The sequence below is a fragment of the Humulus lupulus genome, chromosome 1 (genome assembly GCF_963169125.1).
Source record: "Humulus lupulus chromosome 1, drHumLupu1.1, whole genome shotgun sequence".
Taxonomy (NCBI): domain Eukaryota; kingdom Viridiplantae; phylum Streptophyta; class Magnoliopsida; order Rosales; family Cannabaceae; genus Humulus; species Humulus lupulus.
This window is the reverse complement of record NC_084793.1, coordinates 150,041,291-150,113,379: the sequence shown is the minus strand read 5'-3', so window position 1 is coordinate 150,113,379 and position 72,089 is coordinate 150,041,291. Positions and strand designations below refer to the sequence as shown.

Genomic DNA, 72,089 nt, shown 5'->3' with positions numbered 1-72,089 from the left:
AGGGCATGGGACCTCAGAGATAGACTTATCAGTCATCTATATAGAGTGTGACTCATTAGTCACCTATACAGAGTGTGACTCATTAGTCACCTATCCAGAGTGTGACTCATTAGTGTAGAGTCCCAGAATTTACTTAGCTAGTTAGATAGTAGTAGTAGTAGTAGTAGTAGTAGTAATAGTAATAGCTAGTAATAGTAGTAGTATTATCTTTATAACTGTGGATTTTTGGTTCAAACCGGGATTTATTTGGACACTCATAGTAACACTTGTAGATTTTCTAAGTTTAACCTATAGTTTAAGAATATTAATTTTAACCTAAGGTTTGATTAATATGACTGATATTGATGGTGATATTTGTTATATTATAAGGTTTAGATAGATCCAATAAGATAGTAACACTTATCATATGTATGATTATTAAGAAATTATTATTTTAATGATAAAATAAGAGAATTATAAGACTTAGTCTTCACCAAAATCTTATAGGAGCATGACATTTATCACAATTTTATTTATTTGTGGATTAGGTTGATATTTAGATAATTAAATAGATTTTTCGTAACTTTAGGAAACTGTAACTTCCGACCTGTTTTTGACCCAGTTATATTAGGAATTTCGAAAAATAGTATTTCTTAAAAGTTGTAGATAACTTAATGAGCTTTCTAACGGTATAAAGAGATTCCAAATCGGAGTTCTACAGCTCCAGATATGTTGATTTTAATGAAAGGGAGTTTAGAGTTACGAGATTTAGGGAGTTAGAAGTTAGGATTCTATTTGTTTTTATTATTTTGAAAATCAAGCTTTGAATCCTTAAATCTCTCTGAAAAATTTGAACAATTCCTAAGCCTTTGGCTGAAGGATATTCAAATATTTTCAATTAAATTTATTATTTTTATTCAAAGCCAAAAAGAAGATTTTTATTCCTAGAACTCTATAAATAGGACCTAACAGCAAGCATTTTTCATTCATTCATCAAGCTAAGTTCAGAGGCTGCAAGTTGCTAGGTTATTGTGAGAGTGTAAACACTTGGGTTGGGAATTATAAGCTTGATCATTATAAGCTTAATAAACACTTGGGAAGTAAGGTTATAGTGTATTTCGGTTTCAAGGTATAGTTCGGTCATAGAAGCATTCAAGGTATTCCTAATTCTAGTTCCTTTCTATATTGATTCTTATAGTTCTTCTCTACTCAAATCCTAACTCAGTCTTTTCTATTCTTAGGCATCTAAGTTCTTCGAACTTAAGGTTTTCATTGGTAAGTATCGTTTCGATGGTGTAGTTTATTCTTTCCATCTCTTTTCTTTAGTATACTCACCTCTATATTATGGTTTTTAGGAGTGTTCCAAAATCCCGACTTTGTTCTCATCATCCCGGTATATTGGTAAGGAAAATAGGATAGGATTTATGTGTTATATGTTTTATATGTTATCTTATGGTTTTTATGTTATGAAATATGTTATGATATGTATGTTTGTAGGCTTTGGCATATGACCCATATGACTAACAAGCCCCAAATAGATTATGGGCATATGACCTGCTTAGCTAGTAGGACCCCAAATAGATTATGGGCATATGACCTGCTTAGCTAGTAGGACCCCACTAATCTAATGGGCATATGACTTGTTTAGTCTATGGGACCCCAAGTAATAATGGCCATTATAGTATGTGTTATATGTGTTATGATATGTTTTTATGTTGCACTATGAATTCTTATGTATATGGCTATATGTTAGATTTTCCTTGCTGGGCATTAGGCTCATTCCTTTTTGTTTATATGTGCAGGAAAATAGGTCTTAGTGGCGGGGAAGGTTCTTGGAAGCTTAGAGCATGTGTATTGAGGCGGAATGGATTCAAGAGCCGAGCGTTTCGATTCGAGGATGTAGTTTTGTTTCTTATGGTTTTTACATGTATCTTTCCGCATTTTGTTATGTAAATCTCTTTTTAATTATGTCATGTTTTGATTTTAAAACAATGGGATCCCATATCCTACTTGAGATTTTATGTAAGTTTAACTCTTATTTTTACAAGTTTCTTAATAAAGTTATGGTATTTTCACTTGTAAGTTTTATTAAGGATTAGTATGTATAGTTTTCGTTAATGGTCCAAAAAGTCTAGAATAGTTGGGTCATTACAATTAGTCACCTATCTCAGAGAATGACTTATTAGTCAACTATTCAAATAGACTTATTAGTCGTTTACCTCAGAGAGACTTATTAGTCACTTATCTCAGAGAAGGACTTATCAGTCAACTATTCAGAGAGACTTATTAGTCGTTTACCTCAGAGAGACTTATTAGTCATCTACCTCAGAGCGAGAGACTTATTAGTCAACTACTCAGAGCGTAGAACTCCACAAATATTTATTTGTACCTGCTTGCATGCATGAGTAGGGTTATTACTGCTAGGCATGCCTATTGTGATTTGATGACATGTTATTACTTGTTCATGAGCATATTGAGTTTTCTTGCTGAGCTTCAGCTCATGGGTGCTATGTGGTGCAGGTAAAGGCAAAAGAAAGCTGGACCATCCTTGAGTTGGAGAGCTTAGGTGATGATGTGTACATATGCGGCTGGTCGACCACCATGGCCGAGGGTTTAAAGAGGAACTAGGGTTAAACCCTATTTTGCCACTTAGGTCGACTGGTTGTAAATATTTTATTGTAATTAACCTTTAAATTATATTTTGGGATCCCAATGTATATAGTAAACGTTTTAGTGAAATATTGTATCTTTGACCAAAATTTTTAACCCTAAACCATTAATCATACTTAGTTACACGATTATGGCCAAATGGCTCGATTAGTGAGTTTAGCACTGTTTAAAATGCACACCGTAACAGTCCCTGGGTAGTAGGGTGTTACAACATTGGTCAAATTCCAAGGCACGTCTGCCAAGCACACACATTTATCTCATCTTCCCAATACTTGAGCGTGAAAACATTAGCAAAGACGTAGGATACCACACACATGCGTCACAACAAAAACTATCTAGCTTCCTTACCTTGAATCCTTCCAAGAAAGTTATGCAAGACAACTTCAAAGACAATTTCCTATAAACATAATAAGCTATATTTAATGAAACCATTCACAAGTATAGACCAAAAAGTTTTAAAAAATATTTACAAACCCCAAACTCTAGATCCATATTCAACCCAACCTTATTCTCACCAACATGCAACCATGCACACAACCCCACATCCCCAATTGCATGGAAATGCACCATGCACGTGACCTAGGCCTCCCAAGGTCGTGGCCCCTTGTTACCCCCACAAACTAATTCCCTTTGATTTCTATAATGTAATATAATCCTAATATGGATCCAATATTCAAAGCTATCAACCAAAGTAAAGAAATCCAAAATATTACATTTCTATGAGGTGGCCGACACCGTAGTGCTTTTCTCCACCTTTGTTGTGTCTTAAACCCTAGTAACCAAGACCATAATTCTCTAAGTTAGCTATACCATAGGTGGGAATGAATCTAGAAAACCAAAATGATAGAACTTACCTTAATTGAGCCTTGGCCTCTTCTTTCTCTCCTCTTCTCTCTAGTTTTGGCCTCCCTTCCTTTTCTTTCTCTTTTCTTCTTTCAAAATCTCTCATCTTACTTCTATGTATAATCTCCAAACCCTACCAGCCCTAGCCAAAAATACAAGGGAACACATCCCACAATTCCCTCCAATTCTCTTCCTAAAATCCCTCCATTAATGATCATCAAATCCTAATTTCTATATTTGCAAGTTAAATTTTTTGATGAGCAAATCTCTAAAAATGGAAGTGTTCCACTCTCCATTTCTCTTCTATGTCATGCCTCTCTCTCTCTCTCTCATAATTTTCTTCTTATCCAAATATAGAAACATACCAATAGCTTCCATTTTCCTTTAAATCATGTGCAAATACATTATTCTCTCTCTCTCTTTCTCCCATTTTGATCTAAGTGGGTAACAAATTCTATTCTAAGAAAAATCAACTTAAACATTTAGTAATTAAAAAAATACCACAACTTAAAGTATCATGATAATTGTATCACTTTTATGACCACAAACTTAAAAAAGTACATAAAATAATAACAAGTAATATCTATTGTATATTACAACTTTTCTCATGTTTTGGATTGGTTTAAATGTATATAATGTTACTTTATATTTAACTAGGATCCCAAACTACTGCATTGTGAATGAAAGTTTTGCAAGTTCTTTTGAAGTTTAAAAATGTAATCAGTTTTAATGTTTGATTTTGCTAATTTTCATTTTAAGTGTTAATTTACATAATTATCCCTAGTGTATTAGTAAATTAACTAGTTTAGGAAATTGGGGTGTTCTAATAATAGAATTTGGGGTCAGCTGCATTGGGTGACAACTGGTGATGGGAAAAATATGAATCATTAAAGAAGGAAGGGGAAATCTTAAGGCTTCGATATGCTTTGAGCTCTTAAAAATTCTCATTCTCACCCAAGATGTTCTCATGCTTCCAGTGACAAGCTTCATTAAAAGACAATGACTTATAGAAATGAACACAAGCAAATCATTTTTGAGTTTATGAAGGGTAGATGCAAAATATCTTGGAGCCATTGTTGAAAATAAGGATTAGAAGGAGAAAAAGTGATGTGAAAATATATAAATGGAGAAATGTTTGAAGGGATATATAAAGACTAGGAAATTAAAGTGAATACCGAGAAAATTGATATTCATCTTTTATAAAGTTTGGGGCATGATCAAGATTGCGATCATGGTTTTCTTAAATATTCATAACCTACATAAATTGAATTGTTTCTTGTCGAGTATGTGCCCAAACCAATTTTGAATTTGGCCCTTAAAGGTTGTTCCTTATTTGACATGTGGATAAGCTCAAATAAGGAACAAGAGGCATTTGTAAGAGCCAAATTTATTCATTAGTATATAGCACATCATTTTCTCGGAAGTTGATAATTTAAGGTTCTTCATTATGTGTCTAGAAGAGGGCACGTTGTAACGTCCTGCGTTTCGGGTACCTTGAAACGACTCGGGTCAGGATTTTTTTTCCGAGTTAAGAATATTATTTTAAATAATATTATATTTTTTGTAATTTATTTCCATGAGTTATTGCTAGCCAAATTATGAATTTTGTGTTTAAAAGTCAAGATAAGACTTTCGGTCTTGGACCGACACAAAAACCCTGATCGGGTAAAAATCTCGGAAAATAAAATGAAAAACTATGGAAAATGATAAGGTCATTTTTATATTAATATTTGATAAGTTTTTCCATGCTTAGATGGTGTTACGATATCATTTTTTATAGTTTAACTTAGTTTCGTGATTCTACAACATATTTTCTACATTGCATTTTATGACGATAAATCTGACATTTTGTTGGCAAGTGTAGTTAAAATGAAGTTTTAGGAGTATTCCAGGCTTTCGGGATTGAAATGTTGAAGTGACAGCAATGTACAAGCTATCTAAGGTCAAGAATTGAAGAAATTGAAGATAGGTCGCGGCTCATAAAATCCAGGCCGCGACACTTTAATTGGAATTGACGTTTCAGTTTTTTCTGTTCCAGACAAGCTGCTACCTGCGTGACCAATTTCTGCACATATTTTGTTTTAGGTCGCAGCGTGAATTTTCCAGGCCGCGGCTTGCGACGTCGTTTTCAAATTTTTAATTACTTTTTAATTAGAATTTAATTAATACTATAAAAGATTATTAGGGTTAATTTTAGATGAGGTTGATTATTACGGTTTAGGAGAGAAAAAGACTCAGAAAGGGCTAGAGAGAAGACTACAACACTATTGTTCATCAATCTAATTTCTTTTCTTCCCTTAATCTCTTTCATTTTAATTATAATTATGTTTGTGATTATGATCACTATTATGGAGTAGGTTCTTTTTGTTGGTTTTTATTGATCAAATCAGAGATTATACGCAGCGGAACAACAATCAAATTGTTAGATTAATCCCATAAGATTTCTAGATCTACTTCTTCACATGCATATATATATTGAATCAAGGACATGAACAAAAAAATTACCTCAGGTCCTTCTTTGCTGCTATCTTTTCGTATGGCTAAATCTTCGAGATCTCACACCAAGATCTTCCAAAATGTTCTCAGGCACACAAAGAATGGTTGTGGGCTCGCTATACAAACAATAGGCAATAAACTATTTATCAGATGTTCTCAACACATGAGATCTGAAAAAGTTTGGACCTAGGTTTTGTGAAGAACAATGACTTTATTTTTGTCACTGTTCTCTTTCTCTGTGAGAGATTCCTAGATATTTTTCTATCCCTGAAAAGTTACGTTCTGTGAAAAAACTGATATCCAATATTTAATAATATCCAAAATATTAAAATATTTTTTATTTTAAACAAATTCAAAATAACTTATCAGTTATCAGATTTTTGTTTAAATAATAATATTTTAATCATATTAAAATATCTCATTATTTATTTAATATTTAAATAACTAAAATTGTGGAATCAAGAGACTGAGTAAACTCTCTTATGCGTGTAGGACAGTGCCTGTGCACTGTGCCACATGTGGACCACATGCCTGTGATGGCATGTGAGTTTTCCCAATTTTTATTATTATTTAAATACCAAAAATCCCAAAAATAAATTAATTCAAAATTAATTATATTTTTGTTAAATCAAATAATTAATTAATTACACATAATTAAACAATAATTATGTTTGATACATAGAAAAATATTTTACTTATCACATAAGTCCTTTTTGCCCATTTTTTGTATTTGCCTTTGACAGTGATTATTTGAGCCATTTTGGGGACCATGGACCTATAACATTAAGCTCCAATAAATTGAAACTAAATAGTTAAACTCTTTAATTATAATAGTTAATTTATTAATTCTGATATTACTCCACTATAAATTCAGAATTGCACTCTTTATGTTATAGATATATTTTTACAGAAATCTTTTTCTTAAGTCGTCCATTGATATAACCATCTTACAATAGTTCAACCCTCTAATTAATTAGTTTATAAATTAGAATGGAAGAATTACCATTTAACCTTTCTAATTTACTTCTTATTCCTTAAGTACCATTAATTCACTAGTGAATAATTAATCTATAATCTAATTATAGATTTGAGCTCAAAATCATTCAGTTCCAGAATTAACCCTTAAGGGAACTAATATACGATCCGTTAGGAAAGATTAGATTCTGTATTATTGATACATGTTCCCAGCCATCCATGATATTAAATCTCCAAAACAAAAGTCATTAGCCTCATTCTTTGAAGACACCTTAATGAATGAATCAAAAGATTTAATAAACATGAATAGGAGTTCATGAACACTCAGGATTTAGGTTGATCTATAAATGATCATCAGTTATGATATGAATTACAAGTTTTTATTGTTAAATGGTTTTTGGATAAAGACTCTAATTCATATCGGTCCATGTCATATATAATCATATTATATAAAGCACATTTACCGAGATGTCTTTCCACATCAATAATCTGAATCTAGATTATCTGTATCATTATGATACTCAGTAAACCGTACTTACAACTCCAATTAAATAATTCCATAACTTTAATTTGTTGTTGTTGACTATTTTTATTCATTCATGTGATCTTAATTCTCTCGTACTAATACAAGATCACATCCTCAATAATGAATATGGAATTTTTCTGATTTTTTCAAAATTATTCAAACAATAATTTAAAAATCTAAATATAACAATAATAATAAACCATTGTATTTATTTATTCACAGAAAAAACAAATATCTTTACATGCTTTTAGGACACACTCCTAACAATCTCCCACTTGTACTTAAAGAAAGTGAGGCATTTCTCTCAATCCCATATTACGTACATGACCCTCGAATTGCTTTGCTGGAAGCATCTTCGTGAACGGGTCCGCCAGGTTGTGTTCTGATGCGATTTTCAGAATGGTCACATCTCCTTTATATACGATTTCTCTGACTAAGTGGTATTTGTGCTCTATATGCTTTCCCCTCTTGTGGCTTCTTGGTTCTTTAGAATTGGCCACTGCTCCACTGTTGTCACAGTAAAGAACAAGTGGTTTCTCCACTTCTGGAACTACTTCCAAATATGTGTAGAACTTTTTCAGCCAAACTACTTCCTTAGCTGCTTCACAAGCTGTTATGTATTCAGCTTCCATGGTGGAGTCTCCAATGCTGGTTTGCTTAATGTTTTTCCAGACTAATGCTCCTCCTCCAAGAATAAACACTGATCCAGAAGTCAATTCCTGACTATCTCTTTCTGATCAGAATCAGTGTAACCAATGGGGTTTAGGTCTCCACCTGAATATACTAGCATATAGTTTCTCTAGTATTCTGAGATACTTGAGAATATTCTTCACTGCAATCCAATGACTCAATCCAGGATTGGATTGATAACGGCTGACAATCCCTACTTCATAACAAATGTCAGGTCTTGTACACACATGGCGTACATCAGACTGCCTCTGCTGAGGCATAGGGATACTATCTCATGTCTTCCTTTTCCTGAGGTGTCTTGGGACACTGCTCCTTGGAAAGGAATACTCCAGAATGGGTTGGCATATCACCCTTCTTAGAGTTTTGCATATTAAAGCATTCTAGCAGCTTATCAATATAAGTTGCTTGAGACAGTGCCAAAGTTTTGTTCTGTCTATCTCTAAGAATCTTAATGCCCATAACATACTTGGCTTCTCCCAAATCTTACATTTGGAATTGTTCAGCTAACCAGTTCTTTACATTTGATAATGTCTCTACATCATTCCCAATGAGTAGGATATCATCAACATAAAGAACGAGGAATACTACTATACCATCTTTGATTTGTTTATTAACACAAGGATCATCAACATTTTTGTTCAACAACCAAATGTTTTTCTTGTGTCATCAAATCTAAGATTCCAAGATCTACAAGCTTGTTTGAGTCCATGAATGGACCTAAGAAGCTTGCAAACCTTTTTTCTCTTGATCTTTTAATTCGAACCCTTCTGGTTGAGACATGTAAATGGTTTTGTCAAGGCAGCCATTCAGAAAAGCTGCTTTGACATCCATTTGCCAGATCTCTTAATCCATGCACACAGCTATGGACAAGAGTATACAAATGGATTTTAGCATGGCTAATGGAGAAAAGGTTTCTTCATAGTCAACCCCTCTTACAGGAGAAAAGGTTTCTTCATAGTCAACCTATTCTTTTGTGTGTAACCTTTGGCTACATGCCTTGCTTTGAAAGTCTCTACTTTCCCATTCGCTCCTCTTTTCTTCTTGAATATCCACTTGCAACCAATGAGTTTGATATTCTCAGGTGGATTTTCAAGAACCCAGACAGAATTGGAATACATCGATTCCATTTCTTGGTTCATGGCTTCTTGCCATTTTTCCTTGTCAGAATGATTCATTGCATTTTCAAATGTCAATGGATCGTCTTTGTTTGTGTTAAACACAAGCATTTGAACCTCGTGTTCACAGTACGTGGGTTACTTACTAACCCTCCCACTACGATGAAGTTCTCTACTATTCTGACTAGAACTAGCAGTTTCCTCTTGCCGTTTTTCATTGGTTATTACTGGTGACTTTACGAATTTATTTGAGACCATCTCCTCCGGTACAACCTTGCTGTGAGGTTTATGGTTATTAACATAGTCATATTCAAGAAAAGTTGCATTTGTCAATACAAATGTTTTATTTTCTTTTGGACTATAGAAAATTCCACCTCTAGTCTCTTTGGAATATCCCACAAACATACACACTTCAGAGCGCGTTTCCAACTTCCCGGTCTTCCTTTTGAGCATGTATGCACGACATCCCCAAATTCTAAAATGGTGTAAACTAAGTTTACAACCATTCCATAATTTTATGGATTTTACTGTGTTGTTTCAGGTGCAGTGAGTTGGAATTGAATGCCATGCTCACGTTGGTGGTTCTTGAATTCACAGTCCAAGTACTCTCTTCCTTGATCAGATCGAAGTGCTTTTTAGTGATTTACCTAATTGCTTTTTAGCCTCTGCTTGAAATTCTTTGAACTTTCCAAAAGTCTCAAATTTTCTTTGCATAAGTATAGGTAACCATATCTCGAATAATCGTCAATGAAAGTGACGAAATATTCACAACCTCCTCTTGCTTGTACATCAAGTGGATTGCAACATCCATATGTACTAGCTGAAGTGGTTCTGTGGCTCTTGAACCTTTATCAGAGAAAGGTCTCTTGGTCATTTTGTTTTCTAGACAGAATTTATAAATAGGGAGAGATCCAATAGATGGTTCTCTTAAAGGACTTTCCTTTACAAGCCTATTTATTCTGTTTAGGCCAATATGGCCCAATCTCAAGTGCAACATATATGTTTCACTATCGGAATTAGTTTAATAGATTTAGGATTAGCTATTTTTAAATAATTCAAAATTATAAAAATTTGTTATTCCATATATAAGTATGTAAACTTTGTTTATCCCAATCCATTTGCATAACAAATAAATAGATAGTATCTTTAAATAATAACTACTTTATTAATAAAAGAAATAAATGTTATACAAAAATAGAAATAAGTTTCCAAACATTAATAATCAAAATTATTAACAATAAACTAATTTCTAGACTGTAGTTTTCTTTGTTTAAAGAAATCTAAAATTTCTAAAACAAAATAAAGAAATTTAAATTGTTCAACTAACAATAAAATTACTAAATAAAAACTACTGCTCTCCAACTTCTCCAGCTCCTTACTTGCTACCAAAATCTTCATCAGTCTCTTCCTCCTTTTCAGGGTTCTGATTCTGCAAAAGGAAAGACAAAAGAAAAATAGATTAGTGGCATATATTTTTGAATCTACTATCCAAAAATTTGAATCTTTTATTCATAGTGTTTGAATCTACTATTCATAGTTGAAAAAATATATGTAAATCTTATTTACCTTTTTCGTTTGATATAAACAATGACACTCAGCATAGACTTCCTCTGTCATTGCTCGCCACATCTCATGGGCTGAGTCATAGTGTATATATTTTTCCTTTGTTTCGTCAGGCATGGTGGAAAGCATGCAATAACGTGCCATACGATCGGATTTCATCCAATCTGCATATTTTTCTTCTACTTCATAGCTAGTAGCCAGAGGTAGTTCTATTGGAGGTTTTTCACAGACAGTTGACATCATCTTCTGATAAGAAAAAATAGTCAACATGCCTCGAAACTAGTGTTGCATATTTCCAGGTTCAAAAACCAAGGATTTGAGAAAGGCATCGGTGTGTAATTCACCAATAGACATTTTCCTGGTAATAAATAAGTACAAATAAATATTGTTATTATTATATTTAGAAAAATAAATATCAAAGTTTCAGAAATTAAACGTGATGCATGAGCACAATTAAAACACATAAAATAAAGATTAATTTCCACGATAAAATTTTCTAACAATTAAAGTGCCGCCTCAGGGTCGGTCAAATTAATTTTAGAGAATTTATACTACAAAATTGACATGGGATGATGGTTTTAAACCGTTGTATGGACTCTCATACGTCGGTTCTAATATTGTCGTCCCATGCAATGTCATGCCATGTAAAGCATGAAATGAGAGTTTAAATAAAAGCGTCATCTCATGTCGTACATGAGACGATGGTTCCTATACAAACGTTGTCTCTTGTGGTACATGAGACGACAATTTCTGTGCAAGCATCATCCACTGCAGTAAATGAAACGACAGTTCCTACTCAAGCGTCATCCTCTTGCAGCACATGAGATGACAATTTATGTGCAAGCATCGTCCCCTGTAATACATAAGACGACAATTTTGTAGAGACCGACGTCTCATGTAGAATATGAGAATTTTTTCATTTCTCTATTTTCAACCACTATATTCATTCATAATTTCCTGTGTAATTACAACATAGTTCAGACAAAATCAATAGGCAGACAAAATCAACAGAACTCAGTATGTTCCAAATCTAAAAATTACAAGATCAAAATATACACTTGGAATAACTATGTAAGTGCTAACTAAAAACTACAATTAGTATATTTTTTAATTCTGATTTCAAAAGTTACTCTAGCTATGACTCATGTGCTCAATAAGTTTGGCTGCCCATTCATTTCAAGTTTCATTAATTTCACCAAGTGTATATGTATTCTTCTCACCACACTACAAAACACAAAATAAAAAACTATCACTACTACAAAAAAAGCATTTTAGGGCTCGTATTGTAAGCCTCAAAAAAGTTTTTAGGGTGCTCCCCTTGCGAGCCTTCTATTTAAGAACCTTAAAAAATGAAGTTTTAATCTTTATGATGTTAAAAACACCTTATTAGGACTCGCAATGAGTACCTTCATAAATTATATCTCAATTTTTAAAAAAAATATGTTTACTTTTAATTGAATTGTAATTTATATGATATATATTATATTTTTGAAAGTTTTAAATAAATTTAAATTTTAATAAATATCAATAATAAAATCATATATTAGAAATAAGACCAAGATCCATCCAATAATACAACATACAAACATAGAAGCTTTGTAGCATCCAATGTTCCTATTGGAATAGTACAAACCTGAAATAATTTTAAATAAATTGGAATACACAATTGCAAAGATTAGCTACATGTACACATATAAACTTTTACTCAAATATTCCCCTCAAAGTTCAGCTTAAGGGATCACGTACCATCTGAATAAGCTTTATGTGTCCACTCCAGTTGCAAACCTGTGAAAGATGTGCCTAATTCCATTAAAAGAAACATAGCAGATAGTTAAGCAAATCGCAGATAGTTAACTGAAGAATTCAAAGAAAGCTACATGAGCAAAATAGCATACATAGTAAGCTACCTTAGACTAAGAGACTCACCAAATAATAGGACAATAAGAGATGGCAAGAAGGCACACAAAATGGTGCCAGCCAATTCGCACATTTTAGACAATAAATAAGAAAACAGTGTTCATTCAAATATAGTTTTTCATAAATTATGAAGGGTAATTAAAGGAAAACTAACATCAATGATGTGATGTTTCAATAATATATAAAACCACTGAAACCCATTTCACAAGAATGAGAAACAAAGCAATTAATTACCCAAAATGAAAAAATACATATTTTTAGATATATATATAATAATAATTATATATGTGTGTGCTGTGTTTATGATCCCATTCGAAACAGAGCAACTCATTAATCAACATACAAACAAAAATCTAAAAAATGCAAGCGGATAATTCATGACCCTTTTCCCGTCTCAACTATGGCCCAGTCATATATGTTGTTTCTCACTCTATAATAGTACTGCACTAGTTTTATCATTCTAAAAAATGGCTTGAAAAAATAAAAACCACAAGTCACATGACATATTTGGCTTTATTAAATTTTCAAGCAAAATAGAACATGTATACCATATATAAACCTCAGTCCTTACCTTGGTATCATTCCCTATACATAGACTCAACTAGCAAGTTTAAGCAAAACATAATAATAAAAATGTAACACTCAAAACCCTTTTCATGTATCATTTATATAATTTCATCATGGAAAATTTCAACAGCCAATGCCAATGAGAAACCCCAATTAAACAAAGTTTACTCATCACAACTCAATTAACAATTCTCGTATCTGAGATACAGGAAAAAAATAGAATCACATGATCAATAGTAGAGTTTAGATATCTTTTTTTTTTTGTTATAACTTGTGTCAAACATAGCAACCAAATAGATTAATAACACAACAGAGACAGCTGAACCAGCCAACAAGAACTAGAACAGACAAACTACACCAGGACCTAAACCTGGGAATTACACTAAAAACAAAGTAAACTAACATAATATAAAGGCTAACAGAATAGAGAAATAATCAACAATACAAAAACTTAAGACCCTAGCACACCAGATGTAAATGGATAATGGCATAGACTGACCTTGCTCAAACTCCTTGTGGTCTTGGAATATGCATGTAGGGATATGTTCATTGTTCAGCTCTCCATGGCACCTGTTCTTCCTGCCCATTTAGCCAGATTATGGGCTACTAGTTACAGCTCTTCGAAATGTACTGAACTTCCACCATAGTATACGCCATAAGTTCATAACAATACATTTCATAGTAAATTTTTTAGAAATTTAACATAAAAAAGTAGGCTTCCAATGACAATTAATCTCCATGACCATCAATCTACAACATTGACTTAATGTAGGGAAAAAATGGTTCAAGAATCATAATATATGCAAGCTGATACAGTACCTTAATCCAGGGATTACTTGTGTGTCCTAAGCTTATAAAATTGCTACTGCTGATCAAAATCAAATGAACATACAACAATCAATATATATTAATTGTTACATCATATAAGAGCTTATATGATGTAACAATTAATTATGGTAAAGTGCTTTCACATTCTTCACATCATATCCCAATACCTGTAACAATGTAAAACATTTTTAAGCTGATGAGCAAGTTAAAAAAGAAAAAGAGCATTAATGAATTGTTAATATCTGCATATACCTTCTGAACATAAAAGCATTATTTTCTGAAACAATTTTTTTATTATAAGATCAGAACTGATAGATTGAAAATGAGAAAATACAAAAGCAATATTAGAGACAAATAATCCTCTAGCTTTGGTGTTATTATTATAATTGTCTTGATTATTAATCACAGTTGACTTATATATAGTATAATAGAAAGCAAAAGGAAAACAACTCAATACCTCAGAACCTTCTTTTATGCATTCATCAAACTGCTTTGTTTGCATAATATAAAATACAATCTCAAACCCTCATCATCACGAACGCCACCACCTACAAACATAAAAAAACACAATTGATTTACAACACAGAGAAAGAAATAAATACCCAAAAACACAATTGACTTTCAACAGGAGACAATGTAAACATACATACATTTTTATTATATATATTTATATACTAGTTAGAAGGAAAGTGCGTCGAACGTGCACTCATTTGAATGTTATATATACTCGATTATTTCAAGATATAACAAATATAACTTCATAGTATAAAGACAAGACATTTGAATGCTCATTTCAAAATATTGAGAATACTTTCATAAAGGAATCCAAAAATAATTAACTTTTTCCTGGTAGTTAGAAATAGCTTGATGCGCAACCTAAGTTTTGAAATTGAAGAAACTGTATAGTTATAGTATATCCTTTTATTGAAAAGTGAAATCAAATTTTAACACAAATACATACAGTTCTTATCGAACTAAATGTTTGATCAACTACATTTGCTGCTTTGGCATTAGCAGTTTGTCCAGAGGATGCCATTTTTGAGATGATGATGATGATGTTTTGAATGTTATCCTCTAACCAAAGCAATCACAATTGCAACACATTATTTAGCTACTAAAACTAAAAGGTCATGCACAACATTGCAATGCACATATTTGAATTATTTCAGCAGTTACCTTCTCTCCCATTGCATCTTGGATTAAAAAAAAGTGTCACCAAACATAATGCCAACAATTTCGCTTGTGTTGGTCTCTTTATCAAAGAAAACTATATCTTGTCTCAATATAGTTTTCAGCTACAAACTCATTGCATCCTGTCTCTTTCATGTGGCCATCCAGCAAGCCATCTCTAAACAACATTTACAAACAAAAAAAAGGTGTTAATTGCACTTTACATATATTGGTAGATTATTACAAGCAACTTTTTTAAGCATAAAACAAATTTGGTATGGCTTGAGCATGAGAAGTACTTGTAGAGAATTGTTGTAGCAGCCCCAATTGCCAAGTAAAGAATTTTTATAGAAACCTGATACTATTTTAGAAAAGATAATCAATATAAAATAGTTGTTCTGTACTTGGATCTTCTTGCTTCCTTCTCTTCTTCATCACTGCTAGAAGAATCCTCTGATGAGCTTGACAATGAACTAGATTCAGACGATCTTCTTCTTGAAGAATGCTACAGTAGTAGGACATTTCTTAGACTTGTATTATAGCATTAGAGATTTTTGTAGATAAAACATAAATGAATACCAAATACATACACATAACTATAGAGAAGAGATGCTAGGAATGTGAGTTCAGATAATTTTGCCATGTGTTGTTTTTGTCATGCATTTAAGGAGCATGTTTGATACATTAATAGAATTTCCATTTAGAAATAGTGGGATAATTTATACTATGCAATTCTCCCTCCCTCATATCAAATTCTTTTTTTCATAGACAATCATCAATTCATTCATCTTTTTTCTTTCTATTTTCTATTGTCATCTATTATAAGTGAGAGAGGAGCATTAATCAAGTGAGGCCTAGAAGTAGAAGACAGGACATGTCAAACATGTTTGGAAACTATTTGGAGGTTCCAAATCGTGTTTCACTCTTGCCACTTAAAGTCTCATTTATCATAATTTATATATCAATGAAAATGGTACGCAGCTTTCTAATGAGTTTCATATAGCAAAAAATATAAAAAATAAATAAAGGAGAACTCGAACTTGTTCTTAAAGGGGGGAACTATCTAATCTTATTATCCTAATGAAACAAAAGAATTAGATATGCATGTGCTAATCTTTTCTTGCATAAAAGAAAAGATGTTCCACAACCAGAATCCATCTTTTCTTCCATAGGATTCACTTATTTCAGCATTCATTATTACAGTTTTATTGAGAAGCAGATAAAGTATTGAATTTTGATCAAGAAAGGCATCGAAGAGATTATAACTGGGCAATGAGCACTTATAATGAGTAAACAATTGAAAAATATGACAAGAAAACCACCTTTTTTCTTTTGCGGTTGCTGCTGCGCTTCTTTAGATCTTTCTCCTTCCTATCTAAAATGAAAGATACACAGAAAGAAATACATGAGATGAGATACAGGACAGTACTAATAAGTTGAAAAGAGAAAATGAAGAAGAGAGGTTGACTCCAGTCACAAGATCTGTTGTGGATGTCGAAATAATGGCGGGGTTGCTGTCCTGGGGTCGAACGGCGGCTGGGCTACTGTCTTCGGGTGCTGTTCGGGGTTGTCGAATGAAGGTGGGGGCGCCGTCACAGAGGAGGTATTTGGTAACATAAAACGTATTTGGTAACTCTATTTTTATTTATTATTTTTTAAAATTTTAATTAAAATTTATTAAATTTTGAAAATAGAATTTTTTTCACTTTCAAAATTTTTTTAAACCGTTTTCAACTTTTCCTTTCTTTTTTTTCTCTTCTTCAAATCAACACCTCATATTGTTAAACAAAAAATAAAAATAAAAGTCATCAAAAGTATTTATTATTTTTTGTTTTTAAAAACAAAAATAGTTACCAAATATATTATTTTTTTAAAATAAAGAAACAAAAATAAAATAATATTTCCATTTTTGTGTTTAAAAAATTCAAAAACAAAAATTTTTATTTTATTTTACCAAACTCAAAAATGGAAATATTATTTTTATTTTTGTTTCTTTATTTTTAAAAAATAAAAATATGTTTGGTAACTATTTTTGTTTTTTGTTTTTAAAAACAAAAAATAATAAATGTGTTTGATAAATTTTATTGTTAATTTTTGTTTAACCATATAAAATGAGGTATTGATTTGAAGAAGAGAATAAACAAAAAGAAACAAAAATTCGAAACGGTTTAAAAAAAATTGAAAGTAAAAAAATTCTATTTTCAAAATTTAATGAATTTTAAAATTTTAAAAATAATAAATAAAAATAAAGTTACCAAACACTATTTTATGTTTAATTGTCAAATATTTGATTAATTAAATAAGAAACTATTTTTTAAGTGTTACCAAACAACACTATCATTAATGAATTTTTAATAGAAGAAATATTTTTTATTAAATATATAATAAATAATTCAATTAACAATTAATATTACAAAAAAAGTATTAAAAATTTAAACAATTATTTGAATAACTCATTTAAAAACAAAATTCATTCTTTAACAAGTAGCTATTGTCTGTTGCAAATTATTAATTAATACTTTTTTATGAATATAATTACATAAAATGTATTAAATTATATTTAAAAAATACAAATTAAATTAGTATTGTGACAGTCAAAATCCCGTGATCCGTGGGGGGAAAGACCGGGTAAAATCTGTGCAATCCCACACCACCTGGGGAAGGTCAAGTGTGATGATTCTAAGAATGTGTAGGTATGGGACTACACAGTCGAAGAGGGCTTAAATGGATTGATGGGTACTACCTATGCCAACAATATGCATATTCTTTTTGGTAGCACATCACTTGAGAACTCCAAAGTTAAGCGTGCTTGACCTGGAGCAATCTTATGATGGGTGACCTCTTGAGAAGTTTTTCCAAGAAGCGTGCAAGTGAGGACAAAACACGCTGGAAACACTCGTGATGGTTGGTAGGGTCAGTTGTCATTCTAAGAAGCAACCATAATGACGTGGGGCGTTACAAGTACTTGATTAGAAAATTTGTATTGCATTAGACAACAGTTTAAGTAGAAATGTTGTCTCATGTTAAAAATAGACATGTTACAACATTCTCATTAGAACTGCCATTTCATGTGAGTTTTAATTTGCATGGCACAACAGTTTGTAAGCAACTATTGTGTCATGTATATTTTTAACATGACACAACAGTTCTACTACAAACGTCATCTCATGCATGTCGTCTAAGTACAATTTTGTAGTAGTATTCTTATCTTTATTGTTTAATACTTAAAATAACTCTGTATTTTCTCTTTTAAACATTAAAGTACCACTTAGTTTGGTCAAGTTATGATTATCCACTACACGAGCTTAATCATAACTTTGTGAGTGTAACCCATTATTTCGGAGTTCATGACTTAACTTAGGACATGCCGCCTTAGGGTCGGTCAAGCCTAAAATACATCATTAATTCCTATCTATGTAAGAAATACAACCTTGCTATTGATATGTCCAGACACCTTCCTTAGGGGGACGAAAACAAAGCCGTCGCGAGGCGCTATTCATATCTCACGGTGTTATATTAATAATGGAGACCATGGGTTATGTTTGAGATATCAACCCTCTCCCACTCACTATTTTGAAATAAGTGTTTTTAACCTAATTAATTCCAAATTAATTACAGTTTCTTTAAACTTTATGAACATAATTAAAATTGGAAAGAAAGCGAGTTTCTAGGTGCATATCCAATTTTAAATTACCAATCATGTTCATCTAAACTTTACTAAAAAAGAACACTTTTAAAATAAAGTTGGTTTAAAGAAATTAAGTCATAAAGACTTAAAAATTGGTGTGATATTTTACCAAGTTTTCAAAATAAAACTAAGTAATATACATGTAATTGATTTCATAAAACAATTTATATAAACATATAGGACAATCCTAATAATCATGTTTCTACTAATGAGATGCATGATTATGACTGTGTGGGTTTTCATGTATGGCATACAATGCATGAACATGTTATCAATCACATTAATCACATGAAAATAATTATTTAAATAAATAAACAATAAATGTTGAACTGGGTGCTTTTGGGTATTTCTAATTTTACAACCACTTTATAAAATTAAAATAAATAAAATAAAACTGCCTTGATCTCCATCGGGCTTCTTTACTTTACTGTCGGTAGGATATGTGGCATTGTTGGTCCAGAATAATAATAAGAAAACAATTTTCAAATTATTATGATTAATTAAAACAAACTTTTAAATAATCATTATTTTTATTTTTCTTTTTAAATAAAACAATTTTTAATTAAAACTGAAATGAATTTAAATTAAAATCTGTTATTTTGAAAAAATAAATTTTAAATAAGATATTTAAAAAAGTTTGTTAAGACAACAAAAACATCTCATTATTTAAATATCAAATTTCAAAAATAGGATATTTAAACATTTTAAAAAAAAAATTAAATAACAGATTAATTTCAGAAAAAATTAAAAAAAAAATTATGGACCAGACAGACGGGGACACGTGGCGTCAAACGGGGGCTGCCGGGCTGGACTGTACGGAACCGTACATACCCGTCCGTACGGCGTCCATACGACGTCCGGCAGTAGCTCGGAGGTGCGGTGGCTGAGTTCTGAATTCCGGGCTCCGTTCTGACTTTTGTGTGATCGGAATTACAATTTTATGGTGTCGAAAACCAAATAAAATTACATAAATCCTATGCCCTTTAATGGCTTACACAATGATCTAATCATAAACAAATCCTAACCCAAAAACACCATACAATTAACGATTCAACATTCCCACGCATTCAATCACATTAAGCCATCCATTCATTCATCAAAATAAATAAATGCATAAAATTAAACCCACACAGATTCAATACATATATATGTGAAGATGGCTCTGGTACCATTTATTGGTTTTTATTGATCAAATCAGATATTATACGCAGCGGAACAACAATCAAATTGTTAGATTAATCCCATAAGATTTCTAGATCTACTTCTTCACATGTATATATATATTGAATCAAGGACATGAACAGAAAAATTACCTCAGGTCCTTCCTTGCTGCTATCTTTTCGTATGGCTAAATCTTTGAGATCTCACACCAAGATCTTCCAAAATGTTCTCAGGCACACAAAGAACGAGTGTGGGCTCGCTATACAAACAATAGGCAATAAATTATTTATCAGATGTTCTCAACACATGAGATCTGAAAAAGTTTGGACCTAGGTTTTGTGAAGAACAATGACTTTATTTTTGTCACTGTTCTCTTTCTCTGAGAGAGATTCCTAGATATTTTTCTATCCCTGAAAAGTTATGTTATGTGAAAAAACTGATATCCAATATATTAAAATATTTGTTATTTTAAACAAATTCAAAATAACTTATCAGTTATTAGATTTTTGTTTAAATAATAATATTTTAATCATATTAAAATATCTCATTATTTATTTAATATTTAAATAACTAAAATTGTGGAATCAAGAGACTGAGTAAACTCTCTTATGCGTGTAGCACAGTGCCTGTGCACTGTGCACTGTGCCACATGTGGACCATGTTGACGCCGTTTTTCGTCAAACAGTGAAAGAAGAGCACGTAAACAATGAATGACAATGGCTAAATGAAATAAAACAAATCGAACACGCTATTTTTACGTGGTTCAGCAGTTAAATCTGCCTAGTCCACGAGTCTCTGTTATTAATCTTAAGATTATCTCTGAAAATTCTTTAGCATGAATTCTACAGAGTTTTCTCTCAAGGATCAGAATTTCGGTCCATTACAATGGTGCATGGCTTCTCTATTTATAGAGAAGGATGCAGAATACTATCCCACATATTTTGGGTAGTTACTCTTTTGTGAATAAAATAAATGGCTTTAAATGCCTATAATCAGATATAAAAGGAAACGTCCCTGAAGACCAGGAAACGCACAACTGACCAAATAATATCTCACGATTCTTGGGGATTTACATTAATAAATGGGGATTACATCTCATATTTATAATACTTGTAGATATTCAAGATGGTTATCGCGTATCTCTAAGGCTTTAGCATCCCAGGTCTCACGTCATTGTGCGAGCTAATGACATCTCCCGAGATCACGTGTCTTTCGAGATCGTACGTACATCGAGCTCGAGACCCCCGATCCGAAGTCGTCCCCGAGGATGAGTGTGTTCTCGGAGCTACCTTTCGAGATCGAGATCGTTTCGAGCTCACCATATTCGAGGTCATATATCGTACTTTGCAAGCTCGATATACAATCCTGGGGCATACTCTAATCCTTACGAGACCATTTGTTGCAAATCCAACTTTCGAGGTCACATTTACCATGGCTCGAAATCTGGGTATAACAGACCACATGCCTGTGATGGCATGTGATTTTTCCCAATTTTTATTATTATTTAAATACCAAAAATCCCAAAAATAAATTAATTCAAAATTAATTATATTTTTGTTAAATCAAATAATTAATTAATTACACATAATTAAACAATAATTATGTTTGATACATAGAAAAATATTTTACTTATCACATAAGTCCTTTTTGCCCATTTTTTGTATTTGCCTTTGACAGTGACTGTTTGAGCCATTTCGGGGACCATGGACCTATAACATTAAGCTCCAATAAATTGAAACTAAATAATTAAACTCTTTAATTATAATAGTTAATTTATTAATTCTGATATTACTCCACTATAAATTCAGAATTGAACTCTTTATGTTATAGATATACTTTTACAGAAATCTTTTTCTTAAGTCGTCCATTGATATAACCATCTTACAATAGTTCAACCCTCTAATTAATTAGTTCATAAATTAGAATGGAAGAATTACCATTTAACCTTTCTAATTTACTTCTTATTCCTTAAGTACCATTTAATTCACTAGTGAATAATTAATCTATAATCTAATTATAGATTTGAGCTCAAAATCATTCAGTTCCAGAATTAACCCTTAAGGGAACTAATATACGATCCGTTAGAAAATATTAGATTCTGTATTGTTGATACATGTTCCCAGTCATCCATGATATTAAATCTCCAAAACAAAAGTCATTAGCCTCATTCTTTGAAGAGACATTAACGAATGAATCAAAATATTTAATAAACATGAACAGGAGTTCATGAACACTCAGGATTTAGGTTGATCTATAAATGATCATCAGTTATGATATGAATTACAAGTCTTTATTGTTAAATGATTTTTGGATAAAGACTCTAATTCATATCAGTCCATGTCATATATAATCATATTATATAAAGTGTAACGACCCGGATTTTCAAGACTCAATAATGCGGAAATATAAATGTTTTCATTTAACAAAATGTCTCAAAAACCCATAGAAAAAAAAAACTTTTAAAAAAGTTGTATGGCCATACTTAACATTTAGTTACAAACATGTTTTATAAAGATTAGAGTGAGCCTAGTTTAGGAAAATTACACGACATTTCCAAAAATAAAAAGGCTTCCTAAAAGGTCGGTCCACATGTACATTTGCAAGGAAGACTCCAGCGCTCACTGCTCTGCCTTGCCCTTGCCCTTACCTACAACATGAAACAACTAGGTAAGCGAAAACGCTTAGTAAGATCAACTTTCAAACAAAGCATGTAGAGAATTAGGGTTCCAGACCCTACACAAACAATTTCAAGAACGCCAAAGCGTCCTGGCAAACTTATGGTCATGCCTGATAACCAATGATAAATTAATTCATAACTAGATAAAAATCCTGCACTCAGAAAAATCCCAGAACAAGCAAATATATTATATCACAGCTAATTCTTATCAACAATTATATCCATGCACTCAGAAAATCCCAGAGCAAGTAGATATATTATATCACAACTACATCTTATCAACAAATATATCCCTGCACTCAGAAAATCCCAGAGCAAGCAGATATATTATATCACAACATAATTTGAGACCAACGCTCGACAATTTCCAACAATTCATGGGTAACGCGCCCTCCAACATAATTGCTAATCTGTAAAAGAGAACCGAGTCTCCACACTAAGATCTAGCCAATAAATATTCTCATCAAGGGTAACTATCGTGTTACTTAGGGCATCGCTACATATTCAAGAGTGTAATCCAATTTACACGGTTTTACGGAGACTTCTATGTTAATCAGTGGTGCTGGTGAGCAGTTGCCCCTAGGGTGTTCAGCCTCACTCAAATCTTGGCAACCCCTAGTATCTCTAGGCACTCTCACTGAATGGCCAATATTCACGGCTGCTATCCAGGAATAACTTATCAGAGCACTTGCTCGAATTCTAACCGTCCAATGATTAAGTAAGCATGAGGGCCCCTAGGTCCCATTTATCTTGGCGCCCCTAGGTTTAACCAGCTTATCCTCATCTCATGGCCACTCGTCGCGGTAATGAACCGGACATAAATAAAATCAAGCAGTGTGACGGGGATCAACCATCTAGGATATGACGGACTTCTACCGTTCATATTTTCTAAATCAGCACTCACTAGACTAACGTCTCTAAGCAACTTTCTATGACAGCCTATATATATGCATGTATCCCTATACTAACACACAAGACAATAATCATTTCATGTTGCAACCATACAATATAAGTTGACTTACTTGGAGTCCTTAGCGCTCAGCAGGTTTTCACCCTCCAACGTTCAGTCCAGTTACGCTTAGCCAATACTGTAGTTATACATACAGTATACTCGGATTAATTATGGCACTCATAATTCATTATTATTATTTTGGGCAGTTTGGTCATTTTAATAAAAGTCATTTGTAAGGATTTATAATCCTTATTTGGTTTTAAACCTATTAAGGAAAGTCATACAAAATATTCGAGACTAAACCCTAAGTCTCGGGGAGACCTATCCTAAGGTCTCGATACCTAGGCTCGGGTATCACAATGGTATTTCCCCACAACCCGCTAAAATCTTATTCTTTCAAGGTATCGCTATTAACCCGCACTTTCGACTAGTCGGTTAAAATATGTAAGATTTTAGCCGGTATTACATCCAGAAAATACAAATAAATTCCTTAATTATTTTTAAAGAAAATAAACTCTTTAAATTTTCCTTTGAGTTTTCTTAAGGTTTTAATATCTAAAAACTTATTTAAGAAAATTGCCTAATTTGTCTTAATTAGGAAAACCGTTATAAATTTCTCATCTTGACTAATTAATTTTCCAAAAGCAATTAATCAATTTTTACTTACTAGAAAAATAATTCATTTAATTATTTTCTCAAAATATAGGGTTTTAAACCCTCTTTTAATTTATTAACTATTAATAAATTAAATCTCTTATTTTTAGAAAGAATAAAAACTTTTTAATAAAAATAATTCATTTAAACTCAAAGGGGTAATTTTAGTGAAAATATGATTTCAAGACTTACCAATTTATATCTTGAAATAAGTAAAATTTTACTTTTTACCTTATGTTCCAAAATCTCATTTTTACACTAAGTGTGAAAAACCTATTTTTCACATTTTTAACTACATACTTCGTTAGTTCATAACTTGAAATTTACTTACCCAATTGTTACCAAAATTTCCCAATTCCATTTTTGTTATGCCATTTAGGTCTTTGTAAAATCTTAGGTCAAAATGAGCATTTTTGATTGGTGAAATCATTTTCCAACAATGAGGTAAAAATGACCTTATTTTCAAGCCCTTATTTTTTCCAAACTTTGACAGTTAATAACTTTCAAACCGTTCAATATTTTCTTACCAAATTTTACAGTGGAATAATAGGTTATGCCAGAAATATGTCCACAAAATTTTAGAAAAAAATGGGCTCATTTTCCCTATACAGTGGCTGTCCAAACTTGGTTCCGAAAATAAGAATACGAAAAAACAGTTTTTTACCTAAACTTTGAAATAGCATAACTTACTCATTTCTAAACATTTTTTAGTGTTTCAAAAGCTCAATTTTATGTACTCAATCTCAACAACATAACAGTACAATTTAATTTTACAAAACCAATATACAGTGGCTGCTTGACCCCTTGGAAGTCACAGCTCAAAACATGTTTTGTTTTAGGGTATCCTACAAAACCCTTGGGGGTTTTGGTTCCCATTTTCAAAAATCAATACACATGCATCATAAAAATTATTAAACAACTACCATAACCTTATTATATCACCAACAAGAAACTTTAAGCATTAGATATACAAAATAATGCTTAAAACTAAAAACCCTACAACAAAATCATCAAAAGTAAACTTTTTACCTCTTTGGTGTTCTTGCTTAAGGTTTGGACCTTCCTATTAGCTTTGGCTCCTCCAAAACCTTTCAAAAACCCTAACCAACTTCCCCCAACAACATAATTAATTAGCTATTTGAAACTCAAAGCTTAAAACTTTACAAAAGCCTAGATTAGTGAAGCTTTACCTTAGGGAAAATACTTCCTAGACCAAGACTTAGCCTCCAAGTTTTCCTTGGTGTTCTTGAGGTTGAATATTGAGAGAACACTTTGAGAGGTCTTCAAAAAAGATGATAGTGAATGAGAGAGGGAGAGTGGTCGGTTTCTTAGGGGGGTTAGAAGAGTTTATGGTATCTAATTTATCTCAAAAACACTCAAGTGTTTTCCTCCCACTTGCCCACTTGACTTGACTTAGTTAAAATGAGATTTTATCTTTATTAAGTTGGGTTCACACCACTCTAAAATATCACATGGCCGGCCACCCTTTGCCATATATGTGATCATTAATTTTTTTTTTATAAAGGTTAATAAATGTTTCATAAGAAGAAAAGTCAAAATTGGCTTTTGACACATTTTTCACTCTTATTAAGTTTTAATCACCAAACTTAACATTAATTAATTAAATTAAATGTCTCTCACATTTAATTTAATTAATCACATAATAAAATTTAACCTAAGGTCCATTCATGGAATAAAATTCCCCATTTCGGTAAAATTAGGCATTTAACACAAAATGCCCTAAAATTTCCATTTTCTTTTAGGTTTATTATTTTTTACCAAACTTTAACTTTTATGAATGTATTTTTATGCCCAAAATATAATTGCCATGATTTTTCATTTTATTTTCCGAGATTTTTACCCGATCAGGGTTTTTGTGTCGGTCCAGGACCGAAAGTCTTATCTTGACTTTTAAAATCACAAAATTCATATTTTGGCTAGAAATAACTCATGGAATACTTACAAAAAAAATATAATATTATTTAAAATAATATTCTTAACCCGGGGGAAAAATCCCGACTCGAGTCGTTTAAAGGTACCCGAAAACGTAGGACGTTACATAAAGCACCTTTACCGAGATGTCTTTCCACATCAATAATCTGAATCTAGATTATTTGTATCATTATGATACTCAATAAACCGTACTTACAACTCCAATTAAAGAATTCCATAACTTTAATTTGTTGTTGTTGACTATTTTTATTTATTCATGTGATCTTAATTCTCTCGTACTAATACAAGATCACATCCTCAATAATGAATATGGAATTTTTCTGATATTTTCAAAATTATTCAAACAATAATTTAACAATCTAAATATAACAATAATAAAAAACCATTGTATTTATTTATTCACAGAAAAAACAAATGTCTTTACATGCTTTTAGGACACACTCCTAACACTTTTTAGGTTAAGGGTTAATTCAAAACCCAAGACATGAATTCTTGATTGTTGATAATGAATATTAAATTGTTTCTATTTTTCCAATTGAATGTTATGAATTTTGTGATTTCTTGTTAGGTGGCCAACTAATTAAGGTTTTACATTATTCAATTGTCATCTTAAAATTAATACTCACCTAATAGTTTAGGATTCTATGTGTATGTGATAAATTGCAATTGATAGTGATGTCAAAAGAATTGTTGATTGTGATGAAAAATAGAACCTAGGTTAAATGAATTATATGCTTCATTAATTTATTGCCTAGATTAACTTGTCTCCATAGGACTTAATGATTTATCTAAGTTAAATAGATTGTATGCTTCATAGATCTATTGCTTAGCTAAAAGAGTTAATTATTGAGCGCTTCGCCTTGATTACTTGTAATAGGGAGACTGAGATAATTGTCTGCTTCAGCGTTATCTGCGGGGTTAATAGTTTAATTGAGAAATTTGAATAATATTTATAATTAGTGATTAGGAATGATTGTTGAGGGTGGAGATTAACCTTTAACTGTTTCTTAATATCATAATATCAATCTTTATTTGCTTTCTAGTTTATGTTATTTAATTTTGAGTTAAAAATCAAAATCCCCATTTTAAGTCTTAGTGTTAATTATTGAATAATAAAGTGAACGATAGTCCTCGTGGGTTCGACCTGTGCTTGCTATTATACTAAAATAATTGGAAGTATTGAAAGAAAAATCATTGTTAAATTTGTTGTGGTATACGACACGCATCAGCAAATATATTTTGGGCATAAAAATACATTCAGAAAAATTAAAGTTTGGTAAAAAATAATAACCTAAGAGAAAATAGAAATTTTAGGGCATTTTGGTGTTTGTTTACCGAGTTTTTCATAAACTACAATAGTAAAAGATAAGAGAGACTGAAGAGAAAGGGTTTAGAAGTTGTAAGCCAGATTTTTACATGGTTGGGGCGTTAATGAGCCTTAGTCCACGAGGCAGTTGTATTAGAGCTTAGAGAATCTATAACAATGGAGTTTTTTTATCAATTTCAACAAAGTAACTGTATACACGCTAAAGATCGATCCCTTCTCCAGTGCTCTGTTACATGTATTTATAGGTTCACAGGTGCACTAGGCTTGGGCCGGGCTGACCCGGGCCCAATAAAGGTATAAATACTGCTGGCTTCTCTATCGGAAGCCGAATACAAAGGATTAAAACATAAAAGAAATACATTAATCTAAGCCCACTGGGCCAGCCCAAACCATATCTATCATGCGACAAATTGGAGCTTTGGTCTGGGCATCTCGAGTTACGAGGCAGATTCAGGGGAGAAGATCGGTCAGAGTAGTGGCGGCGCAGGTCTGAACCAACGACGTGCAATCCCAAGGTGGCCTTTTCTGCAGGTGAAATGTGGGGAAAACTCCCACGCTTCATGGGACGAACTCAAGGTCACGAATGCTTTATCCTGCCAACCTTGGAGAACGGACTCGAGTTCATTTACCCATGTCCCTCTCCGTTTGTCTAGGTCCCATACTGTTTACCATGGGCCCGGATCATTTACTAGGAGCCCGGACCATCTACCAGGCTTCGGTATCATCCACATCAATCCTGACTATTATCTGGAAGCCAAACATACCATCTCCCGGATGACCGTCCCGGACAATACTCCCCGGACGCCTTTCGTGCCTCGCCCAGAATTGGGTTGTCGATATCTATTATACTTTTTGCCAAACGGACTTGGGCTGGGCCCAATCTCATTCGGCCAGCCCGTGGGCCTGAAGTGCGAACCCGAGCGCCTGGCAGGAAACGGGGATAACAGTGTTAAATGCTTAATTTTACCGAATTGGGGAATTTTATTCCATGAATGGACCTTAGGTTAAAATTTATTGTGTGATTAATTAAATTAAATGTGAGAGACATTTAATTTAATTATTATGTGTTAAGTTTTGTTTTTAAAACTTAATAAGAGTGAAAAAGGTTATAGGAAGTCAAGTTGGATTTTTTCTTCTTAGGAAATATTTATTAACATTTATATGAAAAAACAAAAAAATATAAACATATATAAACTAAGTGGTGACTGGTCATGTGAAGGAATTAATTGGGTTGACAAAATTTTAATTAAGTTTAATCATATTTATTTAAGTATTAGGGTAAATAGGCAAGTAGGTAGTAAAAACACTCAAGTGTTTATAGGAAGATCCAAACCTTAAGCAAAAACAACAAGAGGTAAAAAAGTTTACTTTTTATGGTAGTTATTGTATGGTTTTTATTTTTAAGCATTATTTTGTATATTTAATGCTTAAAGTTTCTTATTGGTGATGTAATAAGGCTATGGTAGTTACTCTATAATTTTTATGATGCTTGTGTGTTGATTTTTGAAAATAGGGACCAAAATCCCTGAACCCTAAAACAAAATACAAGTTTTGAGTTGTGACTTCCAAGGGGTCAAGCATCCACTGTATATTGATTTTGTAAAATTTAATTGTACTGTGATGTTGTTGAGATTGAGTACATAAAATTGAGCTTTTGAAACACTAAAAAATGTTTAAAAATGAGTGAGTTATGCTATTTCAAAGTTTAGGTAAAAAAACTGTTTTTTCATATTTTTAATTTTGGGACCAAGTTTGGACAGCCACTGTATAGGGCAAATAAACCTAGTTTTTTCCTAAAAGGGATATTTGCGGCATAAGTACCCAATGTTTGGGTTTTGTACGCGGCATAGACCCAATATTTATTTTTAGTGGCAAAAGTACCCAAAGTCAGTAAAACTGTAATTCCGTCAGCCTCCTTTAGGTTCCATTTCGTGATGACTGGACCAACACGTGTCACTTCGTGATTGGTCCAACTCAATAATATTTTAAAAATAATTATGATTTGGACCAATAAAAATGTGACACGTGTCTGCCTAACGGAGGAGACTGACGGAATTACAGTTTTACTGACTTTGGGTACTTTTGCCACTAAAAATAAACATTGGGTCTATGCTGCGTACAAAACCCAAACATTGGGTACTTATGCCGCAATTATCCCTTTCTAAAATTTGGTGGATATAATCTTGGCATACCCTAGTATTCCACTGCAAAATTTGGTAATAAAATATTGAACGGTTTGAAAGTTATTAAGTGCCAAAGTTTGGAAAAATTAAGGACTTGAAAATAAGGTCATTTTTACTTCATTGTTGGAAAATAATTTCACCAATCAAAAATGCTTCTTTTGACCTAACATTTTACAAAGACCTAAATGGCATACCAAAAATAGAATTAAGAATTTTTTGTAACAATTGGGTAAGTAAATTTCAAGTTATAACCTAACAAAGTATGTAGTTAAAAATGTGAAAAATAAGGTTTTCACACTTAGTGCAAAAATGAGATTTTGGAACGTAAGGTAAAAAGTAAAATTTTGCTTATTGCAAGATGAAAACTTGCCAAGTCTTGAAAACATATTTTGACCTAAAATACCACTTTGAGTTTAGTGGGAATTATTTTTATTAAAGAATTTTTATTCTTTCTAAAAATAAAAGAATTAATTTATTAATAAGTTAATAAATTAAAAGAGGGTTTAAAACCCTATATTTTGAGAAAATAATTAAGTGAATTATTTTTCTAGTAAGTAAACTTGATTAATTGACTTCAGAAAAATTAACTACTCAAGATGAGACATTTTTAACGGTTTTCCTAATTAAAATAAATTAGGCAATTTTCTTAAAACGATTTTTAGAGAATAAAACCTTAAGAAAAATAAAAAGAAAATTAAGAATTTATTTTCTTGAAAAATAATTAAGGAATTTAAATAGTATTTTCGGGATATAATACCGGCTAAAATCTTTTATATATTCTGTACCGACTGTTGAAAGTACGGGTTAATAGCGAAACCTTTAAAAAATAAGATTTTTAGTAGATTGTGGGAAAATACTATTGTGATACCCGAGCCTAGGTATCGAGACCATAGGATAGGTCTCCCCGAGACTTAGGGTTTAGTCTCAAATAATTTTTGTATGAATTTCTTGAATGGGTTTAAAACCAAATAAGGATCTTTAATCCTTACAAATGATTTTGAAAATGACCAAACTGCCCAAAATAATGATAATGAATTATGAGTGCCATAATTAATCTGAGTGTACTATATGGATAACTACAGTATTGGCTAAGCGTAACTGGACTGAACGTTGGAGGGTGAAATCTTGCTGAGTGCTAAGGACTCCAAATAAGTCAACTTCTATGGTGTGGCTACAACATGAAACGACTATTGTGTTGTCTGTTAGTATAGGGACACATGCACATATATACACTATCGTAAAAAGTTTGCATAGAGATGTTAGTCTAGTAGGTGTTGATTCAGAAAATATGAACAGTAGATATCCATCATATTCGAGACGGCTGACCCACGTCGCACTGCTTGTTTGAATTTATTATGTCCGGTTCACTACCGCGACGAGTGGCCAAGAGGTGAGGATTGCTGGTTTAAACGTAGGGGCGCCAAAATGAATGGAACCTAGGGGCCCTCATGTTTACTTAATCATTGAACGGTTAGAACCCGAGCAAATTGTAATATCCAACATTTTCATAATACATTTATTTATTATAACTCAAAGTTTTAATACATAAAATGTACAACTTTACAAATTTAAGAAATAGTAATGGAAAAATAGTGTTTAAAATATGATTTTATGTTTTTAATGAGATTAAAGAAAGAGAAACTTGAGTAGTCAAGTATTGGACCCAAATGTCAAATAATTTTAATTGGGGATTTTTATAAAATTAAGAAAGTTTGGCTAAAGGGCTTATTTGAAAAGAATTTTAGTATTTTGGGTCCAAGTGTAATTTTTAAAAATAAATAAATAAAAAAAAAAATAAAATAAAATAAAAGGCTTCAGCCTTTCATTTTACCCGAGCCCCTCTCTCTCTCTCCTCAGAAACCCTCTCTCTCTCTCTCCTCAGAAACTCTCTCTCTCTCTCTCTCTCTCTCTCTCTCTCCTCTGCGTATTACTGTTGCCGACGACGCAGGAGTACTTTCCGGCCACCATTTTTAGCCACGCGCCGGACCGTTGGATTCAGAGGCCTCCGAACTATCGACCAACGCGGGAATCTAGAGCTCACTCGCCGATTAAACGCCTCAACCACTCGATTTAAGTTCGGCCACCCCGCGACTTCAAAGTTGCGATTCGGCCACCTCGGGCATCCGGTTGCCGATCCGTCACCACCATCGTGCTCCTCGTGTTGTGGGCTTCAAAACCCAATAACTTGTTCCTACATCTACCATAGTTGGGTGGTGGGCCCACCACGAGCCACCGCGATCCACCGTAGATCGACGGTCGAAACTTAGTGTTCGAGGTTCCGAAGTACGTTTTGAGTCTCAGAAAATCATCGTTTGACTTATTGTGGAACCCGATCATTTTGGTATAATTTCTTTAACCTATATATTGTGATTTAATTGTGATTGATTAGAGTAATTGTTATTATGTGTATTTATAGTATATAATTATATATTATTGATATGTGGAATATTTTCTGTAATTTACTGGCTGTCTGGGATTATATATATTTTTTATACAGGTTTTGATTTTGGAATTGTCCACTTTATAGCCGTTGTGCTGTCTAATTTTCTAGAAAATATTAGATATTAAATAAAGTATAAAAATACATATTTAATTGATTTTATATTAATATGGAAATTATTATGATTAAGTAATTTTAATTATTATTGTTATTATTTTGTTAAGTAAATCAAGAATACAGATTCATATATATATATATATATGAAAAGTATGATTTATAGTAAACCTATTATCTAACCATTATTATTGTATATTAATATTTGAATATTAAAATAATATCAAATATTAGTTTCTTACAGTTATTGATATTTGTAAGACCAGTGAAGTTTGGAGAAAGTATATTTATTATATCACTGGAATTGATATTATGACTAATTAATAATAATATAAATATTTATATTTATATTATTATCATTATATTGATTATTACAACTTTATGTTAAAAATATGATTTCTTTTATAAAATGACTATTTGAATATATACATCCATATACGTATTGCTATTGAAGTATTTTGTTATTAATATCGAAATAAGTTTAATTATAGACGATAATTATTATTTTTGTTGGGATTATTATTATTATTATCATAAGGGTACATTATCTTATGAGCAAGGTTTAAAGCATGGTTTTATATGAAGAGTTATTTGCATTACGTTGATAATAATTTATTATTATCATTTATATAGTTTCTGGTATTATTAATATACACTATCAATAGTGTATATTTATGATTTTGATAGAATTTAATAAATGATGTGCCTTGAATAGGATTTGTATGGATTTGATTGATTGACTCTTGGTGAGGAATTTTAAAATAAGCTAAGGACCTAAGGTAAGTAAATCTCACATTTTGTGCTTAAGTGTAAGATGCATGACTACATTGATTGTGTACATCTGATGAGTTAAGTATGGTATGATGATGATGCATATGATAAGTATGTGAAAAATGGTTATATGAACACCATAAGGGTGTTGTGTGATATGTAATTGATGAATTCTGTGATATGTGAAAGATGTCTTACTTGGTTAAGAATGATATGAATTATGTGCAAGTATGTGTTCTTATGTTGATGGATATGTGGATTACTCTATGTTCATGATTTGTTATATGTTATGATATATGAAGCGTTTAAGTTTTTAGGCTGGAAACCTTAGACCTGAGCCATAGCTCTACGTTAAGGTATAACAACGCCACCAACCCAAAGCTTCATGTATTATGACTAAAGATGTTTTGAGTTATATGAGATGTGATACAATGCCTTGATTGAATACCATCAACATGAGTCATGAACACGAACATTGGCATTTCAGCATCAGCATGTATGCATGGCATGTACAGTTATGTGATACATTATTATGTGATATAAGACCATGCATATGAATATGAGAAAAGTTATGAAATGTCTTGAAAAGTCTTATGTAAAGTTAAACATTTTAATGACACAAGGCTTAAGCAAAGTGATAATAAGATGTTTAAAAAGGGTGCCACTGTTTTGATGAAGCAATCAAGTAAGTTCAGTAAAGAAGACGGAAGTCTATAAGACTTATAGTGGCTGCCCACTAGTGTGGGCTAGGTCAGAGTTGACCATTCAGATATGTTTGCCATGTTTCCGTCTTTCTCCTCCATATGTGTAATAAGTATGGCAGCTATGGCAACGATGAAATGAGTGTTATGATGAGCCTAGCTGAGATGATGGCTAGCCGGAGGAGAACCCATGGGATTCTATATGATATGTGTAACAAGCCCTGCAGGCATTGGCTGAATCAAACAGTGTGCACAAGTGATATTGGGCCCATAAAAATGTGAAACTAAAAGAAAGAGCATAAAAGTAAAGTTTGAAAGTGCATGAGCAATAAATGAAATGCATAAGTATATAAGTCAGCATATTAGTATATGTGCACTACAAACTCACGACATTCATGTGTATGTGTATGCATGAGATTTGCTTACTGAGCGTTAGCTCATTATGTTATTTTCCAACATTTTTCCAGGTGTGGCTTTAGCTGTTGAGCAACTTGTGGAGCACGGACTCAGTAGCAATGCAATAATGGTTTTAGAGTTTTCATATGGCTGCCTTAAATTTAAAGTATTCATACGTGTAATAATTTCTTCTAATAAGTTTATATAAAAGTTTTAAATTTTTCTGTATTTCTTCGTATCATTTTATTTAATTCTTTTGGTCAAGTGCCTTACATACTCGTAAACCCTAGAATTACGAGTATGTGGCAGACGTACCCTACCTTAGGGACGTTACAAATGGTATCAGAGCTTTGAGTTTGTAGATGTCGTATACTCGTTATGTTATTAGATTTTGGGATCTGAAATGCTACTGAGTTCCGCCACAAGACAAGCCACACGTTAATGGTTAGTATAATTTATCCATATTTTAGTTAATGTATGTTAATGATGTTGTATAATTGTATTAGAAACTCATTGTGTGTTTGAGTTTCCATGATATAAGTATGAGTTTGGATTAAATGAATATTCTCATGCACGGTAGAGAAATTGAAGTTTGTTATTTATCTGAATGCATGCCTTTATTATTGATGTGATAAATAATTGATGATTTATCGATGTCGATGTTTGGATTGTTAATTGATATTCTCAAGCTTTGAAAGTGATCTATTAGTCCAGTTAGTGTGTTAAGGGTTAATATGTCAGGTTAGTGTTTTGGAGAGCAAAGTTTTAGGTTGTTGCTGAGAGCACACACAATAAGAGACTTTAGTGAAACAGTAGTAATATATAGAAAAAAAAAAAAAAAAATACATAATACATTAAGGATTGGGGTTTTGGACACGTTCTACCTCGTCAATCAACTTTTGTTGTTCAACTCTAAGGGTCTCCCCAGTAGTTTGCAGTGTCTGAAATTTTTCCTTCATATCGACTGAGTAGTTAGCAAGAAGTGTAGTTAAAGTCCCATTCTCCTTAACCAACTTCTCCTTCTCTCGAGTCAATGCCTTGTTGGCATTTCTAATGGTTATCATCTCTTGTTTTTGTGTTTCTATATACCTTTTCAAGTGGTCAACCTCTTGTTCTCTTGCAAGAACCCGTTGGCCTAGGTTTGAGACCGATGCTGCCGCCTGAGTGGTAAGAACTAAGGAATCTTTTACAGCTTGTAGGTCTGACCTATGGGATAAAATTATTTGGTCTTTAGGGGTGAGTATGCTTTGACCTATACTAATGGCCACCTTTTTATCGAGCATAGCTGAATCCTCCACCGTGACAAGGCCAGTATCAGAATAAAATTTGGGAAGCCAAACTCTGGGAAATTGAGTATTTCGTTCTGGGATGTGTACCGTAGGATACACCATTAGCTGTGGTAGGGGTGCAGAAATTTGTGGTGAAGATTCGATAGTGGGAAGATTTGGCTCAGGTAAAGCTAAAGTTAGGTCTAAGTTCAGCTGAGATGATGAGGATGCCATAGGTTGCTTAGCTTGAGTAATGGACGGAAGTAATAATGATTTGGTTTTCAAAAGCTTGAGATTGATTGTGTTTTAGTGTGTATGTGATGAATTTTATTTATAGAAAAATGTGTTGAACTGTTGGGTCATTGGATCCTTGAATTTGTTTGTTTTCAAGATAGATATCACAGATTTTATCTTGTTCAATGTGTTACGCTATCCTCTCTGATGATGAAAGTCAAACTTATTAGATGTTGTCGACATGGAAATCACTTCTATTGATTTTGCGATCCTGATTTGAACATGGAAACAATTTGTAAATTGTTGAATGAATCGAGGTGATAAATGTTATTTACTGAATTACTATGTAGTGTGAATTACTTTCGGCGATTAAATTATAGTATATTAGCTGTTTTATCCCGAAAGTAAGATAATGTATTACTTGTGTGAAGTGATGACTGAGTATTATTGGTATAGGTGTTGAAATGAGACATGTCTAACTTATTAGACATGTGAGAATTATTCGTTTTCGTAGATGAAGTGGTGGATTGGTCAGTCAAGACTTATCCCATGTTTTATTCAATGAAGGGATACTAAGCTAAGTGTGTGAATTTCCGAGTGGCCACGGTTATTTGCATTCTAGCATAGTATCAATATGCCCTTTATTATTTTATACATTTGGAAACAATTTTGATTTTTAAATGTTTTCTTAGAGAAAGAATGAGAGTCAGGCTTTTCTGAACTGGTACCTAATGAATGGCCTATCTCACTATTTCTCATTCAGGGCAAGAAGTCGGTTTTGACAACGAAAGGGTTTCACAGAGACTTGGTTTTAAAGAATAATCTTCATCGGCTATATAATTGTTTTCTAGTTATCCAATTTTTTTTATGTCAAAAAACTTTCTATTGAACAAACTTGTTGCTCAATTTAGCATCTATTATCAAGGTATAACCAGTCAATTGCATCTGCTTAAAAAAAAAAAAAAAAAAAAAAAAAAAAATTGACTGTAAGACATGAAGATCAAGGATGTTTTCATGATGATGGTCATTTTCTCTTCTTACGTTATGTGGTTTGTGTTCAAAAGTATGGATGATGAGGATTCGTTTGTATTTTCGTATACATTCATTGTAATTTATACTATTGTTATAGCTTATTTCCTTTCTATCTATATTGTAGTCCTCATGTGAGGTGTTTACACATCCTCGCCTTTTTATATATGATAAGGATTACAAGAAGTCAGGAATAAGTTTTGTTTTCGGGGTGAAAGTAAGTGTTGTGTATAAAATCTTATGCTGTGAAATGTTGTTCTGTTTATTTGTAATGGTAGTTATTGTCTCCGATTATCAAATTTTAGTTTGAAATTTCGAGGACGAAATTATTTTAACGGGGGAAGGATTGTAATATCCAACATTTTCATAATACATTTATTTATTATAACTCAAAGTTTTAATACATAAAATGTACAACTTTACAAATTTAAGAAATAGTAATGGAAAAATAGTGTTTAAAATATGATTTTATGTTTTTAATGAGATTAAAGAAAGAGAAACTTGAGTAGTCAAGTATTGGACCCAAATGTCAAATAATTTTAATTGGGGATTTTTATAAAATTAAGAAAGTTTGGCTAAAGGGCTTATTTGAAAAGAATTTTAGTATTTTGGGTCCAAGTGTAATTTTTAAAAATAAATAAATAAAAAAAAAAAAAAAAAAAATAAAAGGCTTCAGCCTTTCATTTTACCCGAGCCCCTCTCTCTCTCTCCTCAGAAACCCTCTCTCTCTCTCTCCTCAGAAACTCTCTCTCTCTCTCTCTCTCTCTCTCTCTCCTCTGCGTATTACTGTTGCCGACGACGCAGGAGTACTTTCCGGCCACCATTTTTAGCCACGCGCCGGACCGTTGGATTCAGAGGCCTCCGAACTATCGACCAACGCGGGAATCTAGAGCTCACTCGCCGATTAAACGCCTCAACCACTCGATTTAAGTTCGGCCACCCCGCGACTTCAAAGTTGCGATTCGGCCACCTCGGGCATCCGGTTGCCGATCCGTCACCACCATCGTGCTCCTCGTGTTGTGGGCTTCAAAACCCAATAACTTGTTCCTACATCTACCATAGTTGGGTGGTGGGCCCACCACGAGCCACCGCGATCCACCGTAGATCGACGGTCGAAACTTAGTGTTCGAGGTTCCGAAGTACGTTTTGAGTCTCAGAAAATCATCGTTTGACTTATTGTGGAACCCGATCATTTTGGTATAATTTCTTTAACCTATATATTGTGATTTAATTGTGATTGATTAGAGTAATTGTTATTATGTGTATTTATAGTATATAATTATATATTATTGATATGTGGAATATTTTCTGTAATTTACTGGCTGTCTGGGATTATATATATTTTTTATACAGGTTTTGATTTTGGAATTGTCCACTTTATAGCCGTTGTGCTGTCTAATTTTCTAGAAAATATTAGATATTAAATAAAGTATAAAAATACATATTTAATTGATTTTATATTAATATGGAAATTATTATGATTAAGTAATTTTAATTATTATTGTTATTATTTTGTTAAGTAAATCAAGAATACAGATTCATATATATATATATATATGAAAAGTATGATTTATAGTAAACCTATTATCTAACCATTATTATTGTATATTAATATTTGAATATTAAAATAATATCAAATATTAGTTTCTTACAGTTATTGATATTTGTAAGACCAGTGAAGTTTGGAGAAAGTATATTTATTATATCACTGGAATTGATATTATGACTAATTAATAATAATATAAATATTTATATTTATATTATTATCATTATATTGATTATTACAACTTTATGTTAAAAATATGATTTCTTTTATAAAATGACTATTTGAATATATACATCCATATACGTATTGCTATTGAAGTATTTTGTTATTAATATCGAAATAAGTTTAATTATAGACGATAATTATTATTTTTGTTGGGATTATTATTATTATTATCATAAGGGTACATTATCTTATGAGCAAGGTTTAAAGCATGGTTTTATATGAAGAGTTATTTGCATTACGTTGATAATAATTTATTATTATCATTTATATAGTTTCTGGTATTATTAATATACACTATCAATAGTGTATATTTATGATTTTGATAGAATTTAATAAATGATGTGCCTTGAATAGGATTTGTATGGATTTGATTGATTGACTCTTGGTGAGGAATTTTAAAATAAGCTAAGGACCTAAGGTAAGTAAATCTCACATTTTGTGCTTAAGTGTAAGATGCATGACTACATTGATTGTGTACATCTGATGAGTTAAGTATGGTATGATGATGATGCATATGATAAGTATGTGAAAAATGGTTATATGAACACCATAAGGGTGTTGTGTGATATGTAATTGATGAATTCTGTGATATGTGAAAGATGTCTTACTTGGTTAAGAATGATATGAATTATGTGCAAGTATGTGTTCTTATGTTGATGGATATGTGGATTACTCTATGTTCATGATTTGTTATATGTTATGATATATGAAGCGTTTAAGTTTTTAGGCTGGAAACCTTAGACCTGAGCCATAGCTCTACGTTAAGGTATAACAACGCCACCAACCCAAAGCTTCATGTATTATGACTAAAGATGTTTTGAGTTATATGAGATGTGATACAATGCCTTGATTGAATACCATCAACATGAGTCATGAACACGAACATTGGCATTTCAGCATCAGCATGTATGCATGGCATGTACAGTTATGTGATACATTATTATGTGATATAAGACCATGCATATGAATATGAGAAAAGTTATGAAATGTCTTGAAAAGTCTTATGTAAAGTTAAACATTTTAATGACACAAGGCTTAAGCAAAGTGATAATAAGATGTTTAAAAAGGGTGCCACTGTTTTGATGAAGCAATCAAGTAAGTTCAGTAAAGAAGACGGAAGTCTATAAGACTTATAGTGGCTGCCCACTAGTGTGGGCTAGGTCAGAGTTGACCATTCAGATATGTTTGCCATGTTTCCGTCTTTCTCCTCCATATGTGTAATAAGTATGGCAGCTATGGCAACGATGAAATGAGTGTTATGATGAGCCTAGCTGAGATGATGGCTAGCCGGAGGAGAACCCATGGGATTCTATATGATATGTGTAACAAGCCCTGCAGGCATTGGCTGAATCAAACAGTGTGCACAAGTGATATTGGGCCCATAAAAATGTGAAACTAAAAGAAAGAGCATAAAAGTAAAGTTTGAAAGTGCATGAGCAATAAATGAAATGCATAAGTATATAAGTCAGCATATTAGTATATGTGCACTACAAACTCACGACATTCATGTGTATGTGTATGCATGAGATTTGCTTACTGAGCGTTAGCTCATTATGTTATTTTCCAACATTTTTCCAGGTGTGGCTTTAGCTGTTGAGCAACTTGTGGAGCACGGACTCAGTAGCAATGCAATAATGGTTTTAGAGTTTTCATATGGCTGCCTTAAATTTAAAGTATTCATACGTGTAATAATTTCTTCTAATAAGTTTATATAAAAGTTTTAAATTTTTCTGTATTTCTTCGTATCATTTTATTTAATTCTTTTGGTCAAGTGCCTTACATACTCGTAAACCCTAGAATTACGAGTATGTGGCAGACGTACCCTACCTTAGGGACGTTACACAAATACTCTGATAAGTTATTCCCGGATAGTAGCCGTGAATATTGGGCATTCAGTGACAGTGCCTAGAGATACTAGGGGTTGCCAAGTTTGAATGAGGTTGAACACTCTAGGGGAAACTGCTCACCAGCACCACTGATTAACATAGAAGTCTCTGTAAACCTGTGTAACTTCAATTACACTCTTGAATAGTAGCAATGCCCTTGGTAACTTGATGGTTACCCTTGTGAAGGATTTACTCTTGGATAAGTAGTGATGCCCTAGGTAACTCAATAGTTACCCTTGATGGGGATATTTATTGGCTAGATCTTAGTGTTGAGATTCGGTTCTCTCTTACAGATTAGCAATTATGCTAGAGGGCGTGATACGCCCGAATTGTTAGAAATTGTCGAGCGTTGGTCTCGAATTATATTGTGATATATTATATTTGTTTGCTCTGGGATTTTCTAAGTGCAAAGATTTATCTTTTTATATGAAACAGTTTGCCATTGGTTATCAGGCATAACCATAATTTTGCCAAGGCGCTTTTGCATTCTTGAAATTGATTGCATAGGGTCTGGAAGGATCCGGAACCCTAATTTTTATAAGCTATTGTTATCTGTGGACAATAACTTGGTCAGTGACCACCTGTCTTCTCTACATGCTTTTGTTTTAAAGTTGAACTTACTAAGCATTTTCGCTTACCTAGTTGTATACTGTTGTAGGTAAGAACAAGGGCAAGGCAGAGCAGTGAGCGCTGGAGTCTACTTTGTGGATGTATATGTGGACTGACCTTTTGGGAAGCCGTTTTATTTTTGAAAATGTTGTGTTATTTTCCTAAACTAGACTCACTCTACTTTTTATAAAATATGCTTGTATTAAATGTTAAGTATGGCTATACGACTTTTTTTAAAAACAATTATACGGGTTTTTGAGACATTTTGTTAAATGAAAACATTTATAGTTCCGCGTTATCAAGTCTTGAAAATCCGAGTCGTTACAGTTAGCGCCTGACTTTGGTGATGAGAGTTCGCTAGACCCCAAATATTTTCTTGATGTTTAAACTGTTTAACAAACTGATGATGTGGACCAACCAAGATAAGTTTTTTCTATCTTAATTAACTTTGAAAAATCTACAGATAGCACCACAAGGAACCAGTTGAGGAACCAGTTGAGGAACCTTGGATTGTTTAGTTTCTTACACTTTACTATATTTGCTTATTGTTTTGAGAGAATCCTAACTGACTTGGGCGTCAAAATGCCTTAACGTAGGCACCTTCAAAATTTTATTTCATCCTTTCTACTTGGAGATCTTAATCTATCAATCCTTGAAGTTTATTGCTTCGATTCACGCATAATGATTTTTATTCCATATGCAATACTTACGTTAAATATTGGATTGAATTTCAGCGTCTAATTCTAATGGATGGTATGGAAGAGCATCTTAGTTTGAGAGATTTTTTAGGGTTTCAGGTAGTAATTCAATATTGTTATTGTGTGGTGATAGTAGCGTTTATTAAGAGACTACTTAGTAATTTTATTCTTGAGCTTATAGAGCTCTTGGCACTTCGTGTAGGTCTTCAATTTATTGTGAATGTTCACCTAATTATATGCCAGGTTAAAACTAATGCTTAAATTGTGGTTTTTAAACCTTTTTAGATCTCTAATTTGCTCAGCTTTGGAGTCTATTTATTCTCTTATTTTCTTTAAGTATTTGTAATTTTGTATCTAAAAATGAGAACAAAATTACCTACTTGTTAGCTATGTATAATTCTAATTAATTTATTTACAACTTTAGTACGTTTGGATTGTTTTTCTAGTTTTATATCTTTAGTAGCAGTTGTCAAAGATCTGAATTTATATAAACTATCTATTTACTATAGAAAAAAATGGAGCATAATAAAATTATTATAGTGATGGTATGTGTTCACTCTCTAACCCTATGTTTAGTGGAGAAGAGAAAATAAGAGAGATAGAAAAAGTTAGAAAGAAAGAAAATCTTAAGGAAAAGAAAGAAAATTATTTCCTATTTAGGTTGTATGATATAGGAAAAAAAGTTCTCTATTTTATGATTTTTTATTATTTTACCTATATTAAAACTTTTATTTTTTTAAATGATGGTTATGTTTAGAGCTGTAAATACGGGCCGGGCTTTCTAGCACGACATGAAACCGGCACGAGCACGACACGACAAAATATGGACCTGGGCCAGGCACGACACGAATTGAAAATTGGCACGGCACGACACGGCACGACAAGCCCGAAGGCACGACACGAACGCACGAACAAACTAACCCGAAAGCACGACACGATAAAAAGCCCGATATTTTGACATTAATAATCATAATAAATTTTTATTTATCAATTATTAATAAATTAAAATGATAATAGAAGTCTTATTTTTCTCAATGTTTATATTTTTATAATTATATTAATTTATTTTAAGATTTGTGAGTTAAATTTTTTAGCATTTATTAGTAGGTATTAAAATTCTAATAATTATTTTTGATATAATTTTGTGTAAAATATTGTTAAAAAATATATAAAAATATCTAAAATTATAATTTAAACAAGGAAATGTGTTTGGTTTGGTGGTAAGTTCATTGATGGTTAAAGAAGAGGTGAATGGTTCAATTCTCCATTCTCATATTTTTTGGCAATAATAAAGTGGGTCGGCACGACATGGGTCGTGCTGGTTCTACTCTTTCAAAAATAGGCTAGCCCGGCCCGGCTCGAATTTATCGAAGGCACGAAAATGTGGGCCGGTAAAAAAAAAAACCATTCATTTTTCTCTACATTTTTTTGGGAGAAATTTTTTTGGTGGAACCCACCTATATTCTTCTCTCCATTTTTCTCCTTTTATTCTTTCTCCCTTACCAAACAACCTCAAATTTTGCTATCATTCTACTTTTTTTCCTCTAAATTTTCAATTCTCTCCCTTTTCTCCTCTACTAAACATAGGGTAATTAAACAAATGTATATGTTGGTTAAAAGCCTAATAATGTAGAGGTTGTCAATGAAATGATATTGTAAGTTGTTGTTATTTTAATTTTATTTTCTTTTGCCGCTCAATCAAAATGAAAACGAATTTCGAAAGCAATAATTGGAGATTTCTTCTGCAAACTACTACTATACCTGTCACAAATACAATTTTGGAGTTACTTCATTGAGAAACTGATGCAATATTATGCTATCGCAAATTGAACAATTTGACTTGCATATTAATCACCTAATTGTTTGTGAACAAAGGAGCATAAAGACAAAGTGCTTGGAAAGAGAAAGAAAGAAAGAAAAAAAAAAAAGAGATTTAAATTTTTTTTTTCTTTCCCTTTTTTAATTCCAATTCCCTTTTCTTTTTGAAGAAAAAAGAGGAAACCACTCAAGACAATGGCCAAGTATCCATAAAAGGCCATTAGGACAAAGGTGTCCAAGTACAACACATTACACCTACTCCCCCAACCAACCTCCCATTCCCGTAAAATCTTGGCGCCTTTTCGGAGAATTTGGTCTTTTTACCGTACTCTTCTATATGGTTTCTTTTAGAGAAATGTATTTTTATTTTTCAGTTTGTATACAAGTATATGATATGATATACCAAAAGGGTCAATCTAAAGATAAAAAATAAAGATTATAGGAAAAGAAAATTTTAAATGACACAGATTTCCATTTATTCCTTTTACAGCTTAGAATTGCATATAAAATTAATTTTTTTTTAAAAAAAAGGTCTCTTTAGTAAACTTCCTTAAACCGTTGAACCACAATAAATTCTTTTACACAAAATCACTGCAAAAAAATCAGTACAACACGTAAAAACATTTTAAAGAATTTTTCTTCAAATGCTAAAAAAGAAAAAAAAAAAATATTTTTCTTGATTTCCTTACTGTATAAATACATATAATTATAAGTAATTATAAGTACAGAGAGTGTATAATTATTATATATATAATAGTGGAAAGGTGTAGATTTGTAGCTTAGCTGGATTGACGAGATTACCGGAGGTCAAACCCACTCCAATTTGCCCTGAAATACACAACCGGTGCCGGAACAGGTTCATATCCTTGTACACGTGTCAAATACCCAAGTCCGAGTCACCGATACATCCCGGACTCATTGACTCAGTCGTACCTCCCCCCACCGCCATATCACTTTTTACATCTCAAAGCCCACTTTCTCTCATCGACTTTTCATAATCCTCAGTCAGACCTTTAAAATACATTAGTAACTACAAAAATCAAGAGACTTTTCTCAATCTTTCTTTCTTTATTTTCTTAATATATTTATTTATTTGTTTGAATATTATTTATTTTTTTAGCAAACGCAGTTATTTTAGGGAGAGAGTGCATAGTCCACAACAGCTCTCGGTCAGCCATTTTGTTTCTCTCTCTAGAGTTTTATTATTGAATTAATATATATATATAGTGTTCTGGCCTAATTTTAATTTCTTTATCTTCCCCCCCTCTTCTCTCTCTATCATTTTATTTGTCAACTGAAGAAAACTAAGAATTTAGAAGAGAGTAGGTGGGGAGAGAGAGACAAAAAAAATACATACAGATTTGTTGGGCAGCAACTGTTTGAAGAAGAAGAAGAAGTATCGGAAGTTTTGTTTAAGGAAAAAAATCGAGGTAAGAGTTACCCATTTGGCGTAACTTCTTCATCTGGTTGAGACAGAGAGAGAGAGAGAGAGAGAGTTAGGACTTATTTTTAAGAGAGAGAAACAGGGGAGAGGAAGGAAAATGCAAATTTCTTTACTGGGTATGTGTAACTTTAAGGAGTTTCTTTACATTGGAACACATATACATGTACTTCGTGTACATATTTGAGAAGTAGGTGCCAAAAGACATGGGTTTTGTGTTTGGATCTCTATATCTTTGTTCATAAAACCATGGTGGATCCGCGGAGAACAGTAACCTTCTTGGCCTTCTCGTTCTTCTTGTTACTGTCTCTAATTGAGCCCACATTTCAGCAGCAGCCGAGTTCGCCCCGGAGTTCAACCTCTGAGCTATCCGCTTTGCTCCAACTCAGATCATCTTTGGGGTTGAGAAGCAAAGACTGGCCCAGGAAAGTCGACCCTTGCGTTTTCTGGAATGGTATCAAATGCGCGAATGGCAGAGTTGTGGAGATTAACATTTCTGGGTTCAAAAGAACACGGCTCGGCCGCCAAAACCCACAATTCTCGGTCCAAGGTTTGACCAATTTAACGTTATTAACGACCTTTAACGCCTCAAATTTCTTGCTCCCGGGGTCGATGCCGAACTGGTTCGGTGACCGGTTACCGGCGCTCCAAGTGCTTGATCTCCGGTCTTGCTCCGTATTTGGCTCGATTCCTTATAGCCTTGGAAACTTGACCACTCTAACTAGTCTCTTTCTGTCTCGTAATAACCTTACTGGGATTGTTCCCGCTAGTTTGGGCCAGTTGTCTCGGCTCACGGCTCTTGATCTTTCTCAGAATTTGCTTACTGGATCTATTCCTTCTTCTTTTGCCAGTCTTAAGAACCTTTCTCTTCTTGATATCTCCTCCAATTCCTTACTTGGGTCCATTCCTCTGGGCATTGGGACCCTGTTTGAGCTGCGAGTTTTGAATCTTTCGACCAATAACTTGTCTTCTTTGATACCTGCTCAGCTTGGGGACCTTGCCAGCTTGGTTGACCTTGATCTCAGCTTCAATTCTTTGTCGGGTTCTTTGCCTTTGGATTTGAGAGGGTTAAGAAGTTTGCGGAGAATGATACTTGGGAACAATTTCCTTGGCGGGTCATTGCCAAATAATCTGTTTCCTACCCCAATTCGGTTGGAGTTCGTTGTTCTTAGTCGCAATAGCTTCACTGGTTCCCTCCCTAATGTGCTTTGGTCAGCGCCTGAATTGCGTTTTCTTGATGTCTCAAGCAATAACTTCAGTGGTCTGTTGCCTAATTCGAGCTTGAACGCTAATGCTACTGCTGCAGTACTTAATGTTTCCCAGAATTTGTTTTATGGTGGTCTAACGCCAGGACTTAGAAGGTTCAGCTCTGTTGATCTGTCCTGGAACTATTTGGAAGGCGAGGTTTTGAACACACCTGCTAATGCATCTATTGAAAGCAATTGCTTCCAGAATTTGAGTAATCAAAGAACTGTTTCAGACTGTGAATCATTCTACGCAGAGAAGGGTCTGCGTTATGAACCGCCGAGTTCTGCTCAACCTCCTGCTATACCTGAGACTCGTAAGAAGAGCAATAACAGGATGAAGGTGATTATTCTGGCAGCGGTTCTTGGTGGGGTTGGTCTTATTTTGCTTCTAGCTATATTTTCTGTGTTAGTTCTCTTTTGTGTCCGTAAGAGAGGTAATACTACGCAAAGAGGAGTCGGTGTTGGGCCAGTTCCCACCAGCAGCACCCCACCTACTGGAGCATCAGTTAACTATTCGAGCGTAGGAGATGCTTTTACCTACCAGCAACTTCTCCAAGCCACAGGTGACTTCAGTGATTCAAACCTCATAAAGAATGGCCACTCAGGAGATGTCTTTAGAGGTGTACTGGAAAGTGGAATACCTGTGGTAATCAAAAAGATTGATTTGCCCACAGTTAAGAAGGAGACTCACATGGTTGAATTGGATTTCTTCAGTAAAGTTTCACATGCGAGATTTGTTCCCTTTTTGGGACACTGCTTAGAAAATGAGAATGAGAATGAGAAGTTCTTGGTTTACAAGTATTTGCCAAATGGGGACTTGTCAAGTTCCTTATTCAAGAAAACCAATACAGAAGACGGTTTACAGTCATTAGATTGGATCACGAGATTAAAAATTGCATTAGGAGCTGCTGAGGGCCTCTCTTATCTGCACCACGAATGCAATCCACCACTTGTGCACAGGTATTGTCAAACTCTTTCAACATGCATGCTCCTCCTGTACTTTCTTCTTAAGATGAGTTTTGGTATATTTTTATTATCAGATGTTTAATTTGTGGAAGTTTTCCTGCAAGCTGCGTAATTAAAAGCTTTCAATTTATTAAACTTGATTTTTATCTTAACTCATTGTTCATTGTAACATTCATACGAAGTTAAAGAAAATAGAACAAATCTTGAGCGTGAATATCGATTATTTTGAGGTTTTTGTAACACTATTTCACCCTTGGGTGACTTTAGCAGTTTATATTACACTAGAAATTTGCTCTCCTTAGAGATATGCATAGTCTTATTATTATGAAAATGTGTCTTTACTACAAACATTATATATCATTTTCAAATAGAAGCGTATGTTATCCCTAGAGATGTCTCCTTTGATAAATAGTAGTGCATATTAATAACATTGTTTTATGGGTTGCTAAAGAGATGTGCAAGCAAGTAGTATACTTCTTGATGATAAATTTGAAGTCCGGCTTGGGAGCCTGAGTGAGGTTTGCACTCAAGAAGGAGATACTCATCATAGCAAGATCACCAGGTTGCTGCGTTTGCCACAGTAAGTAATCTTTTTATAACTTGGATTAATATGTTTCCTCTTTCTTCATTGTGATTTGTAAGCACACCCATGCTAACATTCTCTCTTACATCACAGAAAGAAAGAAAAAAAATCTCTCCTTTTAATATTTTGACAGATATTTTAATTAGATTTATAAGCTTTTTTAGATGATTTATGTTCATTTATTAGTCACGAGCAAAGATGCTCAGTGGATTATATTTTGTTCAGAATTTTTTTTTTGGTTTACAGTCTCTATCCAATTCCCTTCACTTTCTTTTTATTAATTTACTCTCATTTATGTCTATACAAAAATCCATCTAAAAATTAATTGGCTATTAGTGGAGTTATCATGTTCTTATTAATGACTCAATATTCTTACACTTGTTCTATGTGGTACACCATACAATGGTGTCCTAAGGAAAATGCCAATGATGTTTAGGTATTCCTAGGATTTATTTGTATTCCATACCAGCCAAAAGAGAGGTTATTTTATGTTTACTTTTGAGGATATTCGATTATTGCTGAATCGATCTTTACCTTTTGCCAGGTTATACTTGCTTGCTTGTTATTTTTATTATTTTAAAGTGATAATCTATTAGCTTATTTGAGGTTGTCTTATTTGTTTTCTCTATATAATGCAGGTCTTCTGAGCAAGGTGCTTCTGGTACGTACTTATTTAGTTATTAATATATTCTCAATTGTTCATTGTAACATTAATATATTCTCATAAGTTTTGTTCCCTTCAATTTTTCAAAATACAAATAGATATGTGCTGCTCTTATCGTAGAACCTCTTCATCATAAATACCTTCTAGATTCATTTCATATCTGTTTAGCAACCTGGTATTGTTCACGTTTCAGAATCGAGTAGCATCAATGTATTGTATTAATTTTGCTGCTTAAAAGTACAATCCAATGTAAAATGCCTTTAATAGCAAGAAAATTCTGTTTTGCCTGACGAGGTTTATATCTGTGCCTTTAATGTATATTTTATGCTTTGTAATGAAATAGAAAGGGATTTTCATGAGCAAGTTCACAACCGAAACATTAAATTGATCAAATTATGTTGTATTTATGTATGGTCTGTTCAACATGAATATTGGTTCTAAGATTTATGCTTCTCTGAAAATGCCAGGTACAGCAACAGCAATGTGTGCATATGATGTTTACTGCTTTGGAAAGGTCTTACTCGAGTTGGTAACTGGCAAATTGGGCATTAGTGCTTCTGGTGATGGCCAAGTGAAGGAATGGTTAGATCAAACACTACCTTGCATCAGTATATATGACAAGGAACTTGTGACAAAAATAGTGGATCCGTCTTTAATAGTTGATGATGACCTACTGGAGGAAGTATGGGCAATGGCTGTTGTTGCACGGTCCTGTCTAAATCCAAAGCCTTCAAGGCGTCCCCTAATGAGATACATTCTCAAGGCTCTAGAGAACCCTTTGAAGGTTGTAAGAGAAGAAAATTCAGGCTCCGCGAGACTCAGAACTACCTCATCTAGAGGGTCGTGGAATGCTGCATTGTTTGGTAGTTGGCGTAGCATGTCGGATGTAACAGTCATTCCGGCGGCATCCTCAACCAAAGTGGAAGTAGGGAGTGGTTTGAAACATTCAGGAACGACGGGTTCTCAGGGAAGTGGGCAAAACGGTGGGGGTGATCATTCGTCCTCGTATAGACGGCATTCTAGGGAGATATTCCCTGAACCATCTAGTGTACAAGATGTAGAAAGAGCGGATCGGGACTAGTAGAGAGAGAGGTTATAAATTGTTCTTGATTCTTTTTGTCAATAATACAACAGGCTTCCTATTTTGAGTGCCTGTTTTGGTACCCCCCAGCTTGGTCTTCATCTTGGAAGTCAAGGTGGTGTTTCAAGCAGATTTTTGTTCTTGAGAGCGGTCGATAAGGCACCCACGTACATACCTAGCTTCTCAGCAGGGGAGGTTGAAGTTTACATCAGTCTGAGAGTAGGTTGAACTAGTTTATGCGATGAATCTGGTAGAGGAGACAAGGGTCAGGGTCTGGGGTGCCTCTTATTTGTTTGACAGCTTGTTTATGGCAAAAACAAGCCTACAATTTTTATGCGATTGATTTTTTTTGTTTTGTTCTTTTGCTTTTTTTTGGGTTATTGTTTAGTTTCTGATCCTCTTGTGGAATGTAAATTGTAATTGTTAAAGATCTCTTCATTCAAATCAGATTTCATAATTTACTAAAAGGAAAGTGTTTTAGACTTGTCAAGCAGCAGCTGTTATGTTCTTTTTTTCTTTTTTGGTAGTACCTTGTGCATGAAATGGTAGCAGTTTTCAGTTAGTACTTGGTAGTACAATACGTTTTTGAAACAAAGGCAAGATTTGTATGTTTTATTCCTTTATTTAATAAGAGTTGGGCTCAAATATTCGGCCTAAGTGTTTTGCTATTTTAAGATAACTGAAACGGGGTGTTTAAGCCCGAGCAGGGGAGCCAAAGTCAGAGGCCACGGGTTAGAGGCAAACCCTGCCTCTGTCCTCTGCAAATCAGAAGGGGCTGAAGACATTTTGGCGGGGAATTTAGTTATTCGAATAACTAATCAGGAAGTAGACTCAACCGATTTATTTCTTAGCATTTTTGGCCTTACAAATATCATCATTTTCGTTAGAGAAAAACACACAGAAAAATCTGACTTAAGCATCGGAGTGTCTTTTTTGCAGGTACACCTAGACGGTTCAACGAACACTTGTTCCACCCAAACCGTTGGAAAGACATCGGAGAACTGTAGTTTGACGATAAGTACCTCCCAAGATAGAAAGAACAAAATTGTTGCATCAACAGTTTGGCGTTGTCTGTGGGAACTTTTCTCAAGAAATCTTTGAATCAAGAAACTTCCGAACAATCAAGATTCTGTCAAACATAAAAGCCATGCTGCTAAAGACCAACGGAGCATCGAGCACGGTAGTTCCGGTCGCCCCTACGACGGATGTCGGTGAGCAACTCGACAAAATGTGTCGACTACTGGAGGCTAGCCAACAGAGGTCGGATGAGGCCATCAGATAATTAACTGCGGCGCATACTAAATTGGAGGCCGAAATGAGTTGCGGCGAACAAACAAAACTTTACGTAAGGATCACGACAGAGAAAACCTCAAAGCTGAAGGGTTGGAGGCTCAGGTCATCCAGATTGACCCACCTGAAGACAATACCCTTTGCGTCAAGGAAGGATCTCAAGCCCTGATGCCGTCATCACCAGCACGCCAACAGCAGAAGGCTGCCGATCGACGGGCTGAGCAGTACGAGACATATCCAGAAGCTGATGCAGAGCCATCAAGGACAACCCGAACCGCCACAAAGCGCAGTCGTCAGCAAAACCAGGTGTGGATCGTTCACAACGGGACCACCAAAGTGCCTAACCCCTCTGTTCAGTTCTTGGAGAGTTGGTAGGAGGAAATGCTCCGCGAAGTAATGCAAAAATTCTCCGAGGGACGATCTGCGCACGGCCCTGACTACGTCGAGTTAGCTTCAAGAAACACTGAAAGATCGCCCTCTGCTGAATGGATACAGAATGAGCCAAAGCCAAGAGACTTCGTGATCCCCCCTCTGCCTGCCTTCAACGGGAAGGGAGACCCACTTAGCCTCTTATTCCAGTTCCAGTAGAAGATGGCCTTGGAAGTAAATAATGAAGCCATACAATGCAAAGTATTCTCCACGACTTTTTCCGGACCTGCTCTGCTGTGGTTCAGACAACTAAAACCAGGCTCTCTCAACAACTTCTGCGACCTTCGCAGAGCTTTTTTACAGCAATATAGTGCCAACCGCGAAGCTCCAAGAATGATGGCAGATCTCTACAGAATTGAGCAAGGAGAAAATGAACACCCAAAGTCATACCTACAGTGCTTTATCGATCTTGTACACCAAATTCACGATGTAGAGCCATCAAACGCGACCAACCTCTTCGTCAAGAGTCTGCAGGTGGGGTCCCTCTTACACGAGAATCTCACCATGACCCCACCATATGACATGGCAGAAATTCAGGTTCGTGCCGGGGTCGTCTTCACAGTATTGGAATATCGAGAGCGTGCTCAGAAGAAGTCCGCTCTCATTTCCACACCACCACCAAACAACCCATCTCCTCCGTCTAAAGGGGACGATAAGAGAAAAAGGCATGAGTCGGACCCTTCGAAGGGGGGAAAAAGACCAAGAACTAGCCGAGATCCACCAAGATTCTCGTCTTTCGAGTACACTGTCCCGCAGGAGGTCATCTATGAAGAGAATAAAGACCGAACCACTTGGCGGGAACCATACAAAATTCCAACTCCTCCAGAAAGATGAGACAAGAACAAGTTCTGCATCTTCCACAAGGACCACAGACATAAGATCTCTAAATGCCACAACCTCCACAACCAAATTCAGGCCCTTATGATAAATGGACGACTGACTTAGTATATCAAAGGATCATATAGGGTAGGCATCCCATAGCCCAGCATCACTCCTGCTCCAATGCCCACAATGATGCCACCCTCCACGAACGTGGCTTCTTCGAGTTCACAAGAGCCTCTAAAGCAAGTCCCTATGATACATGGAACCGTGGAACCAACCATGGAACAAGAGCACAAAACCAAATACCAGAGGCGAATGGAGGAAAGAGTGAAGCGATATAGATCGCTGGGGCACACCGTCAACTTTGTCACTGCAGAATAGAGATGATACCCCACTGCTTCAATAACTTTTACAGAAGAAGACCCGCGGGAGGTGCACCTACCTCATGACGACCCATTGGTCATCAAGCTGCAAGTGGATCGTTGCCAATTGGGGAGAGTTTTAGTCGATGGTGGCAGCGGAGTCGACGTTCTCTTCTGGGAAGCCTTCTAGAAAATGGGTCTTAAGGAAAGTCAAATCTGGCCTTCTGTTGCACCAATCTTGGGGTTCAATAGCCAAATAGTATACCCAAAGGGAGCAATCAAGTTGAACGTAGTCGCCACATAACGCAATTTAGAAGTAGACTTCTTGATAATAGACTCTATCACAAGCTACAATGCAATCATTGGACGAAATTGGATCCACAGAATGCAAGGTGTTGTCTCCACTTTGCACCAAGTTATGCATTGCCAATCACCCAATGGGCACTATACCATCGACATAAAAGGGTCTCAGAGGCAGGCAAAGAAGTGCTACCTGACCCTGAAGGAGATAAACAAGATGGATACCTCCGCCTCTGACGACAAACCCACCAAATAGCAATCAATAGGCAAATTACCAGCATATCTCAGACGCATAAAAGAAGAGGAAGAACACAATATGTCTCAAACAACTCTTGACGATCTGGACGAGGTTTGCATAGATACAAGCGACCCATCCAAAAAATTGATGGTAAGTGCCCGATTGCCAGATTCAGAAAAACAAGATCTAATCAAGTTCCTCAAGACCAAAGTTGGGACTTTTTCCTGGTCCCCACCTGATATGCCTGGCATAAACCCCGAAGTCATGTGTCATAGCCTCAATATATCAGAAAACTTCCCAGTTGTCAAGCAAAGGCAAAGAAGGTTCGCTCCCGAAGTCAACCAAGCAATACAAGAAGAAGTGCAATGATTATTAAGTATAGGTGCGATCGAGGAATGCCTATACCCAAGCTGGCTAGCAAACCCTGTGGTCGTTCCGAAAAAGAATGGGAAAAAACATGTATGCATAGACTACACTAACTTGAACAAGGCATGCCTCAAAGACAACTACCCTCTCCTAAAAATCGATCAGATGATAGACGCCACGGCGGGTTACAAAAGGATGAGCTTCATTGATGCATATTCAGGGTATAATCAAATCCCAATGAAAACAGAGGATCAGATCCACACAGCTTTCACGACAGAGCGTGGTTTATACTGCTACAAAGTCGTGTCTTTTGGTCTGAAAAACGCAAGAGCAGCATATTAGAGGCCGATGCACAAGCTTTTCTCTTCTTTACTCGGTAAAAACATGGAAGTTTACATCGATGACATGGTGGTTAAATCTCGACAAGGTGTCACACACGTGAAGGACCTAACTGAGTGCTTCGACATACTTGATACCTACCAGATGAAGCTGAACCCAGCCAAATGCGTTTTTGGGGTATCCTTAGGGCAGTTCTTAGGATATGTAGTCTGAAAGAGGGGCATCGAGGCCAATTCGACTCAAATTGCCTCACTGTCGGAAGTCAAGGAGCCTAGAACTATCCGGGATATTCAAACTTTAACAGGCAAAGTGGTAGCCCTGAGCAGGTTTATATCCCGCACGTCAGATCGTTGCAAACCCTTCTTCCAATGCATTAAGAAATCCACCAGCACAACATGGGGAGCAGATCAAAATACAGCCTTCGAGGAGCTAAAAGCTTACCTGAGTACCCCACCCATATTGAGTTGTCCTGTCTCCAATGAAGATCTCTTTTTATACATGTCCATTTCCAATTTTGATGTAAGTTTTGTACTCTTCAGGGAAGAAGAAGGCCAACAGAAGCTAGTGTTCTATTGTAGTAAGATGTTGTTAGATGCCGAAGCACGTTACAAAATAATGGAGAAGCTGGTCCTTGCACTAATCACAACAAAGAAGAAGCTACGACAATATTTTGAAGGACACACAATTGTAGTATACACCGATTATCTGTTGAAGCAAGTCTTAAGCAAGCATGACCTGTCTGGAAGAATGTCCAAATGGGCAATTGACCTCGGAACATACGACATACGCTTCTTACCACGAAAAGCGAAGAAAGGGCAAGTACTGGCCGGTTTCCTAGTCGAGATACAATCGTTTACACCCGAGACCGCCCCAAAACCGCTAAACTCAGAAGAGGAATGGATGTGGACAATGCATACAGATGGAGCTTCAAACTCTCAAGGGGTTGGGATTGGCATCATTTTAGAGGCACCCTCCGAATTAAAAATTGAGGAAGCCCTACGGTTGGAACAACACGCAACAAATAATGAAGCCAAATACGAGGCCCTGATCTACGAACTAGAATTGGCATGAAGCATGGACATCAAACGACTACGAGTCAGAGGCGATTCAAAGCTAATGACAGAACAAGTGGTTGGTAACTTTGACACAAAGGCACCCCGCCTAACCGACCTACTACGAAAAGTATCCACACTAAAGTCCTAGTTCTAACAATTTGAGCTCATACAGATACCAAGGGAGTTAAATCAGAAGGCAAATGCTCTTGCCAAGAGAGCCTCTGTGGATGACTACATATGACACTCGTCCATCTCCACAACCCCTATGCAAGAAGCTTAAAGAGTTTGCTCTGTTACTACAAACCCAAGTGTTGGATGGAACCAATTATCTGATATCTAACTGCATTCGAACTGCCTACCAATGCAAAAGACGCCAAGCTTCTACGCCTTAGATCTCAATGCTACTCCATGATCAATGGGACGTTGTATCACAAGTCATTTGATGGGCCCTACCTACAGTGCTTGCGCCCAACAGAAGCAAAAAAATTATTAGAAGAAATCCACGAAGGAGCTTGTGGGAACCACACAGGGGGAGGCAGCTTAGCACACAAAACACTAACAACGGGATACTACTGGCCATACATGATGACAGAAGCACGCGACTATGCTAAAAAATGTGACAAATGCTAGCGATTCGCACCTACAATACACCAACCAGCGCAATTTCTGCATTCTGCTATCACCCCATGGCCATTCACGAAGTAGGGGATGGATGTAGTTGGCGAACTCCTCAGGGCTGCTGGAGGAAAACGATATGCCTTGTTAGCCACTGATTACTTCACAAAGTGGGTAGTGGCAGAGGCTTACATTACAGTCAGCAAAACAGACACCATGAGTTTTATATGGAAGCATATCATCTTCCAGTTCGGAATCCCATGGGAAATAGTCGTTGATAACGCCATTCCAAAATGCTAAAGTACAAGAATTGTGTGACACGTACAAGATAAAACTAAGCTTTGCCTCTGTCACTTATCCCCAAGGCAATGGGCAGGCAGAAGCTTCTAATAAGGTCATTTTCGCCAATATCAAAAAGGATTTGGAAGATAAAAAAAGGTGTGTGGGTAGAAGAGTTGCCAAAGGTACTATGGGCATACAAAACAACAAAACGAACCTCCACGGGCGAGTCGCCTTATGCAATGGTATACAGAACAGAAGCAGTTATCCCACAGAGGTGGGTCTGCCAACACTCCGTACATAAATCGCTTCTGATTCGAACACAAACAGTGAACAATTGACCCACAACCTCAACCTCTTGGATGACTTAAGTACGATAGCACAAATTTGACACGAAAAATACCAGAAGGCAGCAGAACGTTATTACAGCAAGAGGGTACACTCACACTCATTCAAAAAGGGGGATTGGGTTCTGCGCAAAGTTACTGGAAACCAGAAGAAATTGGAGCCTAACTAGGAAGGTCCATTCAAGGTCACAAAAGCGATGGGACAAGGGTCCTACACTCTGAAAAATATACATAATGGAAAAAATGTACAATGTACTTGGAACTCAATGTCTTTAAAACATTATTATTGTTGACAACTATATGTACTCCAAAGTTCAACAGTAATAAAACAACTTTCCTTTTTTACATCACTCTTCAATATTTTACTTGGTCAACATGTGGTGACACAAATCTGCATGAGGAATCTTTCCTGACGCACCATAGGCAGTACACCCATGTGAATACTGATCAAACTATTTGGTCTACACTAGGCATTTTTAGCAGTGAACGTGTATCAATTTATCCTTACCTAACTACACGAACTAAAACATTATTCACATGGATTGCATCTCACATACCACTTCCAATATAAATATGACCCTTATGGTAGTCGAACAACATACAAATTACACCAAAGAGATTAGTACCACCTCATTTCTACTGGTTTCCCTACAGGTGAAGACGTACGACCTCGCCAAGCCTGCATCTTCACAATGAGCCCCTTTCGTCCAAATATGATACATTCATGATATGTTCCTATCAAGGAACTGCGCTACACTACCAAGTGTGTTCTAATCTAACTTGACTACAACAACGGGGAGCTAGGGCCAACCATTTCGCAGTCTAATCTGACCTGATTACGCGAATTCGGTTGACCTGTCAGGGTGATATTTGCCATTTGCCCTGTCCCCTTGCTTTGCCAAAGGCTATATGTATGAACTGTTGGATTAGCTTATACATGATATTTATTTATTTTCATGTATATCTAATATTAAACAAATTAATACGAGATAGCCTAAAACATGTTTCTAAAATTGAATTCAAAGAGAAAAAAAGAATAGAATACTTACAGTATATGCAGTGGAATGAAACAACCCTTCCTTCAGTTTCTCTAATTCTTGTATCCTCTCTGTCGCAGAGTATTATCAAGAAACTGAACCAATCTTTTATTTTCTTCACAATCTTCCAATGTATCCTTAGAACCACCTAGACTAGTGTGGGCAATTCTCAACACATGAGAGAGATATAGAGAGAAGAAGAGAAAATATCAAAGAGGCTTAGAAAAGGACTTGTGTTTAGAAAGAATCTAAAACTATCAGAAAACCAGTGATTAAACTTATGTTTTGACTTCTCTCTAAGCACTCCTTTTATAAACTTAATTAGGCCATTTAATTTAATTAAAAAATCAATAAAATAATAGCCATTTTGAAGCCCAAGGTCGAAATTATCATGGGCTATAGTCTCGTGAAATTTCTCATTTGATTATAAGCCCATTGGACTTAAAATCAAGACCTGTATTATTTTCTATTGATTTAATTATTTAAATCCTTTATCAAATTAATTATTTATAATTTGAACCTTGATTTAAACTTATTTATTAATTTAGATACCAATTTATCTTAATTAATAAATCTGCCATAAGTTATCATAAATCTAACAAATAAATTTACTAACTTATTAATTCCTCGTGACTCCACTATAGACTCGGAATTGCACTATTGAATTCATAGAACGTTCTATAACAAATATAGATACGCTATTAATTATCCATTATTACAACCATAATTGTCACTCAATCCTCTATAGACGATCTACAATGAGATAGGACTAAAATACCGTTTTACCCCTCATTGTATTTTATCCTTAAAACGCTTAGTTCCTTGTAAATGATATTTCATTAAACTAATTTAATTACTGAAATGAGATCTCTATCATTTAACACCTTGAACCAAACTAAAAGGAAACCATCGTTTCACTTCTTCATCAGAAGCTATAGATGTTCATATCTATGATTAACACTCCCACTCAATTATACTATCGAGTTCCCAAAATGTAAGTATGGGCTAGTCCATAGGGTAAGCTGGTAACGAACAAGTCAAAGAACTCAAATAATATAATCAGTTAGAATACTAACCACTCATAATTGAGATTGAATTGACCTATGGTCAACTATATGATATGACTATAATAGATAATAACGGTATGTTTACTTATCTTATCAACTGTCAATATCGGTCCAGTCCGATGTAACAAATACATCTGATCTTATCTACTTTGCTAATGTTCTGGAAAGAACATAACACTGTAATGTGTAAGTATATCATATCATAGATTGGCAAGTCAGTGTAAATCCTGTGCACTGACTAATCTTAGGACTAACTTATTTTTGAACATATAATCATATTTCTATTCCATTGTGATTATGTCACTATAAATAAGATTAGTTATATGCTCAGGATTTAATAGAAGTTTATATTAAACAAATAATCATGAAAATAAAACATGTGAGCAAAGTGATTAACCAAGTAAAAAAAATGATTTCTATTCTTTTATTGATAATAAAATGAGATTACAAAGAATTTGGGTTTTAATTAGGGCATAAAATCCCAACAAACTCCCACTTGCACTAATTGAAACTAATGCCTTAATTCTACTAATCCCATTTCCTTGATATGCTTATCAAATGTAGCTTGTAACGCCCTGGATAGCCAAGACCACTATACTGTGTATTTATAAAGGTGTGAGACTTGCTAATCAAGTCATTTAATCAAAACGTGTCATTAGTTAAAGTGTTCTAGGGCTAAAAGACATTTTGGCCTCAAAAGATACATTTTATAAGTTATAAACAATTTACAGAAGGGATCCCCAGAAGTACAAAGTTTAAAAGCCAGTTTACAAAATTCAATAATTAAAGGTCAACATTAGCCATACTAAGGAAAAATACAAGGTTCTGGTCCTCTCGTCCCTGTAATTTCCTCAACCATGACGGCTGAGCGGCCTGACATGTACATTCACCCTGCAAAGCTCTCCAGTCAGGGTTGATCAATCTTGCCATTGCCTTTACCTGCACCACACAGCACCCGTGAGCCGAGGCCCAGCAAGAAAACAACATACACAGCATATACAATATTATCAAACAAATATTCTAATAAGCATGTTCAGATGTTCAATCCATAGCATATAAGCATACTTCAAGGTACAAATAACCTCATCTATACTTAGATTATTCAACAAACTCATTAATCACATTCATAGCCAAATATAATAATCAATTTACTCAAATACTAGGGTTGACACCTTAGGTCCCACCCTTTGTTTAACCCACTGACTCCGGCCCGCTAAAACCGAGCTCAGTGCATAATAAGCTGTCCTCGGATACCAGTGTCCGAGCCGTGCCAATTGCACAAGTTAACCGTGGCACGCTTAGGCCATTGGTTTACAGTTTACATGGCATAATACCATTCTTTCAATCATATATATCAGGGAGCCCTTAGTCCCGTTCAAATATTCAACCGGGTGTAGTTTTCTTACCTTTAGCTTCTAGATATACTAGTTATGGGCGATACTCCTTGAGCGCGATCCGATCCTCGAGTCCTAGCTTAGCACCTAGTCACAACCATGATGAAGGATACCATTAACAATCTTAAATGAGTTTCTAAACCAAGTTCTAGTCCCCGGAACATTGAACTTCACCAAATATGGTAAAAGATTCAATCCCGAGCACCCTAGGTTAAATTCCCAAGCCTAAAATCTCAAAATCCCAAAATCCCTTAAGGGCCCCGGCATAGGCCATCCATGCCGCAGCATGGCCCCAAATAGAGCCCTCCTAAGGCACAAAATTAGGTAAGGGCCGCGGCATTGCTTTGATCATGCCGTGGCCCGCCCTCCTTCCTCAGCATGCATCAGCTTCGAAGGGCTGCGGCTCACCAAGAACTATGCCGTGGCCCGACCCTTTGAACCCAGAAAAACCCACCATTCTCAACCTCTAAACCTCACTTTTGGCCATCCCAAAGCTCCCAACTCAAAACCAATTAATAACAACATCATTAGAATGATTTAAACAACACAATTCCACCAAAAATCCAGCCCAACACTCACCAAAATCCCAATTCCAATTTCTGAGATTTCAAACCTAAAAACTCAAAACCAACCATGGAAATACTAAAATTCAACCATCAAACTTTGAATTGAAACTTACCTCAGTTGTTGAATCGTTCCTCCAAGAATCCCCTGACCTATCTTCAAAGTTTCAAGCCTCAAACTCCACCTTGAATATCAAAATCACAACTATTAAAAACTCAGCCATTTTTCTTAAAGTTCCTAACCACAGAACGAAAATCAATGCTTACCTTGGCTCTAATTCAACCCTTGATTAGTTCCTTGAGCTAATCCTCTAGCTCAGCCCTTCAATTCCACCAAGTTTCAGTTAATTCCCCTTGAAAATCAGGGTTTTTCCTCTACTAAGAGAGAGAAGGAGAGAAAGGTCGGTTTAAACTTGTGTCTACTGTTTTCTAACATATTCCTTAAGTCTATCCTTAAGTTATCAGACTAATCCCAAAGCTCAGGGTACCGGAAACGTCCCCGAGGGAAAAATAGTAAAATTCCCCAGTATTCCCGCTTAGACATCCTAACCTCAAATATATCTCCAATTATTTATTTTCATAACCCGATAGTCTAAATCACTACCTGATACCCAAAATATCCCTAACTTGTCCAAAGTCAATCATAATGCCCCGTTGTGACTTTTCCCGCTATCTAACCCTAGGATCGCCCCAAGTCGCCGGCTGCAGATTTATCCACATAATAATGTGGTTCTCACATATATCACCTACATATATTTCACATCATCATATAATATCATCAATTATCATATGCTCACTATTAATCATGTAATTACACATTTAAATCAACAAAATTCATTCTAATCCCAATTATGCCCTCCTGGCACACTAATCAAGGCCCTTAAGCCCTATTAGTGATTTTGGATCGTTACAACTATCCCCTCCTACTGAGAATTTCGTCCTCGAAATTTACCTAAATAGCTCAGGATACTGATCCCGCATCGCTATCTCTAACTCCCAGGTCGCTTCCTCGACCTTGCTATTCCTCCACAACACCTTCACTAACGGAATTGTCTTATTCCATAAGACTTTGTCCTTCCAATCCAAAATCTGAACTAGTCGCTCCTCATAGGACAAGTCTGTCTGTAACTCTAAGTCCTCGTACTTCAGTACATGTGTTGTATCAGATACATATTTCCACAACATGGAGACATGGAACACATCATGAACTTCTGATAGCGACGGTGGCAAGGCCAGCCTATAAGCCACCTGCCCAATCCTCTCCAGGATCTCAAAAGGTCCAACAAACCGAGGGCTCAACTTGCCCTTCACCCCAAACCTCCGCACTCCTCTCAGTGATGAAACTCGCAGAAACACGTGGTCCCCAACCTGAAACTCCACGTTCCTACGCTTAGGATCAGTGTAGCTTTTCTGTCTACTCTGCGAAGCAAGCATTTTGGCCTGAATCTTCTCGATAGCCTCATTAGTTCTCTGAACCATATCTGGTCCTAAGTACCTCCTCTCACCCATCTCATCCCAATGTATGGGTGACCTACATCTCCTCCCATATAACATCTCATAAGGGGCCACTCCAATTGTGGACTGATAACTGTTGTTATATGAAAATTCAATCAACGGTAAATACTTACTCCAAGACCCCTCGAAATCAATCACACACGCTCTAAGCATGTCCTCTAACACCTGAATCGTCCTCTCAGACTTTCCATCAGTCTGAGTATGAAAAGCTGTGCTAAACTTCAGCTGAGTCCCCATAGCTCTCTGCAGAGCTCCCCAAAACTTGGAGGTAAAGATAGGGTCTCGATCAGATACAATAGACTTTGGAACCCCATGGAGACGAACTATCTCCCTCACATACAGCTCTGCGTATTGTTCCACTGTATAGGTCGATCTCACTGGTAGAAAATGAGCTGACTTGGTGTACCTGTCCACTATCACCCGCACCGAGTCATGAAGTCCAACTATCCTGGGTAATCCACCTACGAAATCCATCATAATATCCTCTCACTTCCACTCTGGGATACCCAAAGGCTGAAGCAATCCCGCTGGTTGCTGATGCTCAGCCTTAACTTGTTGACATGTCAAGCATCTAGCCAGATACTCTACCACATCCTTCTTCATCCTGGGCCACCAATATAATGTACGTAGATCCTGGTACATCTTCATGGTACCTGGATGAAGCGAGTACGGTGTAGTGTGAGACTCATCCAGTATCTCTCATCTGATCCCCTCATCTGCCGGAACACAAATCCGTCCCTGATAACGGAGCAATCCTGTCTCAGAAACATTATAATCCTTAGCTGTCCCCGCTGAGACATGATGTCTAACCTCCTGCAACTGCGCATCCACTAACTGTCCCTCCTTGACCCACTCTAACAGGGTCGATTGCAAGGTAATCTTGGCTGACTGGCCTACCACCAGTTCTATCTTTGCCCTGACCATTTCATCGGCTAACTCCCTCGAGATTTGAGTGGAACTATACAACTGTCCTGGGCCCCTCCTACTCAACGCATCTGCCACCACATTGCCCTTCCCAGGGTGATAAAGAATATCACAATCATAATCCTTAACCAGCTCCAACCAACACCTTTGCCTCATGTTCAAATCCTTCTGAGTAAAGAAATACTTCAAACTTTTATGATCAGTGTATATCTCGCACTTCTCCCCATACAAATAATGACGCCACACCTTCAGTGCGAATACCACCACTGCTAATTCCAAATCATGAGTCGGATACCGCTGTTCATACTCCTTCAGCTGCCGAGATGCATAGGCTATGACTTTCTCATTCTACATCAGCACGTAGCCCAAACCCATCCTCGATGCATCACAATAGACCACAAACTTTCCTTCCTCCGAAGGAAGACTCAACACAGGCGCAGAAATAAGTCGTCGCTTCAACTCTTGAAAATTGCTCTCACACTTCTCTGACCAAACAAACTTTTGATTCTTCCTTGTCAACTCTGTCATCGATGAAGAAATCTTTGAGAAGCCCTCTACAAACCGTCTGTAGTAACCAGCCAATCCAAGGAAACTTCGAAACTCCGAGGCATTCCTTGGCCTTGGCCAATCCCTTACTGCTTCTATCTTGGACAGATCCACCTTAATCCCTTCTGCCCCAACTATATGCCCAAGAAAGGTCACCTCTGGCAGCCAAAACTCACACTTCTTAAAATTGGCGTACAACTGATGCTCCCTTAACCTCTATAGAATCTGTCGGAGATGCTGCTCATGCTCTGCCTCTGAACTGGAATAAACCAAGATGTCGTCGATGAAGACAATGACGAACTGATCCAAGAAGTCCTTGAACACCCTGTTCATCAGATCCATAAAAGCTGCTGGGGCATTGGTCAAACCAAAAGACATGACCAAGAACTCATAATGCCCATACCGTGTCCGAAAGACCGTCTTTAGTATGTCCTCATCTTTGATCCTCAGCTGGTGATAACCAGATCGAAGATCAATCTTTGAGAATACCGTCTTTCCCTGCAGCTGATCGAACAAGTCATCAATCCTTGGTAGGGGATACTTATTCTTGATAGTTAACTTGTTCAATTCTCTATAATCTATACACATCCTCAAGGTCCCATCCTTCTTCTTCACAAACAACACTGGAGCGCCCCATGGAGAATAACTAGGCCTGATGAATCCCAAATCCAAAAGTTCCTGCAACTGTATCTTTAACTCTTTCAGTTCTGCTGGTGCCATTCTGCACGGTGTCCTGGATACTGGTTCCGTCCCTGGTGCTAACTCAATCTCAAACTGAATCTCCCTGCGTGGCGGCAACCCTGGTAAATCCTCAGGAAATACGTCTAAGAATTCACACACCAATATGGTCTCTCCCGGCCCTGCCGGCATGACCCTAGTAGTATCCACCACACTGGCCAAAAAACCTATGCATCCCCCCTGCAACAAGTCTCTGGCTCTCAATGCTGAAATCATGGGTACGCGGGGTCCAGACACCGCACCCACAAAGACAAAAGGGTCCTCACCCTCAAGCTCAAAAGTCACCATCTTCTTCCTGCAGTCAATGGTAGCTCCATACCTGACCAACCAATCCATCCCCAAAATCATATCATACCTCACTACTCCCACTGCATAACAGATATCTGGTCTAGTACACAACATGGCATACATCAGACTTCCAACTGCAGATGCGTAAGGAACTTTTCTTATTGCATCTTCCTCTTCAGGAGTCTGAGGAGACTGCTTCTTTGAAAGATGAATTCCATGGTGGGACGGTAGACGCCCTTTCTTGGAATTTGTCATTGAGAAACGTTCAAGCACTTTATCTATGTAAGCTACTTGAGATAGAGCTAAGAGTTTGTTCTTTCTATCCCTGATGATCTGGATACCTAGAACATAACTTGCTTCACCCAAATCCTTCATCTGGAATTGAGTGCTCAGCCAATTCTTCACATCTGATAATTTCTTAGCATTGTTTCCAATGAGTAAGATATCATCTACATAAAGAAGGAGGAATACCACTATTTGATTTGCCTTCAGTTGGTAAACACAGGGCTCATCAATATTTTGTTCAAAGCCATAAGTTTTGATTATTTCATCAAACCTAAGATTCCAGGAACGAGAAGCTTGCTTAAGTCCATAGATGGACCTATTCAACTTGCAAACTTTTCCTTCTTGTCCAGATACTTTAAATCCTTCTAGATGATCCATATAAATGACTTCGTCAAGCTTTCCATTAAGAAAAGCTGTCTTGACGTCCATTTGCCAAATCTCATAGTCGAGAGCGGCTGCTATGGATAGGAAGATGCGAATGGATTTTAGCATGGCTACCAGACTAAAAGTTTCCTCATAGTCCACGCCTTCTCTTTGGGGATAACCCTTTGCCACTAATCGAGCTTTATAAGTCTCGATATTTCCACCAACACCTCGTTTCTTCTTGTAGATCCACTTGCACCCAATGGCCCTAAAGTCACTAGGTGCTTCCACAAGATCCCAGACGAAATTCGATTACATGAACTCCATTTCCTGTTTCATGACTTTGAGCTATAGTTCCTTTTCAGGGCTAGCCATTGCCTGTTTGAAAGACAACGGATCATCATCACTAGTGTCACCAACAACCATATTGGTTTCACCATCCAAACCATAGCGAACTGGGTTCCTAGAAACCCTCCCACTACGACGAGGCTCCGTGACTGTTTGCTCAGGAATAGTGGTACTTTCTTCATTTAAACCGACTTGCGTCGGTTGGACGTGAAGAGTGGGAATTTCATCATCAACTCGCGTTGATGACGATGGAACATTTGTTGGAGTCAACTCTTTAACCATCTCCTCTAAAACTACTTTGCTGCGAGGTTTAAAGTTCTAGACATAGTCATTTTCCATAAAAGTAGCATTTTTAGAAGTAAACACTTTCTTTTCTGAATGACTATAGAAAAGTCCACCCTGAGTACCTTTAGGATAGCCAACAAACATGCAAACTTCATTTCGCGGTTTTAGCTTTCCCTCCTTTTTCCTCAGGACGTGAGCGGGACATCCCGAGATTCTATAATGGCGTAAACTAGGTTCACGACCATTCCAGCATTCTAAAGGTGTTTTGGGAATATATTTTGATGGCACGACATTGAGAATGTCATTCGCGGTTTCAATTGCATGTCCCCAGATGCATCTAACCATTTCCAATAAAGTTCTGTTTCGGCGTTCCGCTACCCCATTTTGTTGCGGAGTACCTGGGGCAGTAAGTTGTGATAAAATCTCAAGTTCAGTTAAATGATCTTGGAACTGCATATCCAAATATTCTCCACCCCTATCAGATCGCAAGATCTTTAACGTTTTACCTAATTGGTTCTGAGCCATTGCTAGGAATTCCTGAAACTTTGAAAATGTTTCTGATTTCCTATGCATTAGGTAAAGACATGAGTATCTAGAGTAATCATCAATGAAAGTGATGCAATACTCAAAACCACCCCTGGCTTGTACATTCAAAGGTCCACAAACATCTAAATGCACAAGACCAAGTGGTTATTTGGCCCTATCACCCTTTGCAGAGAATGGACGCTTGGTCAGTTTGCCTTCTAGACAAGATTCACAGACAGGTAATTCACCTAAGGTGAGTTCCCTCAAAGGTCCGTCCTTTGTAATTCTTTGAATCCTATCATAGCCAATGTGACCTAGTCTCAAGTGCCATAAATACGTCATATTATTGTTATCGGTCTTTTGACGTTTATTGGTCCTAGGTTTAGCTACTTTGAATAAATCATTATTAAGAGCGAGGGGTTCGTTAGGTCGCAGAATATAAAGCTCGTTTTCCAAACATGCAATACACAATTGTGATCCATTGAAAGAAATAGATATATTAAAACTTGTGAAAGTCATAACAAATCGTTCTAATTGCAACATGGAAACTGAAATTAAATTTCTACTAAAATCCGGAATAAAAAATATATCTTTTAAAATTAAAAATTTATTTCCGAACTTCAGACGAGCTCTTCCTCTAGCTTGGACCGCAACGAACACTCCGTTCCCAACTCTAAGCTTTAAGCCGCCTTCGTTCACTTCCTCCCACGATTCAAGAAGCTGTAAAGAGTTACAAACATGGTTAGTAGATCCAGAATCAATAATCCAAACATAGTTATCATTCTCTAAAACACATGTTTCCAAGATAAATGAACTATAATCATTACCTTTGTTTTTATCTGCTAGAAACTTGGGGCAATCTTGTTTCCAATGCCCCTTCTCTTTGCAGTGAAAGCACTTATCTTTACCTTTCTTGTTTTTCTTGTTCTTCCCCTTAGGTGTCTGTGCACTCGTCTTTGCAGCCTTTGAGGCTTGGGGTTTTTTATTTTTCCACCTTTCCTCTTGTTTCCAGCTTTCGAAGACGAAGCTGGATGAGCTTCAACCTTAGCTAGATCAGCAGCAACATTAGTAGTCTTATTTTCACCTCCTTTACTAGGTCCACCCATGACAGGTTCAATAATCTGAAGCTCGTTCATGAGTTGCGTCAGACCATAGTTGAGTTGAGCACGAACGTGCAGACACGGTGCCATTCGAGAATTTACGGTGCCATCACGAACGTGCAGAGACAGTGCTATCCAAGCATTTATGGTGCCATCACGAGCACTGACGGTGCCATCACGAACGTGCGGACACGGTGCTCGTTCTGGGGATTCCTCAATCATGACGAATTCAGAGTTGTCACCAATCAACTCTATGTTGATATTCTGCTTCCAATTAAGGAAGTTTTCTCCAGTGAGTTTCTTCATCGAAAGTTGAGAAAGGATGGGAGTAGACACAGACACTACTTAGCTTAAAACTACAAATTATCAATAAAATAGAAATCAATCACATTTTCTCAATAAAACTTTTATTCACACAAATTTCAAGAAATAGCACAACATATACCAAAAAATATGTAAGATATGAGAAAAAATACCAAAAACAATCATATCTCTATTTCTTTAGGTTTTTAACTAATCTATGATATTCTTGTCCCGGTTGGCGAGAGTCAAATATACCACTAGTTAAATAGAGTTGTAAACTCATTTAATAATGGACACCACTATTAACAACCTACTATTCGATCAAAATAAGAAAATAAAATCTCTTATTTTATGAGCTAGACCCACGATTTCGATAATCATAGATTTAGTCATAGTAGTCACCGTAGGGGTGAGTCTAGTAGAATTTGACCTATAATTCTCTATCTTTCGAGATCTAACATTGTCAAAATAGCTAATGAACACCTTCCGTAGGGGGACGAATCAAAGCGCCTCGAGGCCCCATTAAGCTATTGACTATGTTAAGCCAACGGTGGAGATCAAATAAAATCCTTAAAATAAGCTCATTATAAAATTAATCATATATGGGGTAAGTTGGGTTTAGAGAGAATTTCTCGTATGAATGCGGGTCATACTCTAGTCAAATTTAGGGATGAAGCTACTAGGGATATGGTTCTGGAAGCAGGAGTGGTTCACTTTGACAGGAAACCGGTTTTGTTGAGGCCTTGGTCGACAGATTTAGATAAGATGAGGTTGGTGAAATCAGTTCCGGTTTGGATTCGATTGCCAGACTTGGGTCTTCAATATTGGGGTCTAAAAAGTCTGAGTGCTCTTGTTAGCACAATAGGTAAGCCTATGATAATGGATAAGGTTACTAAGGATAAATCTATGGTGAAATTTGCTAGAGTTCTTATAGATGTTGAGATTACTGATCGGCTACCTCATTCTATTAACTTTATCAATGAACGAGGTCAATTGATGGAGCAGGCTATAGAATTTGAATGGCTTCCCACCCGATGCTCTTGTTGCAAGAGTTTAGGCCATACTGCATCCAGTTGTAAACATGCTCAGGAGGTAGTTTGGAAGCCAAAGCAGAAGGTTACAAGTTCAGATAAAGGGGATTCTAGGGGAGATACTGATCTGTGTGAGTCAGGGCTTGAGAATAGATCAAAGGATTCTAACCAACTGGTTGCTAAAAAGGATGCTCAGAAAGCTAGTAAGGGAGAACAGTTGGTTGTTAAGGGAAATTCGAAGACTGGTACAACAACATCAGCTACAGCAGTAAAAGAAGCAAGTTGTTCTATGACAGGGAATGAGAAACCTTGGTCTACCCCTAAAAAAGTGGGAGGTTTAAGGAAAAATGTTCTAGCTGATCTGGCATTGAGAGCAAATAAGTATAATATTTTGCAGGAGAATCAAGAAGATGTTTCAAAGAAGAAGTTACAAGAGAACCAGCAATCTAATGGAGGGGTGTAACATACTGTGTTGGAACATTCGGGGTTTAAATAGTAGGAATAAGCAAAAGTCCTTGTTGGATTTCTGCACTGTTAATAAAATTGGTTTAGGCTCGTTTCTTGAAACTAAACTAAATAGTAATAAGGTTGAGGAGATGATGAAGGATGTTGTTGGGTTGGATTGGTACAGCATTCGGGCAGTGGAAGGTCGAATTTTGTTGGTTTGGAAACATGATATAGTTCAAGTTACTATTACTTAGGAGATGGACCAGCTTATCAATTGTGAAGTGAAGATCAAGGGTGTTAATCAAACAATTTTTCTGTCTTTTGAGTATGGTAGAAACTCAGTGGATGAGAGGAAAAATCTCTGGGCTCAATTACACTTACCTCAGGTTAATATTAGGCCTTGGTTGGTTATTGGGGACTTCAATGCAATTTTTGAATTTGATGATCGTATTGGAGGTAGACTGGTAGCTGCTTTGGAAGTAGAAGATAGTCATCAATGGAGGGCAAAAGATTTGTTGAATGAATTAAGATCTAGTGGTTCTTTCTTTACTTGGTCTAACAAACAAAAAGAAGGTTCAAGAATCTTCTCTAAGTTGGACAGAGTTTTTATCAATGAACTGTGGCTTGATATATTTCCTAATTCAAAGGCTCGGATTAACTGGGATACAATTTCTGATCATTGTTATTGTATCATCAAAACAGTTCAGTTTCAGGTTTCAGGGATTAGGCCATTCAGATACTATAATATGTGGGCTAATCATAAGGAATTTCTATACAGTCTTGAATATCTGGTCTAAACCAACTGGTGGTTATGGTTTGCAGCAGACCATTCAGAAATTAAGGAGGCTTAAACCTGCTTTAATTCAGTTCACCAAGAAGCAAGTTGGTGATGTTGTCCAGAATTATGCTGCAGCTAAACAGAAGTATGAGTTGGCCCAATTCTTGTTGCAGCAGTCTCCTTCTTCGAATATGTTACAGCAGGAAGAGATTGAGGTGACTACTGAGTATGTTAGAATGTCTAAATTGTATGAGAGTTTCCTGAGGCAAAAAAGCAAAATTAATTGGCTTAGATTTGGTGATGAGAACACAGCTTATTTTCATGCTAGTCTGATACAAAGGAGAATGAGGAACCGTATCACAAGTTTTATTAATGACGAGGGACAGATTGTTGAGACTTATACAGAGGTTATTGCTTAGTTTTACAACCATTTAAAAGGATTTATGGGTAAGAATAGTGCTACTACTGGTCGGGTTGATCTGAACTGTTTCCAACAGGGGTCTGGTTTGTCTTTGGAGCAACAATTAGAACTGATACAACCTTTTACTAAGAAGGATGTTAAGAGAGCTTTATTCAGTATCCCCTCAATCAAGACTCCTGGCCCAGATGGTTTTGGCTCAGGTTTTTATAAGGCCCTCTGGAAAAATATAGGGGAAGAAATCTCTGAGGCAATTTTGATGTTCTTTGAACGTGGAGTGATTCCTGCCGAATTGAATGGGACAATCTTATCTCTTATTCCTAATGTTGATTCTCCCACTAAGGCCACTAATTATAGATCTATAGCATGCTGTAACACTCTCTATAAATGTATTTCTAAGATGATTTGTTTCCGGTTGGCTAAGATTCTCCCTGTGATTATTCATCAAAATCAAGGAGCTTTTATAAAGAATAGACAGCTTGCTCATAATATTTTAATTCTTCAAGACATTCTCCATGGCTATACTAGGAAGAATATTTCTCCCCGATGTGTGCTAAAAATTGATCTCAGTAAGGCGTATGATTCTATTGACTGGGTATTTATGGAGGATATCTTGACAACTTTTTGTTTTCCTAGAAGGTTTATTCAATGGATAATGACTTGCTTGACGGGTACTTCTTATACTCTTATGTTCAATGGGAGATTACAAGGAAGTTTTGAAAGGAGAAAAGGATTAAGATAAGGAGACCCTATCTCTCCTCTGCTTTTTGTGCTGGCCATGGAGTATCTCACTAGACTTCTAAAGCAAGCTTCTCATCACAGAGAGTTTAGATTTCATCCCATGTGTAAGCATTTGCAGCTTGTTAATTTGTGTTTTGCGGATGATTTGATTCTGTTTTGTAAGGGTAATTCTAGATCTGTTCAGATTTTATTTGAAGGATTTTTGAAATTTTGCCATTGTTCTGGTTTAGCAGCTAATTTGAGTAAATCTCAAATATTCTTTGGGGGCGTGGCAGCTGAGGTCAAGAATGATATTCTTAGGTCTATTGCTCTTGGAGAGGGGAGTTTTCCTATGAAGTATCTGGGGGTTTCTCTGAGGCCCACGAGATGGTTGGTTGCTGATTGTGGTGAGATAATCAAGAAAATTCAGACTAGGCTCCATGTTTGGGTGAGTAGACATTTATCTTTTGCGGGGAGAACTCAGCTGATTTTTTCTGTTTTGCTAGGCATTCGCAATTATTGGATGAATATTTTTATGCTTCCCTATAGTGTCATTCAAGAAATTGACAGGTTGTGTCGTAACTTCCTTTGGGGAGCCAAAAACAATCAGAGCAAGTTCCATTGTTCCTCTTGGTCTCAGGTTTGCCTTCCTAAAGTTTTGGGTGGTCTGGGTTTTAAGGAGGGATCTAATTGGAATAAAGTTCTTTTGGCTAAATATCTATGGGCTTTGTCTTCTAAGCAAGATGTTTTATGGGTGAAATGGATTGACGAGGTCTATCTAAAAGGTAAGTCTTTATGGTCTTATCAGTTGAAACCAGATGTTAGTTGGTATTGGCGTAAGTTGTGCTACTTGAGAGGGACCTTTTCTGAAATAGATTTGGAGGTTTCGGCTGTACATGGTAAACTGAACTTGAAGTTTCTGTTTAGTAGAATGCTTCAGAGGGATCCGGTTGGGTTTGCTAAGGCAGTGTGGTGTAGTCTATCAGTGCCCAGGCATCGTTTTATACTTTGGCAATTAGTTCTTGGCCATTTACTGACTAGAGATAATCTGGTTCGGTGCCAAATTGATGTTAGCTCTAAGTTCTGTCCAGTTTGTGAGAGTGTTGAGGAATCTCATAAACACTTATTTTTTTACTGTGTTTTTTTCTCAACAGGTTTGGGAGCTGCTTAAGAATTGGTTAGGTCCTGGTATTTGGCCGAATCAATGGAACAATTGGAAGCAGTGGTTAGAAGGGAAGCCTAAAAATATGATGCATCGCATTTATATAACCTCTTTGGCAGCTGCGGTTTATAATATCTGGTGTAATAGAAATTTATGCTT

General features: G+C 35.5%; 2 protein-coding genes and 2 long non-coding RNA genes across 5 annotated transcripts; 3 read left to right on the top strand and 1 right to left on the bottom strand.

Moving 5' to 3' along the window:
- Positions 1-15,108: 15,108 nt before the first annotated feature.
- Positions 15,109-17,010, bottom strand: LOC133820035 (uncharacterized). Of its 2 annotated transcripts, XR_009886476.1 has the most exons (5): positions 16,817-17,010; positions 16,662-16,714; positions 15,744-15,844; positions 15,346-15,517; positions 15,109-15,243 (listed from the first exon to the last, which is right to left on the bottom strand). It is a non-coding gene; the product is annotated as an uncharacterized LOC133820035 (long non-coding RNA). The 2 variants fall into 2 exon arrangements; XR_009886475.1 differs by lacking the exon at positions 15,109-15,243 and having other exon boundaries at positions 15,330-15,517; positions 16,817-16,993.
- Positions 17,011-31,475: 14,465 nt separating this feature from the next.
- LOC133799026 (uncharacterized) lies at positions 31,476-40,393 on the top strand. The gene is made up of 5 exons (XR_009876240.1): positions 31,476-32,275; positions 33,204-33,267; positions 34,428-38,084; positions 39,013-39,076; positions 40,237-40,393. It is a non-coding gene; the product is annotated as an uncharacterized LOC133799026 (long non-coding RNA).
- A 4,396-nt stretch (positions 40,394-44,789) lies between these two features.
- LOC133799010 (probable LRR receptor-like serine/threonine-protein kinase At2g16250) lies at positions 44,790-50,123 on the top strand. Its single transcript, XM_062237271.1, has 4 exons — positions 44,790-47,317; positions 47,775-47,903; positions 48,545-48,567; positions 49,038-50,123. Exons 1-4 carry the CDS (start codon positions 45,360-45,362, stop codon positions 49,649-49,651), a joined length of 2,724 nt encoding a protein of 907 aa, XP_062093255.1. The 5' UTR covers positions 44,790-45,359; the 3' UTR covers positions 49,652-50,123.
- A 20,703-nt stretch (positions 50,124-70,826) lies between these two features.
- Positions 70,827-71,939, top strand: LOC133823410 (uncharacterized). Its single transcript, XM_062256179.1, has one exon. The coding sequence runs from the start codon at positions 70,827-70,829 to the stop codon at positions 71,937-71,939; it is 1,113 nt and encodes a 370-aa protein (XP_062112163.1).
- The last annotated feature ends 150 nt before the right edge of the window (positions 71,940-72,089 follow it).

What these genes read in the sequence shown, in the direction of transcription:
- LOC133799010 (XM_062237271.1), top strand. Translation starts at nt 45,360, where the DNA reads ATGGTGGATCCGCGGAGAACAGTAACCTTCTTGGCCTTCTCGTTCTTC. An exon ending in AATCCACCACTTGTGCACAG is followed by an intron (nt 47,318 to 47,774) that starts GTATTGTCAAAC and finishes GGGTTGCTAAAG; the next exon opens with AGATGTGCAAGCAAGTAGTA. An exon ending in AGGTTGCTGCGTTTGCCACA is followed by an intron (nt 47,904 to 48,544) that starts GTAAGTAATCTT and finishes TATATAATGCAG; the next exon opens with GTCTTCTGAGCAAGGTGCTT.
- LOC133823410 (XM_062256179.1), top strand. Translation starts at nt 70,827, where the DNA reads ATGGAGTATCTCACTAGACTTCTAAAGCAAGCTTCTCATCACAGAGAG.